Source organism: Leucoraja erinacea, unplaced genomic scaffold (assembly GCF_028641065.1).
Source record: "Leucoraja erinacea ecotype New England unplaced genomic scaffold, Leri_hhj_1 Leri_167S, whole genome shotgun sequence".
In the NCBI taxonomy this organism is placed as follows: domain Eukaryota; kingdom Metazoa; phylum Chordata; class Chondrichthyes; order Rajiformes; family Rajidae; genus Leucoraja; species Leucoraja erinaceus.
Genome location: NW_026575979.1, coordinates 76,807 through 148,895, shown reverse-complemented (window position 1 = coordinate 148,895; position 72,089 = coordinate 76,807). Strand labels below are relative to the sequence as shown.

The 72,089-nt window shown below is 47.1% G+C and overlaps 1 protein-coding gene across 1 annotated transcript; it reads right to left on the bottom strand.

The window, feature by feature from the left end:
- Positions 1–16,808: 16,808 nt before the first annotated feature.
- thumpd2 (THUMP domain containing 2) lies at positions 16,809–65,901 on the bottom strand. The gene is made up of 10 exons (XM_055665990.1): positions 65,734–65,901; positions 59,026–59,158; positions 52,205–52,590; positions 39,784–39,861; positions 35,728–35,780; positions 35,433–35,520; positions 32,131–32,202; positions 27,926–28,040; positions 23,144–23,264; positions 16,809–17,627 (listed from the first exon to the last, which is right to left on the bottom strand). Exons 1-10 carry the CDS (start codon positions 65,884–65,886, stop codon positions 17,273–17,275), a joined length of 1,554 nt encoding a protein of 517 aa, XP_055521965.1. The 5' UTR covers positions 65,887–65,901; the 3' UTR covers positions 16,809–17,272.
- Between the last annotated feature and the right edge of the window lie 6,188 nt (positions 65,902–72,089).

Sequence of the window (72,089 nt, the reverse complement as noted above, 5' to 3'; positions counted from 1 at the left end):
TCGTCACTTTAAATCAGCACCAGGTTTTCATCATTTGACTTCAATACTCTTGGCCCAGACTCGCATCTGGTCTGCTTGCCTTGGATGAACATAGCATGGGATGTTGCCAGGACTGGAGGGACTGAGCTACAGGGAGAGGTTAAGCAGGCTGGGGCTCTGCTCCTTGGAGCGCAGGAGGATGAGGGGTGATCAGTGCATGGCAGAGTTTACACAACGGACCACAGTTTACACGACAGAGAACTTTCTCCCCGTGACCTGCGTGGGTTTCCTCCGGGTGCTCTGGTTTCCTCCCACACTCCAAAGATGTACAGGTTTGGAGGTTAACTGGCTTGGTATAAATGTAAATTGTCCCTAGTGTGGGTGTAGGATAGTGTTAGTGTGCGGGGATCGCTGTTCAATAGACAATAGACAATAGGTGCAGGAGTAGGCCATTCGGCCCTACGAGCCAGCACCGCCATTCAATGTGATCATGGCTGATCATCCACAATCAGTACCCCGTTCCTGCCTTCTCCCCATATCCCCTTACTCCGCTATCTTTAAGAGCCCTCTCTAGCTCTCTCTTGAAAGCATTCAGAGAACCGGCCTCCACCGCCCTCTGAGGCAGAGAATTCCCCAGACTCACAACTCTCTGTGAGAAAAAGTGTTTCCTCATCTCCGTTCTAAATGGTTTACTCCTTATTCTTAAACTGTGTGGACCCTGGTTCTGGACTCCCCCAACATCGGGAACATGTTTTCTGCCTCTAGCGTGTCCAAACCCTTAACGATCTTATATGTTATATGCCTATTTCCTTCACTCCATAGATGCTGTCGCACCCGCTGAGTTTCTCCAGCATTTATGTACCTGAAACATTAGTGTCATTACACCAAAAGTGTATAAAATCATGAGAATATATCGGGTGGATGCACAGAGTCTCTTGCCCAGAGTACGGGAATCGAGGACCAGAGGACATAGGTTCAAGGTGAAGGGGAAAAGATTCAATAGGAATCCGAGGGGTAACTTTTTCACACAGGTGTGGGTGTATGGAACGAGCTGCCAGAGGAGGTAGTTGAGGCTGGGACCATCTCAACATTTAAGAAACATTTAGACAGGTAAATGGATAGGACAGGTTTAGAGGGATATGGACCAAACGCAGGCAGGTGGGACAAGTGTAGATGGGAAATGTTGGTCGGTGTGAGTACAGACAATAGATAATAGGTGCAGGAGTAGGCCATTCAGCCCCTCGAGCCAGCACCGCCATTCAATGTGATCATGGCTGATCATCCCCAATCAGTACCCCGTTCCTGCCTTCTCCCCACATCCCCTGACTCCGCTATCTTTAAGAGCCCTATCTAGCTCTCTCTTGAAAGCATCCAGAGAACCGGCCTCCACCGCCCTCTGAGGCAGAGAATTCCACAGACTCACAACAAAAAGTGTTTCCTCGTCTCCGTTCTAAATGGCTTACCCTTTATTCTTAAACTGTGCGGCCCCTGGTTCTGGACTCCCCCAACATCCGGAACATGTTTCCTGCCTCTAGCGCGTCCAAACCCTTAACAATCTTATATGTTATATGCCTATTTCCTTCGCTCCATAGATGCTGTCGCACCCGCTGAGTTTCTCCAGCATTTATGTACCTGAAACATTAGTGTCATTACATCAAAAGTGTATAATATCATGAGAATATATCGGGTGGATGCACAGAGTCTCTTGCCCAGAGCAGGGGAATCGAGGACCAGAGGACATAGGTTCAAGGTGAAGGGGAAAAGATTCAATAGGAATCCGAGGGGTAACTTTTTCACACAGCTGTGGGTTTATGGAACGAGCTGCCAGAGGAGGTAGTTGAGGCTGGGACCATCCCAACATTTAAGAAACAGTTAGACAGGTAAATGGATAGGAGAGGTTTAGAGGGATATGGACCAAACGCAGGCAGGTGGGACAAGTGTAGATGGGAAATGTTGGTCGGTGTGAGTATAGACAATAGGTGCAGGAGTCGGCCATTCGGCCCTTCGAGCCAGATTCCATTCACTCTGATCATGGCTGATCATTCACATTCAGTACCCTGTTCCTGCCTTCTCCCCACATCCCCTGACTCCGCTATCTTTAAGAGCCCTATCTAGCTCTCTCTTGAAAGCATCCAGAGAACCTGCCTCCACCGCCCTCTGAGGCAGAGAATTCCACAGACTCACAACAAAAAGTGTTTCCTCGTCTCCGTTCTAAATGGCTTACCCCTTATTCTTAAACTGTGCGGCCCCTGGTTCTGGACTCCCCCAACATTGATCGGGAACATGTTGGGCTGAAGGGCCTGTTTCTACACTGTATCACTCTATGACTGTGAGAATATGGAACAGTAGTACATCACTGGAACAGCCTCTTGGGGCCACAATGTCCGTGCTGGACATAATGCCGTTGAACTGATGTCTCCCACTTGCACGAGATCCGTATCCCTCCTTTTCCCTGCATATCCACGTGCCTGTCTAAAAGCCTCTTAAACACCACTATCATATCTGCCTCCACCACCACCACCCCTGGCAGCACGTTCCAGGCACCCACCACCCTCTGTGTGAAAAAGCAGCATCAAGACTTCCGGACTCTGATACTCAACCCCCCTTCCGATGAAGGCGAGTACAGTAGACGCCTTCTATACCGCACACCAACCGTGTTATACAGAACATAGAAGAGTATAGCACGAGACCAGGCCCTTCGGCCCACTTTGCCCCTACACTGAACATGATGCCAGAACCAACTCTTATCTGCCTGCAGGTAATCCATGAGGACATTCTTGCTATTGAGGGAGTGCAGCGTAGGTTTACAAGGTTAATTCCCGGGATGGCGGGACTGTCATATGCTGAGAGAATGGAGCGGCTGGGCTTGTACACTCTGGAGTTTAGAAGGGTGGAAGGGAATCTCATTGGAACGTATAAGATTATTAAGGGTTCGGACACGCTAGAGGCAGGAAACATGTTCCCAATGTTGGGGGAGTCCAGAACCAGGGGCCACACACTGTTTAAGAATAAAGGGTAAGCCATTTAGAATGGAGCCGAGGAAACACTTTTTCTCACAGAGAGTTGTGAGTCTGTGGAATTCTCTGCCTCAGAGGGCGGTGGAGGCCGGTTCTCTGGATACTTTAAAGAGAGAGCTAGATAGGGCACGTTTCACAGAGTGCTGGAGTAACTCAGCGGGTCAGGCAGCATCTGTGGAGAACATGGATAATAATATAATAATAATAATAAGTTTATTTATATAGCACATTTATAGCCAATTTTCATTGACCGCAAAGTGCTTTACATAATTTAAAAATCAGTTCCATACAAAGCATAAAGATGGGTTAACAAAATAATAAAATGCATAAACAGGACACAACATGTAACATAAACATCCACCACAGCATTCATCACTGTGGTGGAAGGCACAAAAGATTTGGCCGTCCTCCTCCATCCATTCCCCCCCCCCCCCCCCCCCCCCCCGTGGACAGGACCAGAGTCCAGAGTCAGTCCAGGATCGGTCTTTCCCCACCGGAGACCGCGGCTTTAAATTGGTGAAGGCCGCAGGCCGGCGGTTGAGATTTAAAGTCCCCGCCACAGCCAGAAGCACCGTAGACTGCAGGGCCGGCGGTCAAAGCTCCCCTCCAGGGGTGATGGTAAGTCCATGCCAGTATCCGCGGGCCGGCAATGGCAGCTTCTTCTTCCCCCGGGTCCCCCACGAGGGATCCCGGGCTGTAGACGCCGCAGCAGCTGGAACTCTGCATACCGCGGCTTCAGGCTGCGACTTCAGGCTGCCGGCTGCCCCGGGCCAGTGAAACGGAGCGCTCCCCTCCGGCGAGCCCCAGCGAGGGCTCACCCGCTCCACGCCGAGTCCACGCTGCGCCTGCCGCTGAAGCCCCGGGCATGTCTCCGGGAAAGACCTCGCCGATCCTTGATGGTAGGCCACGGGGGAGGCGACCTGGAAAAAGTCGCCTCTCCATGGAGGAGGCGACCGAAGCGGTTTCCCCCTCACACCACCCCCCACACAAAACACAAAAAACCCCACTAAATACACACTTTAAAACATACTAAAAATAAAATTGAAAGGTTGACGCGCTGCTGCCATGGCTGCCGCCAGAACAGCGCCCCCTTCACTTAGATAGGTGATTTTCATGGGATGGGAACCTTCTTCAGACTCATTACATGACCCACTGAGTTACTCCAGCACTGTGTCCTTGTGTGTATTAACCAGCATCTGCAGTTCCTTGTTTCTACTGAAAGGATCTTTCTACTTTCAGTAGACAGTTCAGAGACGAGATGACTTTGAGAGCCTGTGGAGCGGAGAGGGTTAGATATGTCCTTTAATTACTGGAGTTTATCATTAATCACCACTGGCCTTTTGGATTAAATCCAAAATGTCTCTCTTTTTCCTTCTTGTTCTGGGTAGCTAAAAGTAGTCCATCAAGGCATGTGTCTTCCTGTGGAGCTAAATGAGGAAGAGTAGAATTAGCCGCTAAATTATAGATCTTCAATGCAGATCAACGGATTTCAGCTTTAGAAGCCCTGTGATGTAAAATCAGCATGGTACGCTGCTCTGGCAGGTTCAGCAAAGCATCCGACAAGTCCTACATCAGTCTGAAGAAGGGTTTCGGCCCGAAACGTTGCCTATTTCCTTCGCTCCATAGATGCTGCTGCACCCGCTGTGTTTCTCCAGCACTTCTGTCTGCCTTCCGCATGGCAGGCTGCTCTGGAAGGTGCAATCCCTTGGGATCCAAGGAGAGATAGCTGAATGGATAGCAAACTGGCTCACAAAAGACAATAGACAGTAGGTGCAGGAGTAGGCCATTCGGCCCTTCGAGCCAGCACCGCCATTCAATGTGTTCATGGCTGATCATCCCCAATCAGTACCCCGTTCCTGCCTTCTCCCCATATCCCCTAACTCCGTTATGTTTAAGAGCCCTGTCTCTTGAAATCATCCAGAGAACCTGCCTCCACCGCCCTCTGAGGCAGAGAATTCCACAGACTCACCACTCTCTGTGAGAAAAAGTGTTTCCTCGTCTCCGTTCTAAATGGCTTACCCCTTATTCTTAAACTGTGTGGCCCCTGGTTCTGGACTCCCCCAACATCAGGGACATGTTTCCTGCCTCTAGTGTGTCCAAACCCTTAATAATCTTAAATGTTTCAATAAGATCCCCTCTCATCCTTCTAAACTCCAGAGTGTACAAGCCCAGCCGCTCCATTCTCTCAGCATATGACAGTCCCGCCATCCCTGGGAATTAAGCTTGTAAACCTACGCTGCACTCCCTCAATAGTATCTGTGGGGGGAATGGACAGACGACATTTTGTGTTGGGTCTTTCTTCTGACACTGCAGGCTGACTGAAGAACAGCCTTTCAGAGAGCAGGAACCTAACAGTGCAGGTGCTGCTGGTAAATCAAACTCTGGGCTTTAGTGAACACTCTGCTATGGAGATGAGGTGGGATTGTAGAAGTTGTCCACAAGACACAAAGTGGTGGAGTAACTTTAAGCGGAGTAACTGGAGTAATTTTAAACTTTAAGAGTAAGTGGGTGGCACGGTGGAGCAGCGGTAGAGTTGCTGTCTCACAGCGCCAGAGATCCAGGTTCGATCCTGACTACGGCTGCTGCCCGTACAGAGTTTGTACACTCTCCCCGTGTCCTGCGTGGGTTTTCTCCGGGTGCTCCGGTTTCCTCCCACACTCCAAAGACGTGCAGGTTTGTAGATGAATTGGCTTGGTACAAATGTATAAATGTAAAAAAATTGTCCCTAGTGAGTGCAGGATAGCACTTAAGGGGTTGGACAGGCTAGATGCAGGAAGATTGTTCCCGATGTTAGGGAAGTCCAGGACAAGGGGTCACAGCTTAAGGATAAGGGGGAAATCCTTTAAAACCGAGATGAGAAGAACTTTTTTCACACAGAGAGTGGTGAATCTCTGGAACTCTCTGCCACAGAGGGTAGTTGAGGCCAGTTCATTGGCTATATTTAAGAGGGAGTTAGATGTGGCCCTTGTGGCTAAGGGGATCAGGGGGTATGGAGAGAAGGCAGGTACGGGATACTGAGTTGGATGATCAGCCATGATCATATTGAATGGCGGTGCAGGCTCGAAGGGCCGAATGGCCTACTCCTGCACCTAATTTCTATGTTTCTATGATAGTGTTAACGTGCGGAGATCGCTGGTCGAGTGTGTCTCTACACTAAACTAAATCTCAACTCAGCAGGTCAGGCAACATTTCTGGAGAACATGGATAGGTGGTGTTTCAGTCCGGGACCCTTCTTCAGTCTCAAAGAGTCTGGATGAGTAATTCCATGTCTGAAGTTATCTGCATGGATTTTGGCAAAGGGCCTGTTCCACTTACGTGACATTTTCGGCGACTGCCGGCACCCGTCATAGGTCATTGCTGGTCGCCGAAAATGTTCAACATGTTGAAAATCCAGCGGCGACCAGAACAAGGTACGACTCTTTGGGCGACTACTCACGACCGTACGGGCTTCACCCCGCGACATGACACCTGGAGGCTGCAGCGAATCGTCCGATCAGCAGAGAAGGTTATTGGCTGCAACCTTCCTTCCATTGATGAATTGTACACTGCAAGGGCCAGGAAGTGAGCGGGCAAGATCATCTCTGACCCCTCTCACCCTGGCCACAAACTCTTTGAATCACTTCCCTCTAGAAGGCGACTCCGGACTGTCAAAGCTGCCACAGCCAGACATAAAAACAGTTTTTATCCACGAGTAGTTGCTCTACTCAACAGCCAAAAATCTGTAGCCTCCCTTTGATCTGGTATTTTATTTAATTCACATGTTTAATCATAGAAACATAGAAAATAGATGCAGGAGTAGGCTATTCGAGCCTGCACCGCCATTCAATATGATCATGGCTGATCATCCAACTCAGTATCCTGTACCTGCCTTCTCTCCATACCCTCTAATCCCTTTAGCCACAAGGGCCACATCTAACTCCATCTTAAATATAGCCAATGAACTGTGGCCTCAACTACCTTCTGTGGCAGAGAGTTCCAGAGATTCACCACTATGTGTGAAAAATGTTTTTCTCATCTCGGTTTTAAAGGATTTCCCCCTTATCCTTAAATTGTGACCCCTTGTCCTGGACTTCCCCAACATCAGGAACAATCTTCCTGCATCTAGCCTGTCCAATCCCTTAAGAATTTTGTAAGTTTCTATAAGATCTCCCCTCAATCTCCTAGATTCTAGCGAGTGCAATCCGAGTCTATCCAGTCTTTCTTCATAAGAATGTTCTGACATCCCAGGAATCAGTCTGGTGAACCTTCTCTGCACTCCCTCTATGGCAATAATGTCCATCCTCAGATTTGGAGACCAAAACTGTATGCGATACTCCAGGTGTGGTCTCACCAAGAACCTGTACAACTGCAGTAGAACCTCCCTGCTCCTATACTCAAATCCTTTTGCTATGAATGCCAACATACAATTCGCTTTCTTCACTGCCTGCTGCACCTGCATGTTGTACTTCCGGTGGCGCTGGTACCAGCAGCCTCCACCTACAGCCCGGTATCTTTTTGTTTTTTTGTTTATTTAGTTATGTAAAAGTGTGTTTTTTTGTTTTTTTGGTGTTTTTATGTGGGGGAAGAGGGCACGGTGCGGGGGATACCGTCCTTCAGCCGCTTCCTGGTGAGGACGCGACTATTATTCGAGTCGCGTCCTCGCCCCCCCCCCTCCCCCCACAGCGGCCTACCTACCTGGATTGGCGCGGCCTTTCCTGCCGGGATCGACCGGAGCTCCAGCAGCGGCGGGACAGCGCTGGAACATCGCGGGGCTGGCGATGCCTTACCGGGGGTCGCCGTCTGGAGCCCGGAGTGCTGGACCTGCTGCACCGACATCCTGGAGCTGCGGTTTGCGGAGCTCCCAACGCGGGCGGCGCTGATGGACAGCGCGGGGTCCTGTGACTCTGCCCGGCTCGGCCTGTGGACTCGGGAGCTGCAGACTCCGGCAGCGGGAGGCGGCTGATCAGGAGGTCCGGGCCGCTGAGGAGGAGGATGTTCACCGTCGGGGATCGGCGTCGGCGTTCCACCAGCCCGACGTGAGGGCCTGAACATCGGGCCACCCGGGGCGGCAACTGCGGGTGCTCGGAAGGCCCCAACCACGGATGAACATCAGGGAAGATCGGAGGGGAGGCTGGCTGGACTATGGTGCCTTCCTCACCTTGGTGCCACTGTGTTGTGTTGTGTCGTGGACTTTCTGTGTTTGTGCTTTTTTTTAATTCAATTTCAATTTTATTTTTAATATGTTTTATTATTTATTTATTATTATTATTTATTTTTTTTTGTGTTTTTTTTATGACACTGCCTGTAAGGGAAATTCATTTTATTGTCTCAAATTGAGACAATGACAATAAATTTGAATACAATACAATACAATACAACCTGCATGCCTACTTTCAATGACTGGTGTACCATGACACCCAGGTCTCGTTGCATCTCCCCTTTTCCTAATCGGCCACCATTTAGATAATAGCTTTCCTGTTTTTGCCACCAAAGTGGACAACCTCACATTTATCCACATTATACTGCATCTGCCATGCATTTGACCACTCACCCAACCTATCCAAGTCACTTTGCAGCCTCCTAGCATCCTCCTCACAGCTAACACTGCCCCCCAGCTTCGTGTCATCCGCAAACTTGGAGATGTTGCATTCAATTCCCTTGTCCAAATCATTAATATATATTGTAAATAGCTGGGGTCCCAGCACTGAGCCTTGCGGTACCCCATTAGTCACTGCCTGCCATTGTGAAAAGGACCCGTTTGCTCCTTCTCTTTGCTTCCTGTTTGCCAGCCAGTTCTCTATCCACATCAATACTGAACCCCCAATACCGTGTGCTTTAAGTTTGTATACTAATCTCTTATGTGGGACCTTGTCGAAAGCCTTCTGAAAGTCCAGATATAACACATCCACTGGTTCCCCCTTATCCACTCTACTAGTTACATCCTCGTAAAATTCTAAAAGATTCGTCAGACATGATTTACCTTTCGTAAATCCATGCTGACTTTGTCCAATGATTTCACCACTTTCCAAATGTGCTGCTATCCCATCTTTAATACCTGACTCTAGCAGTTTCCCCATTACCGATGTTAGACTAACTGGTCTGTAATTCCCCGTTTTCTCTCTCCCTCCATTTTTAAAAAGTGGTGTTACATTAGCTACCCTCCAATCCTCAGGAACTACTCCAGAATCTAAAGAGTTTTGAATAATTATCACTAATGCATCCACTATTTCTGGAGCTACTTCCTTAAGTACTCTGGGATGCAGCCTATCTGGCCCTGGGGATTTATCGGCCTTTAATCCATTCAATTTACCCAACACCACTTCCCGGCTAACCTGGATTTCACTCAATTCCTCCAACTCCTTTGACCCGCGGTCCCCTGCTATTTCCGGCAGATTATTTATGTCTTCCTTTGTGAAGACGGAACCAAAGTAGTTATTCAATTGGTCCACCATGTCCTTGTTCCCCATGATCAATTCACCTCGATAACGTTTTATTAATTTTAATGTTTTATGTGTCAGTCCTAACTGTCACTGTATGTCATGTTGTCACTTGTGGGCGGAGCACCAAGGCAAATTCCTTGTATGTGAATACTTGGCCAATAAACTTATTCATTAATTAATTCATTCATTATCACCTGTACCGAGGTACAGTGAAAAGCTTTCTTTCGCATGATATACAAACAGATCAGATATATATCACACATAAATATTATCAAGTCAAACATAATAGGTAGAGCAAAGGGGAAGATACAGAGTGCAGAATATAGTTCTCAGCATTGTAGTAAGCAGCATCTCAGACTCGATGGGCCAAAGGGCCTGTTTCCATGCTGTATCACTAAACTAAACTGAAAGATTCAATTGTGGAGGAAGGCACTGCAGATGCTGGTTTAAACTGAAGATAGACACAACATGTTGGAGTGACTCAGTGGGTCAGGCAGCATCATCAGACTATTTTTGGTCCATTCCTGTCTCTGCGGGAATGCGGGAATTTCAGAACAGTGAAATCAGAGCAGAATGTCAGAAAGGACGGCACGGTGGTGCAGCGGGTAGTGCTGCTGCCTCACAGTGACAGAGACCCGGGTTCCATCCTGACTACGGGTGCTGCCTGTACGGAGTTTGTACGCTCTTGCCCGTGACCTGCGTGGGTTTTCTCCGGGTGCTCCGGTTTCCTCCCAAACTCCAAAGACGTGCAGGTTTGTAGGTTAATTGGCTTGGTATAATTGTACAAATGGTAAAACAATTGTCCCCAGTGTGTGTAAGATAGTGTTAAAGCCTTCGGTACGAGTTCATTCCAAGAGTTCTCCCGAGTTTGCCCTGATTCGAACTCGGAGATTTACGGTAATGGCCGCTCGTCGGTACTCGGGGCTCTCGTGGACATTTTACAATATGTTGAAAAATCTTCACGAGTCTTCCCGTGCTTACCTGCTGTTAGCGAGTCTTCCCGAGTACCCGCCGTTAGCGTTGCGAGCCGCTAAGAGACGTCCCCGAGCTCCGACGTACCTGCTACGTACATTCTCCGTGCTTACCACGAGTTTGATTTTTTTTAAACTCGGGAGAGCTCTTGGAATGAACTCGTACTGTGATCAAAGGCCTTTTAGTGTGCGGAGATCGCTGGTTGGTGCAGTCTCGGTGTGATCAGCGCTGTATCTCTAAACTTCTTATCGAGTCCACATCACAAGTTTGGAAATTTTTCAGCCAGAGCCGAACACACTGAATTGAATTGAATTGAATCGAATCGAATTGAATTAACCATATAATTGAATCCTTTATTTGTCATTCAGACCTTTCGGTCTGAATGAAATGTCGTTGCCTGCAGCCATACATGTAATAATAAACAACAAAACACACAATAAACACAAATTAACATCCACCACAGTGAGTTCACCAAGCACCTCCTCACTGTGATGGAGGCAAAAGTCTTAGGGTTGCTGTCTCTTCCCTCCTCTTCTCCCTCTGCGCTGAGGCGATACCCCACCGGGCGATGGTAAGTCAGTCCCGCGGTTCAAGCTCCGCGGCCCGGGGTGGTCGAAGCTGCCGCCCACCAGTCCAGCGGACGCAGCTGTTGCCGCGGGAGCTCCGGAAAACAGGCATCAACCTGTGACCCGCGAGTTCCCGACATTGTCGTCCACTGGCCCGCGGCTGAGCCCCGGATTCAGGTTGCTGCCGCCAGAACGCCGCCTCAGCCACCGGAGCATTGTCTCCGCTCCGCACCGGGCCACCCCCACGGGAGCGTCTCAGCCCCGCACCAGGCCGCCCCCACAGGAGCGCCTTCCAGCCGGGAGCCGAGCCCACACATAACACAACCTAATAACCAAAAGTTTAACTGAACAAGACAAAAAAAACAACACAAAAAAGTAAAAACAGACAGACTGCAGGCGAGCCAAGCCGCAGCCGTTTCACAGCGCCGCCAGCCACTTCTCACCATCTCCATTCAATGGCGTCTTGTGCTTCTTGTACGTGGTGGTGGAAAGATTGGTGGAAACGGGGCCGCGATGTGAACGCGCTTTCCTTCGCCCCCACCTCGAAACTAAAATAGTTTAAACTAAATGAATGGTGACAGTACGGAAGTGATCGCTGCCCTCCAGTGGAGCAGAGCAGAGTTACAGGAGCAACGTCAGCATAAAGCAGTATAAAGCCACTGGCTTACAACACCAGCAACTTGCTCTGACAGTGAGATGTTAACAGTATAACTGCTGGAGTTGTGTTACTGCGTTGGCCTGGATGGCGATTGGCAGCTCCAGCAAATGATGCCAAACTACTTTGAATTTAGATTAGACACAAACTTTGACAATAGACATTATAGACAATAGGTGCAAGAGTAGGCCATTCGGCCCTTCGAGCCAGCACCGCCATTCAATATGATCATGGCTGATCCCCAATCAATACCCCGTTCCTGCCTTCTCCCCATATCCCCTGCCTTCTCCCCATATCCCCTATCTTTAAGAGCCCTATCTAGCTCTCTCTTGTTTTTAGACAAACACCGTTTGTCTAAAAACTACCTATCCATGGTCTCCACAGATGCTGCCTGAACGCTCCCTCCGTAACTCCCTTGTCAGTTCTTCCCTTCCCTCCCGCATCACCCCCTTCCCGGGCACTTTCCCTTGCAACCGCAAGAGATGCAACACTTGTTGCTTTACCTCCCCCCTCGACTCCATTCAAGGACCCAAGCAGTCGTTCCAGGTGTGACAGAGGTTCACCTGTATCTCTTCCAGCCTCACACTACACACGCTAGAATTCAGAAGATTGAGGGGGGATCTTATAGAAACTTACAAAATTCTTAAGGGGTTGGACAGGCTAGATGCAGGAAGATTGTTCCCGATGTTGGGGAAGTCCGGAACTAGGGGTCACACTTTAAGGATAAGAGGGAAGTCTTTTAGGACCGAAATGTGAAAATCATTTTTTACACAGAGAGTGGAGAATCTGTGGAATTCTCTGCCACAGAAGGTAGTTGAGGCCACAGTTCATTGGCTATATTTAAGAGGGAGTTAGATGTGACCCTTGTGGCTAAAGGGATCAGAAGGTAGGAAGAGAAGGCAGGTACGGGATACTGAGTTGGATGATCAGCCATGATCACATTGAATGGCAGTGCAGGCTCGAAGGGCCGAATGGCCTACTCCTGCACCTATTGTCTATGTTTCTATCTATTGCATCCGCTGCTCTAGATGTCAGCTGATCTACATCGGTGAGACCAATGGTTTTGGCTCGAAACGTTGCCTATCTCCTTCACTTCATAGATGCTGCTGCACCCGCTGCACCCGCTGAGTTTCTCCATAAATTTTGTCTACCTGCTGAGAACTCCAGCATTCTGTATTTTGATTTATAAATATGTATCTGCAGTTCCTTGTATTTACTTCAAACTGAATGGATCATGCTTCAAAAACCAGTGTTTGGTGACCTCTAGTGTTCATTCAACACATTACAATAGACAATGGGTGCAGGAGTAGGCCATTTGGCCCTTCGAGCTTGCACTGCCATTCAATGTGATCATGGCTGATCATCCCCAATCAGTACCCCGTTTCTGCCCTCTCCCCATATCCCCTGACTCCGCTATTTTTAAGTCTTGGATGCAATGTTGATAATTTTCCAATGTTCTCCAGACTCTGGATCAGCTCCTGTAGACTGGAGGTAAGCCAATGTAATCCCACTCTTTAAGAAAGGGGGGAGAGAAAAACAGGGCATTATAGACCAGTTAGCCTTACATCGGTAGTGGGGAAGATGCTTGAGTTGATTGTCAAAGATGTTACACCAGCGCATTTGGAAAGCAGTGACACGGTCGATCAAAGTCAGCATGGATGTATAGACAATAGACAATAGGTGCAGGAGTAGGCCATTTGCCCCTTCGAGCCAGCACCGCCATTCAATGTGATCATGGCCGATCATCCTCAATCAGTACCCCGTTCCTGCCTTCTCCCCATATCCCCTGACTCCGCTGTTTTTAAGAGCCCCATATAGCTCACTCTTGAAAGCATCTAGAGAACCGGCCTCCACCGCCCTCTGAGGCAAAGAATTCCACAGACTGACCACTCTCTGTGCAAAGAAGTGTTTCCTCGTCTCCGTTCTAAATGACTTACTCCTTATTCTTAAACTGTGGCCCCTAGTTCTGGACTCACCCAACATCGGGAACATATTTCCTACCTCTAGCGTGTCCAATCCCTTAATAATCTTATATGTTTCAATGAGATCCCCTCTCACCCTTCTAAACTCCAGTGTACAAGCCCAGCCGCTCCATTCTTTCAGCATATGACAGTCCCGCCATCCCGGGAATTAACCTTGTAAACCTACGCTGCACTCCCTCAATAGCAAGAATGTCCTTCCTCAAATTAGGGGACCAAAACTGCACACAATACTCCAGGTGTGGTCTCACGAGGGCCCTGTACAACTGCAGAACGACCTCTTTGCTCCTATATTCGATTCCTCTTGTTATAAGGTTATGTGAAGTAGATAGTAACTCAGAACCGCTCTCTGGTTGTGGTTGGATGGTTCAGTTGCCTGATAACAGCCGGGAAGAAACTGTCCCTGAATCTGGAGGTGTGCATTTTCACACTTCTGTATCTCTTGCCTGAAGGGAGATGGGAGAAGACGGAGTGGCCGGGGTGCGACTGGTCCTTGATGATGCTGCTGGCCTTGCCGAGGCAGCGTGAGGTGTAGATGGAGTCAATGGAAGGGAGGTTGGTTCGTGCGATGGTCTGGGCTGCGTCCACAATTCGCTGCAATTTGTTGCGGTCTTGGATGGAGCCGTTCCCTGATGCATCCCAATAAAGTGCTTTCTGTGGCGCATCTGTAGAAGTTGGTGAGAGTTGTAGGGGACTTGCCCAACATCCTAAGCCTTCTAATGAAGTAGAGGTATTGCATGGTATGATTTCTGGGATGGAACACAAAACCTTTCACTCTCCATCTCGATTAACATGACATTAATAAACCAATATCAAGATCACTTGTCATAAAAAATCATTGAAACTTTACTCATCAAATACTGAGTGGTAACAAATGAAACTGTGTATTAAACAGTACAAATAGCTTTGGCATCATGAAAATGCAAATTGTACATTTGTGATAACATTGTTGAATCATTCTTAAACAATCACTTGTATCAAAAAAATATGTTGCTCTTCATTCAAGAGATGTGCAGAACTCTCACATTCGGTTATCTTGTACGTATATCATTGTAAAAGTGAAGCCTTTGACGTAGGCCTAGTCTGCGTCACAATTCGACCTGATATTTAACCGCTCGTCTGCCAGCACCTCGAGGAAAGTTTATTCGCTCAGCTCGAACTCTAAGCTCCCACATCGAGTCATTCAGCTTGGAAACAGGCCATTCGGCCCAACTCATCCATACCTCCCAAGATGCCCCATCTAAGCCAGTCCCATTTGCTCCTAAATCTTTCCTATCCATGCAGCCGATCAAGTGTCTTTTAAATGTTACTAGACCAAGTGCAGACCCGTTGGGTCTGCTCCCCCAACCCAATATTCCACCATGCACCCATCTCCTCCAATGGAATTGAAGCCGTTGCCAAATGTAAGTTTCCAGCACTCCCCTGCCTCCCTCAATTGCACCTCCCCTGCCTGCTGCAGCAGTGAAAAGTTCAGTGTTCCTGTCTTGCAACTTTGTTTCGAAGTGTGTTGGAAGCTGATAGGAAGGAGCAGCCGTCAACGAATCAAAAGGCAGGAAGCGATCCGTACTGCAGGCGGATGGACGGCGGACGGATTTGAGTTTTATATATTAATAGATTGTACTGGCCTCAACCTCCAATAGCTGCCCCTTAGTTATAATTATGATGCTGAAACAATATTAAGCGGGGGAAATTAGAAATCCAGAACTAAAATGCAGTAAACCTTCATTTTAATGGGACCTCTTTATAACAGATATTGGTTATGGCGGACGGAAGTACCCACACAGTCCCTGGCTCGCTCCGCTACCCGACCGCACCTGCCACTGCCGACCCTTGCCTGCAATCCGGTCGTCCGCGTGCCGTGACCATTGACTACGCCAATCCTCGCTTCTCCCCCCCGGCCACCAGCACACCAGGCTGGCAACTCGCCCAGTTCCAGACCCAGAGTCTAACGAGTCTCGACCCCAAACGTCACCTATCCATGTTCTCCAGAGATCCTGAATTACTCCTTTTGTGTATTAACTCAGTTATAGCAGACAAACAGCAATAATGGACACCATCCCCCCCATGGTTCGATATAGTGAGGGTTTACTGTATATTTACTGCATGCTAGAGGCAGGAAATATGTTCCACCATGTTGGGGGAGTCCAGAACCAGGGGCCACAGTTTAAGAATAAGGAGTAAACCCATTTAGAACGGAGACGAGGAAACACTTTTTCTCACAGAGAGTTGTGAGTCTGTGGAATTCTCTGCCACAGAGGGCGGTGGAGGCAGGTTCTCTGGATACTTTCAAGAGAGAGCTAGATAGGGCTCTTAAAGATAGCGGAGTCAGGGGATATGGGGAGAAGGCAGGAACGGGGTACTGAGTGGGGATGATCAGCCATGATCACATTGAATGGCGCCGCTGGCTCGAAGGGCCAAATGGCCTGCTCCTGCACCTATTGTCTGTGTATATTTATTTAGATTGGATGTTTGTCTACCGTTTCCTTGTCCCATGGCCCACGCTGCAACTGTAACACTGCTAACTTTAAACTACAACGTTCGGGGACTGTGGATCAATAAGTGAATTGAGCTGGGAGTTGCTGGTGGGATTTCAATCACACTGACCTGGAAAATATTGCAGTTGATATCACACCAACATGCTTCGTATTATCTTCTCATTCACCTTATACCACCAGCAATCTGAGCCAGTGCACGTTGGGCATTACTTGAGGCTACAGGGTCTCACAACACCAGGACATGAATGGGTTAACAAATGCGCCTCCACTCGTTGGTTTCGAAGAATGACCGGGGAACCTCATTGAAACGTACAGAATAGTGAGAGACTTGGATAGAGTGGATGTGGAGAGGATGTTTCCACTAGTGGGAGAGTCTAGGACTAGAGGGCACAGCCACGGAATAAAAGGACGTTCCTTTAGGACGAAGAGGAGGAATTTCTTTGGTCAGAGGGTGATGAATCTGTGGAATTCATTGCCACAGGCAGCTGTGGAGGTCAAGTCAATGGATATTTTTAAGGCAGAGATAGATAGATTCTGAAGAAGGGTCTCGACCTGAAACGTCACCCATTCCTTCTATCCATAGACGCTGCCTGTCCTGCTGAGTTACCCCAACATTTTGTATCTATCTTCAGTGTAAATCAGCATCTGCAGTTCCTTCCGACACATAGAGATTCTTGATTAGTGCGGGTGTCAGGGGTTATGGGGAGAACGCAGGAGAATGGGGTCCAGAACCAGGGGCCACACAGTTTAAGAATAAGGGGTAAGCCATTTTGAACGGAGACGAGGAAACACTTTTTCCACACAGAGAATTGTGAGTCTGTGGAATTCTCTGCCTCAGAGGGCGGTGGAGGCCGGTTCTCTGGATATTTTCAAGAGAGAGCTAGATAGGGCTCTTAAAGATAGCGGAGTCAGGGGATATGGGGAGAAGGTAGGAACGGGGTACTGATTGGGGATGATCAGCCATGATCACATTGAATGGCGGTGCTGGCTCGAAGGGCCAAATGGCCTACTCCTACACCTATTGTCTATTGACACAAAGAACTGCAGACGCTGGAATCTGGAGCAAAACACAAAATGCTGGAGGATCTCAGCGGGTCAGGCAGCACGAAGGGCCTGTTTCCACACTGTATCACTCTATGACCTGTGGCGTGGATGGAGAGGTGATGTTTCGGGTCGGCAACTGTTTAATTTCAGTCTGAAGGCGGCTCTGAGTGCTGCCCGAGGTCTCTGTCAACGTTCTCACTCACATTGTGGGGGACTTTCTTGTACTTGTGTATAGAGGCTTCTGTTACTCCCAGACTGACGGGGAAGATCCCCTCGGGTATCAGAGAGGCCCAGGCTTCTGCTTTCACCCGGGACAGCTCATTTTCAGCAGCAGCCGACTCCTTCACGCCAGCAGTTTCCAGCGGTGCGGAACTCTGCTCCTCCTGGGCTGCAGGCTGTCCTTCTTCACGCTGCTGGCCCCGTGGTCTCTGCCACTGCTGTATATCCACAGACAGCTCTTGGCTGAGCAGGAGCACCAGGGTCCCTTCAGCCCGCAGCACTCTGTGTAAAAAGGCCACCGCAATCATTAGACAACAGACAGTAGACAATAGGTGCAGGAGGAGGCCATTCGGCCCTTCGAGACAGTACCGCCATTCAATGTGATCATGGCTGATCATCCACAATCAGTACCCCGTTCCTGCCTTCCCCCCATATCCCCTGACTCCGCTATCTTTAAAAGCCCTATCCAGCTCTCTCTTGAAAGTATCCAGAGAACCGGCCTCCACCGCCCTCTGAGGCAGAGAATTCCAGACACCACTCTCTGTGTGAAAAAGTGTTGCCTCGTCTCAGTTCTAAATGGCTTACTCCTTATTCTTAAACTGTGTGGCCCCTGGTTCTGGACTCCCCCAACGTCGAGAACATGTTTCCTGCCTCTAGTGCGTCTAAGCCCTTAACAATCTTATATGTTTAAATGAGAAACCCCTCACATCCTTCTAAACTCCAGAGAGTACAAGCCCAGCTGCCCCATTCTCTCAGCATATGATAGTCCCGCCATCCCGGGAATTAGACAACCCAGCGGTAAGAATATTCAATATTAACTTCTCTAACTTCAAGCAACCCTTGCTTTCTCCTCCTCTCTCTCTCTCTCCATTCCTCCCCCTTCCCTAGTTCTCCCAACAGTCTGACTGTCCTCCTGATTAAAATGTTGAATAGTCACCATCCCCTATCGAACAGCGATTCCACATTTTTCTTGATCTTTGCCCCCTTTTGAACTCTCGTCTTGGCACCTTACCGTTGTTCCATATCTCACGTTGTGGCTCTGCCCTGACCCACAGCCACAGAATAGAAGGACCATCCTTTAGGAAGGAGATGAGGAGGAATTTCTTTGATCAGAGGATGGTGGGTGAATCTGTGGAATTCATTGCCACATGCGGCTGTGGAGGCCAAGTCAATGGATATTTTTAAGGCAGGGATAGATAGATTCTGAAGAAGGATCTCGACCCATTCCTTCTCAGTAGAGATGCTGTCTGTCCCGCTGAGTTACTTCAGCATTTTGTGTCTATCCTTTGGTGTAAACTAGTATCTGCAGTCCCTTCTTACACATATCAGAAACTGTAGTTTAGTTTAGAGAGTACAGAAACAGGCCCTTCGGTCTACTGAGTCCGCATCCACCATCGATCCACGCACACTAACACCATCAAACTAAGGACTATTTACAATTTTACAGAAATCCTCTAATCCAACTGCATGCAATACTCCTAATGTGACCTGAGCAAAATTCTGCACAGCTGCATCAGGGCTTCCTGACTTGTACTCAATGCCCTTAGCAATGAAGGCAAGCCTTCTTCATTACCCTAGCTCCAGGGAGAAATACAGCAGGCTCGGACTTTATTCCTTGGAGTGCAGGGGGCGGGGTGATCTTATAGAGGTGTATGAAATCATGAGGGGAATAGATTAGATATACAGAGTATCCAGAGTAGAAGAATCAAGAACCAGAGGATATAGGTTATCCTATGGAGGCGAAAGTTTTAATCAGAACCTGAGCAGTAACACAGAGGGTGGTGGGTGTATGGAACGAGCTGCCAGAGGTAGTTGAGGCAGATACTCTCACAAAATTTGCACAGGTATTGAGGGAGTGCTATTGAGGGAGTGCAGCGCAGGTTCACAAGGTTAATTCCCGGGATGGCGGGACTGCCATATGCTGAGACAATGCAGCGGCTGGGCTTGTATACTCTGTATACTCAGGAATGGGGTACTGATTGGGGATGATCAGCCATGATCACATTGAATGGCGATGCTGGCTCGATGGGCCAAATGGCCTACACCTGCACCTATTGAATGAACACTAGAGGTCACCAAACACTGATTTTTGAAGCATGATCCATTCAGTTTGAAGTAAATACAAGGAACTGCAGATACATATTTATAAATTAAAATACGGAATGCTGGAGTTCTCAGCAGGTAGACAAAATTGCTGGAGAAACTCAGCGGGTGCAGCAGCATCTATGAAGTGAAGGAGATAGGCAACGTTTCGAGCCGAAACCCTTGGTCTCACCGATGTAGATCAGGTGATATCTTGAGCAGCGGATGCAATAGATAGAAACATAGAAAATATGTGCAGGAGTAGGCCATTCGGCCCTTCGAGCCTGCACCGCCATTCAATATGATCATGGCTGATCATCCAACTCAGTATCCCGTACCTGCCTTCTCCCCATACCCCCTGATCCCTTTAGCCACAACGGCCACATCTAACTCCCTCTTAAATATAGCCAATGAACTGGCCTCAACTACCTTCTGTGGCAGAGAGTTCCACAGATTCACCACTCTCTGTGTGAAAAATGTTTTTTCTCATTTCGGTCCTAAAAGACTTCCTTCTTATCCTTAAACTGTGACCCCTTGTCCTGGATTTCCCCAACATCGGGAATTAATGGTTTAGAGCAGTGGTTCCCAACGTGAGGCGTACGCCCCACAGGGGGGCAATTTGATTTTTAAGGGGGGCAATTGAGCGCAACTGAGGAGGTCTGGGTCCAAATTTCCGATTTTTATTTTTTTGGATTTTCCATCAGGTAAACATATGTAGTTTATGTTTCAGATGTTATTTTGAGTAAATAATTTTTTGGGGGTAAAAAAGGTCTTTATTGTGTAGTTATTACATAATCACCGCGCCATCGCTCTTCATGCACGTCGCACAAAGCGCGCGAGGTCATGGGAGAACCTTATTTATTGAACCATGTTCTTTTGAAGCTTGTGTAAACCAAGGTATTGAAATGATAAGAATTATATATCACCACATGGGGGGGCAGGGGGCATCAGGATTTTAGAGGTGATTAGGTGGGGCATGGCCAAAAAAAGGTTGGTAACCACTGGTTTAGAGGGATATGGGCCAAATGCAGGCAGGTGGGACGAGTGTAGATGGGGCATCTTGGCCAGTGTGGGCAAGTTGGGCCAAAGGGTCTGTTTCCATGCTGTATGAGTCTATGACTCAAAGATTAGTTTGCATGGGACTACCTATTTACATTCTACACAATATTATTGTGCCAGACATATTGCATCTTCATGGACAGTGACCAGTTTGAATGCTTTCGTCCACATGAACCGTGCAGACCAGCATGGTACAGAACTGGAAGGGAACATTCATGCTCCAATACTTGGGGCTTAGATAAGACCAGGAACCAAATAATAGCATACACACAGTGGAGGAAGCTGATGGGGAAAGAAACTCAGCAACCAAACCAAAGCACAATAAGCACCCAAAGGAATGTGTATGAAAGAATGACCCATTCCTTCGATCCATAGATGCTGCCTCACCCGCTGAGTTTCGCCAGCAGTTTTGTCTACCTTCGAAAGAACTGCAGAGCCAACAAGATCATGGGAGACCCCTTCCACCCCAGCAACTGTTCCAGCAGCTACGTTCAGGCAAACGCCTCCGTTGCCATGCTGTGAAAACAGAGAGGATGAGAAGGAGTTTCTTCCGAGAGGCCATTAGGACTGTAAACTCCTATCTCTCCAGGGACTAACTTTACTGAACCATTTTACTATTGTGTGGTGTCTTTTTAAAATTGCTGTTTTTTTCCTTTTTCTTCCCTCTCACAAATATGTAATATGTGAATATATTAGACAAGGCATGGTGTGGATAATGTTGTGGATAATGAAGTAGATTTTCAAAGTCTACAGTCAAAGTCTACAGAGAGATTTAGGCCATTTGGAAGAGTGGGCTGAAAGATGGCAGATGGAGTTTAATGCTGATAAGTGTGAGGTGCTACACCTTGGCAGGACAAATCAAAATAGGACGTACATGGTAAATGGTAGCGAATTGAGGAATGCAGTTGAACAGAGGGATCTAGGAATAACAGTGCATAATTCTCTGAAGGTGGAATCTCATGTAGATAGGGTAGTAAAGAAAGCTTTTGGTGTGCTGGCCTTTATAAATCAGAGCATTGAGTATAGAAGTTGGGATGTAATGTTAAAATTGTACAAGGCGTTGGTGAGGCCAATTCTGGAGTATGGTGTAAAATTTTGGTCGCCTAATTATAGGAAAGATGTCAACAAAATAGAGAGAGTACAGAGGAGATTTCCTAGAATGTTGCCTGGGTTTCAGCACCTAAGTTACAGAGAAAGGTTGAACAAGTTAGGTCTTTATTCTTTGGAGCGCAGAAGGTTAAGGGGGGACTTTATAGAGGTCTTTAAAATTATGAGAGGGATAGACAGAGTTGACGGGGATAAGCTTTTTCCATTTTGAGAGTAGAGAAGATTCAAACAAGGGGACATGATTGGAGAATTAAGGGACAAAAGTTTAGGGGTAACATGAGGGGGAACTTCTTTACTCAGAGAGTGGTAGCGGTGTGGAATGAGCTTCCAGTGGAAGTGGTGGAGGCAGGTTTGTTTTTTTCATTTAAAAATAAATTGGATAAGTATATGGACGGGAAAGGAATGGAGGGTTATGGTCTGAGTGCAGGTAGATGGGACTAGGTGAGAGTAAGTGTTCGGCACGGACTAGAAGGGCCGAGATGGTCTGTTTTCGTGCAGTAATTGTTATATGGTTATACGGTTATATGATTCTGTTCCATTCTGTTTGTAGTTTGTTTGTTTGATTTTTGCATAATTTGCGAGCATTGCCACTTTTCATTTCACTGCACATATCGTATGAGTATGTGACAAATAAACTTGACTTGAGATGCTGGTTTACACCGAACATAGACACAAATGTTGGAGTAACTCAGCAGGACAGACAGCACCTCTGGAGAAAAGGAATGGGTGACGTTTTGGGTTGGGACATTATTCAGAGTCAGGGGAGAGGAAGACTAGAGATATGGAAGAGCAGCGTCTGCTTTGATCTGTCGTTTTCACACCTTACCCTTCCATATCTCTCAGCTTCCTCTCCTGACCCTCAATCCGAAGAAGGGGCTCAACACGAAACGTCACCTATTCCTTCTCTCCAGACAATAGACAATAGGTGCAGGAGTAGGCCATTCAGCCCTTCAAGCCAGCACCGCCATTCAATGTGATCATGGCTGATCATCCCCAATCAGTACCCCGTTCCTGCCTTTCTCCCCATATCCCTTTACTCCGCTATTTTTAAGAACACTATCTAGCTCTCTCTTGAAAGCATCCAGAGAACCTGCCTCCACCGCCCTCTGAGGCAGAGAATTCCAAACTCACCACTCTCTGTGAGAAAAAGTGTTTCCTCGTCTCCGTTCTAAATGGCTTACTCCTTATTCTTAAACTGTGGCCCCTGGTTCTGGACTCCCCCAACATCGGGAACATGTTTCCTGCCTCTAGCGTGTCCAAGCCCTTAACAATCTTATATGTTTCTATGAGATTCCTTCTCATCCTTCTAAACTCCAGAGTGTACAAGCCCAGCTGCTCCATTCTCTCAGCATATGACAGTCCCGCCATCCCGGGAATTAACCTTGTAAACCTACGCTGCACTCCCTCAATAGCAAGCTGCCTGACCCACTGAGTCACTCCAGCATTTTGTATCTATCGAATGAATAGCTGGTAGCTTCGAAGACATCTCTTAAGTGAGAAAAGATCAGAGTAGATTATTTGAACAACTGAAAGCTACAGAAATCACCTACCTCACCATTTCTTTGAGGATATAGGGCATCATTGCTTTTGTGTCATGAGTAATCTTGAACTTCTTCCCGAATGGAATATCGCAGATGAGTACGTCAATGCTTTCATCAAGTAGAGGTAATTCTGAAACACACAGATCTGTAGTCAGAATTACAAAAAAATTAAAGAAATAATTCTGTAGCCCACCAAGGTGGCGTGGTGGTGCAGCGGTAGAGTTGCTGCCTTACAGCTCCAGAGACCCAGGTTCGATCCTGACCTAGGGTGCTGTCTGTACGGAGTTTGTACGTTCTCCCCGTGACCGCGTGGGTTTTTTCCGGATGCTCCGGTTTACTCTCGCACTCCTAAGACATACAGATTTGTAGGTTAGTTGGCTTGGTATAAATGTAAAAAAGCTAAGGAGCTGATTGTGGACTTTAGAAGGGCTCAACGCGCCACTGGGGATAAATGGGACTAATGTGGACAGGGTGAGCAGCTTTAAATACCTGGGAGTCCACATCACAGAGGATCTGACATGGACAACACACACTGCTGCACTGGTGAGTAAGGCAAGGCAGCGCCTTTACCACCTCAGGCAGCTGAGGAAATTCAGAGTCTCTCTGAGGATCCTCCAGTGCTTCTACTCTGGGGCTGCAGAAAGCATCTTGTCCGGCAACATCTCGATCTGGTTTTGGAACAGCTCTGCCCAGGACAGGAAGGCTCTGCATAGAGTAGTGTGTTCGGCCGAACGCACTATGGGAACTACACTCACCCCCCTGCAGGAACTATACACCAGGAGGTGCATTAGGGGACCAAAACTAAAACTAAACTTAAAGCTAAATCTACTACAGATTACCAGTCCATTTTGAGTTTCCTTTAAGGGGGTAGATACAAAACGTGAAAGTCAACTTTGTATTCTGTTTTGAACAGGTTTGCTTTAAACAATCAGACTGCACTTTATTAAGTGTCCATGTGAAAGGAAAATGATCTAGCAATGTAACTATAAGATCAAGGCTTCCTTACGGAGGGAGGCAAGACCACAGAAGTCATTTATCACACACTCGCTGGCACCAAATGAACTTTTAATAAATGATCTTACCGCCCCAGCTTATTATGGTGTCAACACAACTCATGTTGTCAAGACAACAAGCTCTCGCTCAATGTCAGCAAGACGAAGGAGCTAATTACTGACTTCAGGAGACGAGCCGATGTATATGCCTTAATCAGCAACAACAATGTCGGAATGGAGATGATCGAGAGCTTCAAGTTCCTGGGTGTTAACGTCACCAACAAAGGTGGTAGATCTGTGGAATTCAATGCCACAGAAGACTATGGAGGCCACGTCCATGGATATTTTTAAGGCAGAGATAGGTAGATTCTTGATTAGTGTAGGTGTCAGGGGTTATGGGGAGAAGTCATGCAGGTGCAGCAGGCAGTGAAGAAAGCGAATGGTATAGAAACATAGAAATTAGGTGCAGGAGTAGGCCATTCGGCCCTTCGAGCCTGCACCGCCATTCAATATGATCATGGCTGATCATCCAACTCAGTATCCCGTACCTGCCTTCTCTCCATACCCCCTGATCCCCTTAGCCACAAGGGCCACATCTAACTCCCTCTTAAATATAGCCAATGAACTGGCTATATGTTGGCATTCATAGCAAAAGGATTTTGAGTATAGGAGCAGGGAGGTTCTACTGCAGTTGTGCAGGGTCTTGGTGAGACCACACCTGTAGTATTGCGTACAGTTTTGGTCTCCAAATCTGAGGAAAGACATTCTTGCCATAGAGGGAGTACAGAGAAGGTTCACCAGACTGATTCCTGGGATGTCAGGACTTTCATATGAAGAAAGACTGGATAGACTTGGTTTATACTCGCTAGAATTTAGAAGATTGAGGGGGGATCTTATAGAAACTTACAAAATTCTTAAGGGGTTGGACAGGCTAGATGCAGGAAGATTGTTTCAGATGTTGGGGAAGTCCAGGACAAGGGGTCACAGTTTAAGGATAAAGGGGAAATCCTTTGGGACCGAGATGAGAAAAACATTTTTCACACAGAGAGTGGTGAATCTCTGGAACTCTCTGCCACAGAAGGTAGTTGAGGCCAGTTCATTGGCTATATTTAAGAGGGAGTTAGATGTGGCCCTTGTGGTTAAAAGGATCAGGGGGTACGGAGAGAAGGCAGGTACGGGATACTGAGTTGGATGATCAGCCATGATCATATTGAATGGCGGTGCAGGCTCGAAGGGCCGAATGGCCTACTCCTGCACCTATTTTCTATGTTTTTATGGCAGGAGAATGGGGTTAGGAGGGAGAGATAGAGCAGCCGTGAGTGGATGGCGGAGTAGACTTGATGGGCCGAATGATCTAATTCCACTATTCCTTATGACCTGATGAACATAATCAAAGATGTTTGTCAGCCTGGTCTTTCTGTCTCTCACATTGGGCAAAAGATACAAAGTTGGCTCCATTTATATTTCACGCTGCTTTGGCAAGGCCAGCGGGATAACCAAGAATGAGTCGCTCCCTGCCCACCCTCATAGAAGTGTGAAAACACACACCTCCAGATTCAGAGGTAGGCAAAAATGCTGGAGAAACTCAGCGGGTGAGGCAGCATCTATGGAGAGAAGGAATAGGCGACGTTTCGAGTCGAGACCCTTCTTCAGACTGATGTCGGGGGGGGGCTGAGCCACCGGGAGATCAGGTTGGTTAGTAAGAACTGAGCGGAGGTGTTGGGCGAAGTGATCGCCAAGCCTGCACTTGATCTCGCCAATGCAGAGCAGTAGAACACCCGGATGCAGTAGATGAGGTTGGAGGAAGTGCAGGTGAACCTCTGCCTCACCTGGAAAGACTGCTTGGGTCCTTGGATGGAGTCAAGGGGGGTGGTAAAGCGACAAGTGTAGCATTTCCTGCGGGAAAGTGCCCGGGGAGGGGGTGGTTTGGGTGGGAAGGGACGCATTGACCCGAGAATAACGGAGGGAACGGTCTCTGCGGAAAGCAGAAAGGGGAGGAGATGGGAAGATGTGGCAGGGATACTTTCTTCCCAGCTGTTAACGGGCAACTGAACCATCCTATCACAGCCAGAGAACAGTCCTGAACTACAACCGTTGATCAGACTTTATTGACTTTACCTTGCACTAAACATTATTCCCTTATCCCGCATCTGTACACTGTGAGCGGCTCGATTGTAATCATGTATTGTCTTTCCGCTGGCTGATGAACACGCAACAAAAGCTTTTCACTGTACCTCGGTACACGTGACCATAAACTAAACCAAAACTGAAACAAAAGCTTGAAAGCACGAACCACCAGATTCAGGAACCGCTTTCCCCTGCGATCATCAGATTACTGAACAGACCTCTCATAAGCTGCAGGAGTAGTCCCCGTCTTCCAACTGACCTCACGGCAGTCCTTGCACTTTTTTATCTGCACTTTCCCTGTAATTGTAACACTCGATTCTGCACTCTGCTATTTTACTCTTTACACCACCAGTTCTACTTCAGTATGGCTTGATTATACTCATGTCGAGTATGAGTTGACTGGAGAGCATGCAAAGTGTTTCACTTTGCCGTGGAGATTCAATAGACAATAGGTGCAGGAGTAGACCATTCGGCCCTTTAAGCCAGCACCGCCATTCAATGTGATCATGGCTGATCATCCCCAATCAGTACCCCGTTACTGCCTTGTCCCCATATCCCCTGACTCCGCTATCTTTAAGAGCCCTATCTAGCTCTCTCTTGAATGGCGGTGCTGGTTCGAAGGGCCGAATGGCCTACTCCTGCACCTATTGACTATTGTCTATTGTCATATGAGCTGATAAATTATTACGCCCATGAAATTTTTCCTTACAATTGCACTGGAATGGAAAGCATTGCCTGCTGTGAATATTTTGACCCTGAACTAGAGGTGAATCAAAAGTCCTTCCACACATACAATTCACATTTCCATTTAAATCAATCATTCATGTGGTTCATCCAGAAATATGAACAAGATGAATGCATCAAAGGAAGCTCTGTCTGTTTGTCCGTCTATCTATCTATCTATCTATCTATCTATCTATCTATCTATCTATCTATCTATCTGTCTATCTATCTATGAAGGAACTGCAGATGCTGGAAAATTGAAGGTACACAAAAAAGCTGGAGAAACTCAGCGGGTGCAGTAGCATCTATGGAACGAAGGAAATAAGCAACGATTCGGGCCGAAACGTTGCCTATTTCCTTCGCTCCACAGATGCTGCTGCACCCGCTGAGTTTCTCCAGCTTTTTTATCTATCTATCTATCTATCTATCTATCTATCTATCTATCTATCTATCTATCTATCTATCTATCTATCTGTCTGTCTGTCTGTCTGTCTGTCTGTCTGTCTGTCTGTCTGTCTGTCTGTCTATCTATCTGTCTATCTATCTATCTATCTATCTATCTATCTATCTATCCATCCATCCATCCATCCATCCATCCATCCATCCGTCTATCTATCTTACCATAATACAGAGATCTCTGCGGTTATCTATGTGAAGATGGTGCCTGCCTGTGATGCTGTAAGCAGCACAACAGAAAATAATCAAATATTGTCATTCTGAGCTCACCTGTCACAGATTATTATGTTTACATATCGTGCTGTGCTGCTGCAAGTAAGAATGTCATTGTTCTATCTGGGACATATGACAATAAAACACTCTTGACCCTTGAAATATCACAGTACATTTCCGCCACAAACTATACGCATTTATTGCAGAGATGAATAGTAACAATTTTCCCCCAGCAAAGCCCTGGGGAGCTGCTGCTTTGATTGTGAGAGCACCTCATTACCTGTGACAGAAGCTCTTGTTAAGTCAATATTGCTCTCCAGCTTGGCAAAGCACACGTTAACAGATGCCATCTGCAACTGCGAGGCGGTGTTGTCGATTCCGTGATAATAGGCGTTCTGAGGGAAACAAGAAAATAATATGGGAGCTGCCCCAGGATAAATTGGCTCGTTCTGCAAGCAGGACAGGTTTCCACCGAGATTGTTGGACAAAATACAACTTGTCTCCTTCAAATACCTCTCGGTAGAAGAAAAATATCATTTACAAGCCCAGCTATCTAACGGTACATCAGAATGGTTCGAGCTGTATGCTCAAGCATTTACCCTCCAGATGGACAAACATCTGGTGGATGATCAGTTCCTCATTATAACAGAGATGTTCAGAAGATGGGGTGAATCCAGGGACGGGCGAGTTATTGGTGAAGCAAGATCGGGTGTGACGGGGCTAAGTGCACTGCAGTTCTGAAGAATGAGTGTATCTGATTGACTTACAGGACCTATAGGGGCTGCACAGTGGCTCAGCAGTAGAGTTGCTGCCTTACAGCGCCAGAGACCCAGGTTCGATGACGACTACGGATGCTGTCTGTGTGGAGTTTGCACCTTCTCCTTGTGACTGCGTGGGTTTTCTCTGGGTGCTCCGGTTTCCTCCCACACTCCAAAGTACAGGTTAATTGGTTTCTGTAAATTGGATAGAAATATAGAAACATAGAACATAGGTGCAGGAGGAGGCCGTTCGGCCCTTTGTGCCAGCGCCGCCATTCAATGTGATCACGGCTGATCGTCCCCAATCAACAACCCGTGCCTGCCTTCTCCCCATATCCCTTGATTCCACTACCCCTAGAGCTCTATCTAACTCTCTTTTAAATCTATCCAGTGACTTGGCCTCCACTGCCCTTTGTGGCAGGGAATTCCACAAATTCACAAATCTCTGGGTGAAAAGGTTTTTTCTCACATCAGTCCTAAATAGCCTCCCCTTTACTCTAAGGCTGTGGCCCCTGGTTCTGGATTTGTCCAACATTGGGAACATTTTTCCTGCATCTAGCTTGTCCAGTCCTTTTATAATTTTATATGTTTCTATAAGATCCCTCCCTCATCCTTCTAAAGTCCAGTGAATACAAGCCTAGTCTTTTCAATCTTTCCTCATATGACAGTCCCGCCATCCCAGGGATCAGTCTCGTGAACCTACACTGCACTGCACTGCCTCAATCACATGGATGTCCTTCCTCAAATTAGGAGACCAAAACTGTACACAATACTCCAGATGTGGTCTCACCAGAGCCCTATACAACTGCAGAAGAAAGTATAGAACAAGTATATGGGTGATCGCTGGTCGGCACAGACTCGGTTGGCTGTACCGCCTGTTTCCACAACGTATCTCAAACTAAATTAAAGATTTTGAACGGGCTGGCAGAGTAGATGCTGTTTTCCTTAGGAAGGGAAATCTAGAACTTGCAGGAATAACGTTAGTTTAAGGCATTGCTGCCTCGGACTAAGACGAGAAAAAATTAAACTATGCAGTGGTTTGTAAACTGTTAGTACTCTATCATTGAATGCTAAATAGCGTAGGTTCACGAGGTTAATTCCTGGGATGGCGGGACTGTCATATGAGCGACTGGGGTTGTATATACTGGAATTTAGATGAGCGGGTATCTTATTGAAACATATAAGATTATTAAGGGTTTAGGCACACTAGAGGCAGGAAACAAGTTCCCGATGTTGAGGGGGCCACAGTTTAAGGTTCTCTGGATGCTTTCAAGAGAGAGCTAGATAGGGCTCTTAAAAATAGCGGAGTCAGGGGATATGGGGAGAAGGCAGGAACGGGGTACTGATTGGGGATGATAAACCATGATCACATTGAATGGCCTACTCCTGCACCTATTGTCTATTATCTAATAAGGGGTAAGCCATTTAGAACGGAGATGAGGAAAAACTTTTTCACCCAGAGAGTTGTGAATCCGTGGAATTCTCTGCCTCAGAGGGCGGTGGAGGCCGGTTCTCTGGATGCTTTCAAGAGAGAGTTAGATAGAGCTCTTAAAGATAGCGGAGTCAGGCGATATGGGGAGAATGGGGTACTGATTGTGGATTGGCTACGATAAAATTCTAAATTAGACATTAGACAATAGGTGCAGCAGCAGGCCATTCGGCCCTCAGAGCCAGCACCGTCATTCAATATGGGAAGAAGGCACGAACGGTGTACTGATTCGGGATGATCAGCCATGATCACATTGAATGGCGGTGCTGGCTCGAAGGGCAGAATGGCCTACTCCTGCACCTATTGTCCATTCCTGAGATGCCTTGCATTTTGGATATTGATGGAAATGGTGGTGAGGGGCTCAGCAGGAAAGTGAATGAGCCATGATTATGGTGAATGCCAGGGGAGGATGCCTGATCTACTGTATAAGACGGTAATAATTTGAAGTTAAACCATACACCATCACAGCAGGATGTTAATGGACATGATAAAAGGAAAATGATTTGAGTTACCCACACATTCCTGGAATTGGAACACAACCGTGCCAACACATAGAGCTTGGTACATTATTTTTGTTGACACAATATAATAAAGAAATTTCCACAGAATTCCATTAATTTGTTATGCATTGCTTGAAAATGATTTTCATCTTATCTTTTAATTTGTTGTTTTGCAGTACAGCAACATATGGCGTAGCAGTTCTGAATAAATGTTAAATCCAATACTAGACCAAGTGCAGACCCGTTGGGTCTGTTCCCCCAACGTGCGGTTGTGGGGGGGGGGAGGCGGCATGCAGCGTCACACACTAACTATCCCCCAACCCCCCCCCCCCGCACTCACGCTAATTACCCCCCTTGATATATAAATATTATTATTAATTTGCTACTTTTACCCCATAACCACCCTATCTACGGACGCATAGCCCCCAACTTGCAGTCACAAATAGGGGGGGGGGGGGGGGGCGGGGTTAGAGAGTGAGGGCAGAGAGAGAAGGGGCAGAGACAGAGAGAGAGACAGAGACACAGGGAGAGGGGCAAGAGGGAGAGGGGGTGGAGAGGAGGTGAAGAGGGAGGGTGGGTGAGGAGGGAAAGGTGGGGGAGGAGGGGAGGAGAGAGAGAGAGAGGGTGAGAGTGAGGGGGAGAGAGGGGGGGTGCTGAGAGGGGGGTGATGGGGAGGGAGGAGGAGGGTGGAGGGAAGGGAGGGTAGGGTGTGTGGAAGGGAGGGGGTTTTGGGGAGGGAGGGAGGGGATGGAGGGGAAAGAGAGGAGGGGGAGGGGGGGAAGGGAGGGGGGGGGAGAGAGAGGGAGAGAGCGAGAGGGGGGGAGGGGAGGGGGAGAGAGAGGTGTGCTGAGAGGGGGGTGAGGTGAGGGGAGGGGAGGGGGAGAGGTGGGGAGCAGGGAGGGGGGGAGGAAGGGAGGGGAGGAGGGAGGGGAGAGGAGGAGAGGGGGGGAGAGAGGAGAGGGGTGGAGAGGAGAGGGGGGGGGAGGAGAGGGGAGGGAAGGGGGGGGGGAGAGGAGGGGGGAGAGAAGGGGGGGAGAGGAGGAGGGGGAGAGAAGGGGAGAGATAGAAAGGGGAGATAGAGAGAGAGAGGAGGGAGGAGAGAGAGAGAGAGAGAAAGGGAGAGAGAGGGGGGGGGAGAGAGAGAGAGAGAGAGAGAGGGATAGGGAGAGAGAGAGAGGAGGGGAGAGAGAGGAGGGGAGAGAGAGAGAGAGGGTGCCTTTTTACTTCAACCCAAACAACCATTTGCAGGCAGTGCTTTTTTCCCTCAAACTAACCATATTTTCATTTTCAAACCACATTATGGGTACTCACAGCTGTGGAGACATTTGTTCAGTGTTATTCAGAGCTCTGATTGAGGCACACCACTTGCAGAGACTGATTGAGGCACACCACTTCCTGGTTTTATAGTCCCTCCCTCTCCCTCCAGCAGGGGCAGCAGAGAGAATGGGGAATTTTGTAAAAACATTAATATCTCTGTCATTTTTCATCGACGGGAAAAATCCTCGGCACACATGCGGCGGAGGGGGGCTCTGAGCGAGGTGGCCAAAAATGACGGCCGTAGGTGGCGGCATTCTCTCGGAAATCGCAGCACAGAAGGCCAAAAGCGGTCAAGAACAGAGATTTAGTAATATATAGATAAAGACATGTAATGTAATATTCCTAAAACATTGTCAGAGGAATGTGAAGTTTTGCCTCCCATACATCAGGACCGTTAGCAAGCAGGGTGGATAATACTCACGGGCCAATCTTTGGCAGCTTCCAGTAAGATGGTGCCTAATCCACACATTGGATCCAGCACGATTGATCCGGCCTAGAATGAAATGGATTTGTCTGTTTATTCAGAGTATTGTTATCCTACAAACCCGAGGTTGCACCGAGTTAAATGCAATCCTCTGCTTCAGCTATTAATCAGCTATTTGGTTCAGCACCTTATAAAAACTGTCCAGGGTCTGACCTCCCCAGAGGAGCGTGGATGGGTGAAGCTCAACAGACTTGGTACTGGAGTTGGGCGTTTCAATGCCAGCGTGTGGAGATGGGGGCTCCCTCCACCAGAGCCCAGCTTGTGAATGCGGAGCAGAACAACAGACAGCCAACCATGTCATCTCTGGGTGCCCGCTCTACCACCCACCACATGGAGCTGTGTCAGGGCCTGGCAGACATTGACACCAACAGAGACAACAAGCTGGCTGCTCAACACCCACCCGGCTTGAGATCTAACTATTCCTTTGGTTTATGTTTCATTCGCAAGGAGAAGAAGAGGCTATTAATTTCACGTTAGAAACTACTGTCTAGAAATGTTTCATACCTGGTAGGTTTCTACTCGAGGGAACTGAGAATATAAAGCCCCTGTCCCACTTTCACCACCTAATTCACGACCTCTGCCGAGTTTGCCCTTGACTCATACTCGCAGCATGGTCGTCACAAGGTCGTAGGAGATCGTAGGAGATCGTGGCAGGCCTTGATGCTAGTCGTAGGTACCCGTGGCATCAAGTAGGTCGGGGCGTTTTTTCTAGCCTGATGAAAAATGGCCACAAGTAAAAAAGGTCGTGAATTAGGTCGTGAAAGTGGGACAGGCCCTTAACTCATGTCGGAAGGAACTGCAGATGCTAGTTAATACTGAAGATAGACACAAAATGCTGGAGTAACGCAGCGGGACAGGCAGCATGTCTGGAGAGAAGGAATGGGTGACGTTTCATAGAAACATAGAAATTAGGTGCAGGAGTAGGCCATTCGGCCCTTCGAGCCTGCACCGCCATTCAATATGATCATGGCTGATCATCCAACTCAGTATCCCGTACCTGCCTTCTCTCCATACCCCCTGATCCCCTTAGCCACAAGGGCCACATCTAACTCCCTCTTAAATATAGCCAATGAACTGGCCTCAACTACCCTCTGTGGCAGAGAGATCCAGAGATTCACCACTCTCTGTGTGAAAAAAGTTCTTCTCATCTCAGTTTTAAAGGATTTCCCCCTTATCCTTAAGCTGTGACCCCTTGTCCTGGACTTCCCTAACATCGGGAACAATCTTCCTGCATCTAGCCTGTCCAACCCCTTAAGAATTTTGTAAGTTTCTATAAGATCCCCTCTCAATCTCCTAAATTCTAGAGAGTATAAACCAAGTCTATCCAGTCTTTCTTCATAAGACAGTCCTGACATCCCAGGAATCAGTCTGGTGAACCGTCTCTGCACTCCCTCTATGGCAATAATGTCCTTCCTCAAGGACATTATTGTTCCTCAAGGACATTATTGACCCTTGTTTCGGGTCGAGAAGGGAACAATAACAGACAGGCAACCATGTCATCTCTGGGTGCCCGCTTCGCCACCCACCAAATGGAGCTGTGTCAGGGCCTGGCAGACATTGACACCAACAGAGACAACAACCTGGCTGCTCAACACCCGGCTTGAGATCTAACTATTCCTTTGGTTTATGTTTCATTCGCAAGATGAAGAAGGGAAGAAAGGACACGACCCAAAACGTCACCCATTCCTTCTCTCCAGTGATGCTGCCTGTCCCGCTGAGTTACTCCAGCATTTTGTGTCAACATCTATGGTTAATGTAGGCTTCCAGAGGCACTTGATAAATTATTGACCTGCTAGAAAAATCGAGGTTTACTTTTGTTTGAATGCTTTCTGATTTTGAATACACTGCATGAAAAGGGGGTATACACAGCAACTTCAGAAGGGATTGATTATAAATGGAGAAAAATATTGCATTTCTTAAGGGTAAGGTTACAGGGAGAAGGCAGAAGAATGGGGTTGAGAGGGAAAGATAGATCAGCCACGATTGAATGGCAGGAGAGACTCGATGGGCTGAATGGCCTAATTCTGCTCCAAAGACATGAAAAACAGAGGAAGGGACCAATTCAAGTGATTTGAAGGATCTAAACAAAAATAATGGACAGAATAGTTTCGCTCGCTATGATGTATAATTCTATAACTTCATTTCGGTATTCATTTGCCTACATTTATGATTTCATGGACTCTTCCAGTTGTTGCTTTATTTGCCAATATAAAGGGAAATGTGGACACAAGGAACTGCAGATGCTGGTTTACAAAAAAAGACACCAAGTGCTGAAGTAACTGGGCGGGCGGCACAGTGGCGTAGTGGTAGAGCTTCTGCCTCACAGCGCCAGAGACCCGGGTTTAATCCTGACTACGGGCGCTGTCTGTATGGAGGTTGTACATTCTCCCTGTGACCTGCATGTGGTTTCTCCGAGATCTTCGTTTTTCCTCCCACACTCCAAAGACGTACAGGTTTGTAGGTTAATTGGCTTGGTATGAATGTATAATTGTCCCTAGTGTGTGTAGGATAGTGTTAATGTACGGGGATCGCTGGTCGGTGCAGACTCGGTAGGCCAAATGGCCTGTTTCGCACTGTAGCTCTAAACTAAAATAAACTCAGCGGGCCAGGCAGCATCTGTGGAGAACACGGATAGGTGACGTTTCACAGAGTGCTGGAGTAACTCAGCGGGTCAGGCAGCATCTGTGGAGAACATGGATAGGTGACGTTTCACAGAGTGCTGGAGTAACTCAGCGGGTCAGGCAGCATCTATGGAGCTAAGGAAATAGGCAACGTTTCGGGCCGAAACCCGTAAGGGTTTCGGCCCGAAACGTTGCCTATTTCCAGAAGGATTTTGGCCCGAAAAGTTGCCTATTTCCTTAGCTCCATAGATGCTGCTGCACCATAACTCAGCGGGTCAGGCAGCATCTGTGGAGAAGATGGATAGGTGACGTTTCACAGAGTGCTGGGAGTAAACTCAGCGGGTCAGGCAGCATCTGTGGAGAACATGTATAGGTGACGTTTCACAGAGTGCTGGAGTAACTCAGCGGGTCAGGCAGCATCTGTGAAGAACATGGATAGGTGACGTTTCACAGAGTGCTGGAGTAACTCAGCGGGTCAGGCAGCATCTGTGGAGAACATGGATAGGTGACGTTTCACAGAGTGCTGGAGTAAATCAGGGGGTCAGGCAGCATCTCTGGAGAACATGGATAGGTGACATTTCGGGTGTGGATGTAAATCCTAAATCTTGTCTGACCTACCTGGATATCACCCAGATATGCCATGGCCCAAGCCACAGTAGATCTCAGCCCTGGATTTTTAATGTAATCCCTGCTGGCCAACGGAAGTCTAGAAGCATAAAAAACAACTTTAGTGCCACTGTACAGGTAATTAATGTGCAAAAATAAGAAATGCAAACATAAAATCATCTTGTTCCTCCATTGGTTTCTTAACAGTTCCTAATGATGTCACTAGTTTTGATACATTTGTTTGCGTGCTAAAACATGGCAACTGTCAGAACATTTTTAATTGTTCACTACTAGAAAAATGTTCTACCTTAGTATAGGAATTCCAACCACACAATGAACGTCATTTAAATGAACGTAGACCTGTAAAACAAAATCAAATCAAGCTTGGATGGAATAACATACTCAGTCTCCTTTGTTTTGAGAAGGCACAATACTACAATGCTTTAAAACCATGAACAAATAAAATTGTCGTTTAATTATATGTTCTTCTCTTTGGATTGTCACCTTGTCGTGGTGGAGAAGCTTATCTGAATATAAGGATCTGAGGAAGGACATTATTGCCATAGAGGGAGTGCAGAGACGGTTCACCAGACTTGATTCCTGGGATGTCAGGACTGTCTTATGAAGAAAGACTGGAAAGACTTGGTTTATACTCCCTAGAATTTAGAAGATTGAGAGGGGATCTTATAGAAACTTACAAAATTCTTAAGGGGTTGGACAGGCTAGATGCAGGAAGATTGTTCCCGATGTTGGGGAAGTCCAGGACAAGGGGTCACAGCTTAAGGATAAGGGGGAAATCCTTTAAAACCGAGATGAGAAGAACTTTTTTCACACAGAGAGTGGTGAATCTCTGGAAATCTCTGCCACAGAGGGTAGTTGAGGCCAGTTCATTGGCTATATTTAAGAGGGAGTTAGATGTGGCCCTTGTGGTTAAGGGGATCAGGGGGTATGGAGAGAAGGCAGGTACGGGATACTGAGTTGGATGATCAGCCATGATCATATTGAATGGCGGTGCAGGCTCGAAGGGCCGAATGGCCTACTCCTGCACCTAATTTCTATGTTTCTATGTAAGCTTGTGTGGGCCTGAGATCCTGCGAGCGATGCCGTCTGGAGCGATGCTCCTGGTAGGACCACCCATGGCGGTGAGGTCGAGGGGGAGGTCTCTGACAAAGAGCAATCCGACCAAGACCTCAACGGTGGAACAGGCGGAGGACGATGGCTGACCTTAGTGGAGCATCACAACGGCTGGGAAGGCGGATGAAGGCTGCAGCAGAAAAGGGTCTACGGTCGTCTTGGACTCCATGACCCAGATCTGTCTAAGACCGTGGGGTGGCTGTCTGTGCACCAGTCTCCCCACATTAAACAAAGTCACGCACAGGCGTCCTCCAACCCTGGAGACACCCATGGTCAGCCACGACCGAAGGGGGCCTGAGAAGAATTATATGTTAAACTACTTACAATTATTGGGAATGACTGGAGTAGGAATAGGGATTATTACAAAGGGTCTTGAAGATTCAGTGGTGACAATACTTGGAATATGAATTATATTTCTAAACTACAATCCTAATCTTAACCTCGTTATTTCTGACTGGATCTCTTCTGACTGGGGTACTGATTGGGGATGATCAGCCATGATCACATTGAATGGCGGTGCTGGCTCGAAGGGCCAAATGGCCTACTCCTGCACCTATTGTCTACTGTCTGTTGTCTAATGATTGTGGTGGCCTTTTTACACAGAGTGCTGCGGGATGAAGGGACCCTGGTGCTCCTGCTCAGCCAAGAGCTGTCTGTGGATATACAGCAGTGGCAGAGACCACGGGGCCAGCAGCGTGAAGAAGGACAGCCTGCAGTACAGGAGGAGCAGAGTTCAGCACCGGTGCTGGCTTGAAGGGCCGAATGGCCTACTCCTGCACCTATTGTCTATTGTCTATTGTGTCGTCTGTACGGTCGTGAGTCGTCTCCTCAGTCGCCCAAAGAGTCGTAGCGTCTTTCTGGTCGCCGCTGGATTTTCAACATGTTGAAAATGTTCGGCGAACTGCAACGACCTGTGACGGGTGCCGGCAGTCGCCGAAGAAGTCGCGTAAGTGGGACAGGTCCATTATTCGCCAGCTAAGGTGCTTCACGATTCAGCACAGTACTCTCCCCTACAGGAATTTTTTAAAAATCACCTAGAGTTATGAGATTGTCCCTATAACATGTTTCACTGGAATAGCTGGAGGGAAATGTAAGGTACACATTTATAATATTTTAAATCTTTAATTGAAGCTTGTGAATGAGGTAATTAAAAACAGCCGTGAGGTTTTAAGACTGCGAGAGGGGTGATTTGTCATTTTATTTTACCTCACCACAGTTGATTCACTATTTTTACTGACGCAAGTTTGCAGGACCTGATTAGGTAAAAAGATACATAACATTCTCGCCAGAGTTCCAGATAAAACATCTTTTTCCCACACTTTTATGTGGGAATATGGAATTGTTATGCTTTACATTCCATGATATATATGAGGTAGTATAACGATAAGACATACTAGCAGAATTAGGTCATTCGGCCCATCAAGTCTGCTCCACCATTCGATTTCAACACATTCTCCTGCCTTCTCTCCGTAACCTTTGACACCCTTACTGATCAATATCTGCTTTAAAAATACTCAATGACTTGGCCTCCACAGTCGTCTGTGGCAATGAATTCCACAGATTCACCACCCTCTGACTCAAGAAATTCCTCATCTCCTTTTTAAAGGTACGTCCTTTTTATTCTGAGGCCATGCCCTCTGGTCTACTGGAAACATCCTCCCCACATCCCGCTGCTCGATATTGATTTAGCCCAGTGAATTTTGATTATCTGACTGGGTTTCCGTCAGACGTACCCAAACCATTTAAAATGTTCATCTTCAGACTGGGCGGGTCAGACTCAAATTGCAGGTAATGTCTTTGTTGCTATGATTGAAGTCAATAGACAATAGACAATGGGTACAGGAGTAGGCCCTTCGAGCTTGCATCACCATTCAATGTTGTTTATGACAATGTTACAACACACATAGTGAAAGATCACTTTATTCCATAAGCAAACAGGAACATTTAAACTGCCCGCCATTCTCATCCAGCTCGGCGTGGATTGTGTGAGAGCCGGCTGACCATACTAGTGTAAAGCTGTGTAGTACCGTAATACCATGTAAAGGGTGGCATGCACATATGTGTAGTGGAGATTATAAATGGCATGGATTAACAAGGTTAATTCCCGGGATGGCGGGGCTGTCATATGCTGAGAGAATGGAGCAGCTGGGCTTGTACACTCTGGAGTTTAGAAGGATGAGAGGAGATCTCATTGAAACATGTAAGATCGTTAAGGGCTTGGGCACACTAGAGGCAGGAAACATGTTCCCGATGTTGGGAGAGTCCAGAACCAGGGGCCACAGTTTAAGAATAAGGAGTAAGCCATTTAGAACGGATACAAGGAAACACTTTTTCTCACAGAGAGTGGTGAGTCTGTGGAATTCTCTGCCTCAGAGGGCAATGGAGGCCGGTTCTCTGGATACTTTCAAGAGAGAGCTAGTTAGGGCTCTTAAAATTAGTGGAGTCAGGGGATATGGGCAGAAGGCAGGAACGGGGTACTGATTGGGGATGATCAGCCATGATCACATTGAATTGCGGTGCTGGCTCGAAGGGCCAAATGGCCTACTCCTGCACCTATTGTCTATTGTCTAGTATGGGTTAATCTACAAATGTGATTGTGGCTGATCATCCCCAATCACTACCCCGTTCCTGCCTTCTCCCCATATCCCCTGACTGCTATTTTTAAGAGCTCTATCTAACTCTCTCTTGAAAGCATCCAGAGAACCTGCCTCCACCGCATTCTGAGGCAGATAATTCCACAGACTCACAACTCTCTGTGTGAAAACGTATTTTCTCATCTCCGTTCTAAATGGCTTACCCTTATTCTTAAACTATGGCCCCTGGTTCTGGACTCCCCCAACATCAGGAACATGTTTCCTGCCTCTAGCGTGTCCAAACCCTGAATAATCCTATGTTTCAATAAGAATCCTCTCATCCTTCTAAATTCCAGAGTATACAAGCCCAGTCGCTACATTCTATTAGCACATGACAATCCCGCCATCCCGGGAATTAACCTGGTGAACCAACGCTGCACTCCCTCAATAGCAAGGATGTCCTTAAAATGTAATATTAAGTTATTATATGGTTTATTATAATTTGCTCTGAAATGGTAAAAAATATTTCACCAAGGAAAAGGGGGTCATACATTAAAGGAAATGCAGATGTGACACTTCCACAGAAAGTTCTCTTTGACGTCTCAACATTTAAACCTCAGTCATTGTGACAGGTTGACCTAACCTCCAGCTCTTACCTCCAGCATGGGGTTCCTCAGTTCAGCTTTCCAACCCATTTGTCTGCCGAGTGCAATCCCAATTGCTCTTCCTAGCTCCTGTGGAAAAACAATCAATTTATGTGGGTACACAAGAAAGACAAAGTGCTGGAATAACTCAGCAAGTGTTGCTCACCTTGGCTGTACACCTGGTTTGCACAATCTGTAGATACAAGGAACTGCAGATGCTGTTTTACAAAAAAGAGACACAAAGTAGAAACATAGATAATATGTGCAGGAGGAGGCCATTCGGCCCTTCGAGCCAGCACCGCCATTCATTGTGATCATGGCTGATCGTCCCCAATTAATAACCCGTGCCTGCCTTCTCCCCATATCCCTTGATTCCACTAGCCCCTAGAGCTCCATCTAACTCTCTCTTAAATCCATCCAGTGACTTGACCTTCACTGCCCTCTGTCGCAGGGAATTCCATAAATTCACAACTCTCTGGGTGAAAAAGCTTGTCTAGTCCTTTTATAACTTTATATGTTTCTATAAGATCCCCCCACATCCTGCAGTACTGCAGTAACTTACGGGTCAGGCAGCATCTGTAGAGAACATGGATAGGTAACATTTCACAGAGTGCTGGAGTAACTCAGCGGGTCAGGCAGCATCTGTAGAGAACATGGATAGGTGACGTTTCACAGAGTGCTGGAGTAACTCAGCGGGTCAGGCAGCATCTGTAGAGAACATGGATAGGTGACGTTTCACAGAGTGCTGGAGTAACTCAGCGGGTCAGACAGCATCTCTGTGGAGAACATGGATAACTGACAATTCACTGAGTGCTGGAGTAACTCAGCGGGTCAGGCAGCATCTGTGGAGAACACGGATAGGTGACGTTTCACAGAGTGCTGGAGTAACTCAGCGGGTCAGGCAGCATCTGTGGAGAACATGGATAGGTGACGTTTCACAGAGTGCTGGAGTAACTCAGCGGGTCAGGCAGCATCTCTGGAGAACATGGATGGATGACGTTTCGGGTTGAGACTCTTCTCAAGGCTGTAATTTCTGTGGGTAACTGATTTGAAACATATAAGATTGTCAAGGATTTAGACACGCAAGAGGCAGGAAACATGTTCCCGATGTTGGGGGAGTCCAGAACCAGGGGCCACAGTTTAAGAATAAGGAGCAAGCCATTTAGAACAGAAACGAGGAAAACACTTTTTCTCACAGAGAGTGGTGAGTCTGTGGAATTCTCTGCCTCAGAGGGCGGTGGAGGCAGGTTCTCTGGATGCTTTCAAGAGAGAGCTAGATAGGGCTCTTAAAAATAGCAGAGTCAGGGGATATGGGGAGAAGGCAGGAACGGGGTACTGATTGGGGATGATCAGCCATGATCACATTGAATGGCGGTGCTGGCTCGAAGGGCCGAATGGCCTACTCCTGCACCTATTGTCTATTGTTTCAGGGAGAGGTTGCATAGACTTGGATTGTTTTCCCTGGAAGGTCGGAGGTTGAGGAGAGATAAGTATATAAAATTATGAGAGGCAAATGTTTGGCCTACTCCTGCACCTATTGTCTATTTATTTCCCTCGAAAAGGTCCACTTACAAATGAGACAAAGTTCTCAGCTCTTCTAAATTGCACTTTCTACCACTATGAAAATGTATTAAATGTCTTGAGTGAATGAAGCCAACTTCATAGATACTTACGTTTGGGAGATTAAATAATGTAATCCACATTGAGGCAATTTCACAAACTTTTAACACAATTTGTCTAATTACTAATTACTGCCCTTGCATTCCAGTTCTAAGCATTCTTGTTCACAGTGGTTGAGCTTCCCTATCCTGGCCTGAAGGTGACACCACATTCACAGTGATGTAGTTGACCTCTCACTGTATAGAACCATAGTTGTACAGCATGGAAACAGGCCCTTCGGCACAACTTGGAATTAATTATGATATTTCAAGAATCACTAGAGTTAGGAGTGGTTCCTGAAGATTGTTACATTGCGACTAGCACCCCGCTGTACAAGAAGGGAGAAAAGCAAAAGAGCGGAAACTATAAGCAGGTTAGCCTGACTTCGGTGGTTGGTAGGATTTTAGAGTCAACTAGAATATATCGCACCCGTTGGGTCACACGGGAGGGCTGGTACCCCAGCGCATTATCCACCCCACCAATTCTAATATTGGTGGCCGGGGGGGGGGGGGGGTTGGGGCGCTAGTATGGGTGTTGGGGGCTGGGGCCTGGTTTCCAGGGGGCTGGTATGGACATTGGGGGCCAAATGGATTTTGGACTGGCAGCTCAGTCACTCAGGCCTGGTGGGCTGGCTGCTCAGTCACTCAGGCCTGGTGGGCTGGCTGCTCAGTCACTCAGGCCTGGTGGGCAGGCCTGGTGAGGCTGGCTGCTCAGTCACTCAGGCCTGGTGGGCTGGCTGCTCAGTCACTCAGGCCTGGTGGGCTGGCAGCTCAGTCACTCTGGCCTGGTGGGATGGCAGCTCAATCACTCAGGTCTGGTGGGCTGGCAGCTCAGAAACTGCCAGAAATTCTGCCCAAAACAGGTGAGAGGCTCTGTGAGAGAGAAGGGGGAGAGGGCGGAGAATCAATTTTAGACATTTTTCATCATTTTCTGCAGAGCACAGCAATAATGGAGGAAAGTCTATCCTGGCGTGGATCTCACAAGAAGCCAATGAAGGGAGGGAGAAAAATACTGGGGTGAGGTTTAATACTTGCAGGGGGAATACTTACTGATGGGCCAAAGGGACTCCTCCCGGGCTAGTACAGGTCTGATGGGCCAAAGGGGCTCTTCAAAAAAAAAAAGAATCGGTGAAATCTCAGTGAAAGGCACTTTTTTTTTACCTTTTCCTGGTTTTGGGCATTTTGGGCAAAAGAGACGTTTCTCAGCTAATAGGGGCTTATGGGCCGAAATTAGTGGTTTCAGGCAGGCCAAACAACTCATTTAATTTCATTTCCAAGCACAGGGCTGGCCAAACAACTCATTTCATTTCCATTTCCATTTCAATTTCAAGCACAGGGCAGGCCAAACAACTCATTTCATTTCATTTCCATTTCCGTTTCAAGCACGGCAGGCCAAAAAAATCATTTCATTTTCATTTCATTTCCATTTCCACTGCAGTTTCAAGCACAGGGCAGGCCAAACAGCTCATTGCATTTTCATTTCATTTTCATTTCCATTGCAGTTTCAAGCACAGGGCAGGCCAAACAGCTCGTTGCATTTTCGTTTCATTTCCATTTCCACTGTAGTTTCAAGCACAGGCCAGGCCAAAGAGCTCATTGCATTTTCATTTAATTTCCATTTCCATTGCAGTTTCAAGCACAGGACAGGCCAAACAGCTTGTTGCATTTTCGTTTCATTTCCATTTCCACTGTAGTTTCACGCACAGGCCAGGCCAAAGAGCTCATTGCATTTTCATTTCATTTCCATTTTCATTGCAGTTTCAAGCACAGGGCAGGCCAAACAGCTCATTTCAATTTCATTTAATTTCATTCCCATTTCCAATGCAGTTTCAAGCACAGGGCAGGCTAAACAGCTCATTGCATTTTCATTTCATTTCCATTTCCATTGCAGTTTCAAGCACAGGGCAGGCCAAACAACTCATTGCATTTTCATTTCCACTGCCGTTTCAAGCACAGGGTAGGACAAACAGCTCATTGCATTTTCATTTCATTTCCATTTCCACTGCAGTTTCAAGCACAGGGCAAACTCGCCAGAACTCGCGGATTAGGTAACCAAGGCCCTTAACAAAACTGCTGCAATAGAATACATTACATATTAAAGCATAGGAGTATAATTAGGCCATTCGGCCCATCGAATTTACTCCGCCATTTGATCGTGGCTGATCTATTTTTCCCTCTCAACCCCCTGCCTTCTTCCGTAACCTTTGACACCCTTACTAATCAAGAACCTATCGAAGATAGACAAGAAGCTGGAGAAACTCAGCGGGTGAGGCAGCATCTATGGAGCGAAGGAATAGGTGACATTTCGAGTCGAGACCCTTGCTCAGACCTATCAAGAACCTATCAATCTCCGCTTTAAAAATACCCATTCTTTTGGCCCCCACAGCCGTCTGTGGCAATAAATTCCACAGATTCACCACCGTCTGATTGAAGAAATTCCTACACATCTCCATTCTAAAGGTAGGTCCGTTTATTGTGAGGCTGTGCCCGCTGGGCTTCAGACTCTCCCACTACTGGAAACATCCTCTCCATAACCATTCTATCTGGGCCTTTCTAATCCTGTCCAACCCCCAAGGCCATTCTGTCTGCCAACTGGAAGATGAGCCAATTAGGGAATGATTTGCCACAAAACAGTCACTCGTTACTATAGTTACAAAATGATTCCTTTCACTAAAACTGCCAGACTTCTGTATCACAAACCAGGTACTGCAAAACTCAGGTAATAATCCAGCACCCTCGGGACTTTGGCTGGGCCACTTTTTCTGGATAATTGGATGTCACTTCCATCCCAACAAGTACAACATACAAGCCCCGCAGACCCTGGCTCCAGTTGCAAACCTAACCACATTCCCGACACAAGTGTTGCGTACTCTGGCTGCACAGCTGGTCTGTACAACTTGTAGATACAAGGAACGGCAGATGCTGGTTTACAACAAAGTGCTGCAGTTACTCAGCAGGTCAGGCAGCATCTCCGGAGAATGTTTAGGTAGGGAACCCGTCTTCAGACTGATTGTAGGTAGACAAAAAACGCTGGAGAAACTCAGTGGGTGAGGCAGCATCTATGGAGAGACGGAGTGGGCGACATTTCGGGTCGAGACCCTTCATCAACCCCAAAAGGTGACGTTTCGGGTCGAGACCCTTCTTCAGACTGATTGTGGTCCTTTAAGAAATGGTCCGGTCAGAGCGAGAAGTCTACCTGGATCAGTCTGGTCCCAACCTGAACCTCTCTCTCCCTTTCCTTGCTCCTTTACTCATCCTCTCACCTGGTCTCACCCCTTCCCCTCTCTTCTTTATCACTTCACCACTCTCAGTCCTGATGCTAGATTGCAACCCTAAACATTAACCATTACTTTCCACCCCAGATGCCGAGTTCCTCCATCAGATTGTTTGTTGCAAATGTTATAGAGTCATAGCCCATCTTGCCCACACCAACCAACATGCCCCATCTACACTAGTCCTACCTGCCGGCGTTTGGCCCATGTCACTCTAAACCTGTCCTATCCATGTACCTGTCTAAATGTTTCATAAATGTTGCAATAGTACCTACTATCGCTTTCACACAGAATTCTCTGCCTCAGAGGGTGGTGGGGGCTGGTTCTCTGGATGCTTTCAAGAGAGAGTTAGATAGAGCTCTTAGGGATAGCGGAGTCAGGGGATATGGGGAGAAGGCAGGAACGGGGTACTAATTGGGGATGATCAGCCATGATCACATTGAATGGCGGTGCTGGCTTGAAGGGCCAAATGGCCTATTCCTGCACCTATTGTCTATTGTCCTTCAAAATAATTAAATGGCACAATGGTGAAGTATATGTTCAGCTTTTGTTTCCAAACACACAGAAAAACTATGCAAATTCAATTTAAAATTAGCGAAAATGGAATAAGGAGATTTTCCTTTAGTTCCAGTCTGCTTTTTACCCATCCAGCTTTAGTGAATGTACTCTAGTTAGAGACAGACGGCGCTGCTTTCTACACTATCGGGACAAGTAGATGCCTCTCCTTCAGACGCCCACGTGTTATTTTGCAGGACTCCAGAGAGGATTAATACTCTGTCAATAACCAATCTCCTAAACTGATGAATATACCATCAAGTTCCACGCAGAGGATTTCTTATACTCCAATGCCACTGTGTATAAAGCACCATTAACATCAAGGTCAAAAGACATAATGGAAGAATTATGTACGAGTGAACCCATTAAATTCAACTGGTACATTTGATGATTTACAGCACCCAATCCAATCATCCATAACTGGAATAGCTTTTTATATTAACAAACTGTCCGAAATGGCCGTTGGGGATCATTGAAAATCATGTGATCATCAAAGCTGCCTGTCTATTAGAATGATTTCATTGGGGCTGTGATTTATTTTTAATATTTAATTAAGCTCACCAGTGATAGTTCCTCCATTAATAGCTTTAGTGGCGTGTTTCATACCGTTCTGCTCTCAGCATGGGCAGAGACAAAGCTTTTAACAAAATGTGCAGGAAGGAACTGCAGATGCTGGTTTAAACCAAAGAGAGACACTTAAAATACTGGAGTAACTCAGCGGGACAGGCAGCATCTCTGGGGGGAATGAATGGATGGCGTTTCAGGTCGAGAAGAAGGGTCTTGGATACGCTAGAGGAAGGAGACATGTTCCCCATGTTGGGGGAGTCCAGAACCAGGGGCCACAGTTTAAGAATAAGAGGTAAGCAATTTAGAACGGAGACGAGTAAACACTTTTTCACACTGAGAGTTGTGAGTCTGCGGAATTCGCTGCCTCAGAGGGCGGTGGAGGCCGGTTCTCTGGCTACTTTCAAGAAAGATCTAAATAGGGCTCTTAAAGATAGCGGAGTCAGGGGATATGGGGAGAAGGCAGGAACGAGGTACTGATTGGGGATGATCAGCCATGATCACATTGAGTGGCGGTGCTGACTCGAAGGGCCGAATGGCCTACTCCTGCACCTATTGCCTATTGTCTATTGAAACGTCACCCATTCCTTCTCTCCAAAGATGCTGCCTGTCCCACTGAGTTACTTCATCATTTTGTGTCTATCTTAAACCTCTAACAAATAAGTAAATGGCTTATTGGTGCACACTTTCAAGACTCAGTGAATTTAACACCTTGCCCATTGTACAATATCATCTGTACCTCCGAAACAGGGCAATTTACAAGATAAAAGAAGAGGAACATAGAAATAAATGAATACAAAATACCACATCTGGTTAATTGTTTAAGAAAGAACTGCAGATGCTGGAAAAATCGAAGGTAGACAAAAATGCTGGAGAAACTCAGCGGGTGAGGCAGCATCTATGGAGCGAAGGAATAGGCGAAGGAATAAACCCCAAAGGGTCTCGACCTGAAACGTTGCCTATTCCTTTTCTCCATAGATGCGGTCTCACATCTGGTTAATTAATATGTTCATGTCATAAGAGCAGAATTAGGCCATTCGGCCCATCGAGTCCTCCACCATTCAATCATGGCCGATTTATCATTCCATCTCAACCCCATTCTTCTGCCTTCTCTCCTTAACCTTTGACATCTTTACTAATCAAGAAGTTGTCAATCTCCACTTTAAAGATACGCGTTGACTTGGCATCCACGACGTCTCTGACTAACGAAATTAGTCCTTCTTTATTTCCTCATCTCCTTTCAAAACGTACATCCTTTTATTCTGAGGCTGTTCCCTCTGGTCCAAGACTCTCCCACCAGTGGAAACATCCTCTCCACATCCACACGATCCAGGCCTTTCATTATTTGTTAGGTTTCAATGAGGTCCCCCCCTCACATCCTTCTAAACTCCAGCGAGTACAGGCCCAGAGCTGTCAAACGCTCATCATATGTTAACCCACTCATCCCTGGGATCATTCTTGTAAACCTCCTCTCGACCCTCTCCAACACCGACACATCCCTCCTCAGATATGGAGCCCAAAACTGCTCACAAAATCCTAATTGCAGTCTGACCAGTGCCTTATAATGCCTCAAACTTACATCCCTGTCTTTATATTCTTGGCCTCTCGAAATATTGTGTTTGCCTTCCTTACTACTGATTCAACTTGAAAGCCAACCTTTTGGGAATCCTGCACCAGCACTCCCAAGTCACTTTGCACCTCTGATTTTCAGAATCCTCTCCCCATTTAGAAAATAGTCTACGCCTTTATTCCAACTACCAAAGTGCGTGGCCGCACACTTTGCTACACTGTAATCCATCTGCCACTTCTTTGTCCACTCTCCCAACCTGTCCAAGGAAGTCCTTCTGCAGAGTCTCTGCTTTCTCTACACTACCTGCCCCTCCACCTCATGCACGCAATTCCCCAGTTTAGAAATATTCGTTCATTTTTGCAAATTAACAACAGCGCAAACAGGAGAGTCCTAATATCATAACAAGTACTCGTTCAGACACAAGCACATATTCCTACTGGTAAAAATAAATAATGTTAATGTCCAAATTGCAAATCTGCCTCAGTTTTGCGAACCTGCAATATATACATTACTGTTTGCAGCGTTGCTTAATACTGTTAATCATAGAAACATAGAAATTAGGTGCAGGAGTAGGCCATTCGGCCCTTTGAGCCTGCACTGCCATTCAATATGATCATGGCTGATCATCCAACTCAGTATCCCGTACCTGCCTTCTCTCCATACCCTCTGATCCCCTTAGCCACATCTAACTGCCTCTTAAATATAGCCAATGAACTGGCCTTGACTACCCTTTGCGGCAGAACGTTCCAGAGATTCACCACTCTCTGTGTGAAAAAGGTTCTTCTCATCTCGGTTTTAAAGGATTTCCCCCTTATCCTTAAGCTGTGACCCCTTGTCCTGGACTTCCCCAACATCGGGAGCAATCTTCCTGCATCTAGCCTGTCCAACCCCTTAAGAATTTTGTAAGTTTCTATAAGATCCCCTCTCAATCTCCTAAATTCTAGAGAGTATAAACCAAGACTATCCAGTCTTTCTTCATAAGACAGTCCTGACATCCCAGGAATCAGTCTGGTGAACCTTCTCTGTACTCCCTCTATGGCAATAATGTCCTTCCTCAGATTTGGAGACCAAAACTGTACGCAATACTCCAGGTGGGGTTTCATCAAGACCCTGTACAACTCAAGATTCAAGATTCAATTTAATTGTCATTTGGACCCCTTGAGGTCCAAACGAAATGCCGTTTCTGCAGCCATACATTACAAACAAATAGACCCAAGACACAACATAATTTACATTTTACATAAACATCCATCACATCGCTGTGATGGAAGGCCAAAAAAACTTATCTCTCCACTGCACTCCCCCCCCCCCCCCCCCCTCCGATGTCAGAGTCAAAGTCAAAGCCCCCGGCTGGCGATGGCGATTGTCCCGCGGCCATTAAAGCCACGCCGGGTGGTGCGAGGTCGCACACCGGGTCTTGGTGTTAGAGCCCCCGGCGTGCGCTCGCAAAGTCCCGCGGCCATTCCAAGCCGCGCGGGGCGGTGATGTCAGGCCCCGCTCCAGGAGCTCTTCAACCCCGCAGCTCAGGCGGGAGAAGTCACCGTTGCGGGAGCCCTGAAAAGCGGTCTCCCTCCAGGGACCCGCAGGCTCCCGGTGCCACCGTCCGCCAGACCCGCAGTTGCAGCCTCCGAATCTCCGGAGGTCGGGCCGCAGCAGCAGCAGCGCTCCACCACCGCTCCACCCGCTCCGGACTCGGCCAGCTCCGCGACGGTGACGGTGAGTCGTCAGCACCAGAGTCCCCGGTCTTCTCCTGTTGGAGGCCGCTCCTCGTTGCAGCCCAAACGATAACGGAGACCCGACAAAGAAAAGGTCGGGTCTCCCGTGCAGGGAGAGATTAAAGGTTACCCCCTCCCTCCCACCCCACCCCCACACACACACCCCAACAAAAAAGAACAAAAACTACATAAAAATATAGACAAAAAATAATAAAAACGCGGACGGGCTGCAGAGGCCGCTGCTGACGAGAGTCGCGCCGCCTACCGAACTGCAGTAGAACCTCCCTGCTCCTATACTCAAATCCTTTTGCTATGAAAAATAACATACCATTCGCTTTCTTCACTGCCTGCTGCACCTGCATGCCTACTTTCAATGACTGGTGTACCATGACACCCAGGTCTCGCTGCATCTCCCCTTTTCCTAGTCGGCCACCATTTATATAATAGTCTGCTTTCCTGTTTTTGCCACCAAAATGGATAACCTCACATTTATCCACATTATACTGCATCTGCCAAACATTTGCCCACTCACTCAGCCTACCCAAGTCACCTTGCAGTCTCCTAGCATCCTCCTCACAGCTAACACTGCCCCCAGCTTAGTGTCATCCGCAAACTTGGAGATATTGCCTTCAATTCCCTCATCCAGATCATTAATATATATTGTAAATAGCTGGGGTCCTAGCACTGAGCCTTGTGGTACCCCACTAGTCACTGCCTGCCATTGTGAAAAGGACCCGTTTACTCCTACTCTTTGCTTCCTGTTTGCCAGCCAGTTCTCTATCCACATCAATACTGAACCCCCAATGCCGTGTGCTTTAAGTTTGTATACTAATCTCTTATGTGGGACCTTGTCGAAAGCCTTCTGGAAGTCCAGATACACCACATCCACTGGTTCTCCCCCTATCCACGCTACTAGTTACATCCTCGAAAAATTCTATAAGATTCGTCAGACATGATTTACCTTACGTAAATCCATGCTGACTTTGTCCAATGATTTCACCACTTTCCAAATGTGCTGCTATCCCATCTTTAATAACTGACTCTAGCAGTTTCCCCACTACCGATGTTAGACTAACTGGTCTGTAATTCCCCGTTTTCTCTCTCCCTCCCTCCCTTCTTAAAAAGTGGGGTTACGTTTGCTACCTGCCAATCCTCAGGAACTACTCCAGAATCTAATGAGTTTTGAAAGATTATTACTAATGCATCCATTATTTCTGGAGCTACTTCCTTAAGTACTCTGGGATGCAGCCTATCTGGCCCTGGGGATTTATCGGCCTTTAATCCATTCAATTTACCCAACACCACTTCCCGGCTAACCTGGATTTCACTCAATTCCTCCAACTCCTTTGACCCGCGGTCCCCTGCTATTTCCGGCAAATTATTTATGTCTTCCTTAGTGAAGACGGAACCAAAGTAGTCATTCAATTGGTCCGCCATATCCTTGTTCCCCATGATCAACTCACCTGTTTCTGACTGCAAGGGACCTACATTTGTTTTAACTAATCTCTTTCTTTACACATATCTATAAAAACTTTTGCAGTCAGTTTTTATGTTCCCTGCCAGTTTTCTTTCATAATCTATTTTTCCTTTCACAATTAAGCCCTTTGTCGTCCTCTGCTGGTCTGAATTTCTCCCAGTCCTCCGGTATGCTGCTTTTTCTGGCTAATTTGTACGCATCATCCTTCGCTTTGATACTATCCCTGATTTCCCTTGTTATCCATGGATGTACTACCTTCCCTGATTTATTCTTTTGCTAAACTGGGATGAACAATTTTTGTAGTTCATCCATGCAGTCTTTAAATGTCTTCCATTGCATATCCACCCTCAACCCTTTTAGAATTAATTGCCAGTCAATCTTGGCCAATTCACGTCTCATACCCTCAAAGTTACCTTTCTTTAAGTTCAGAACCATTGTTTCTGAATTAACAATGTCACTCTCCATCCTAATGAAGAACTCAACCATATTATAGTCACTCTTGCCCAAGGGGGCACGTACAACAAGACTGCTAACTAACCCTTCCTCATTACTCAATACCCAGTCTAGAATAGCCTGCTCTCTCGTTGGTTCCTCTACATGTTGATTTAGATAACTATCCCGCATACATTCCAAGAAATCTTCTTCCTCAGCACCCCTGCCAATTTGATTCACCCAATCTATATGTAGATTGAAGTCACCCATTATAACTGTTTTGCCTTTGTCGCACGCATTTCTAATTTTCTGTTTGATACCATCTGCAACTTCACTACTACTGTTAGGTGGCCTGTACACAACACCCACCAGCGTTTTCTGCCCCTTAGTGTTTCGCAGCTCTACCCATACCGATTCCACATCCTCCAAACTAATGTCCTTCCTTTCCATTGCGTTAATCTCCTCTCTAATCAGCAACGCTACCCCACCTCCTTTTCCTTTCTCTCTATCCCTCCTGAATATTGAATATCCCTGGATGTTCAGCTCCCAGCCTTGGTCAACCTGGAGCCATGTCTCCGTGATCCCAACTATATCATAGTCATTAATAGCTATCTGCACATTCAACTCATCCACCTTATTACGAATGCTCCTTGCATTGAGACACAAAGCCTTCAGGCTTGTTTTTACAACACTCTTACCCCTTATACAATTATGTTGAAAAGTGGCCCTTTTTGATTTTTGCCCTGGTTTTGTCTGCCTGCCACTTTTACTTTTCACCTTGCTACCTATTGCTTCTACCCTCATTTTACACCCCTCGGTCTCTACGCTCACACATTTAAGAAACCCTTTCCCTTTAACTCCATCCTCCACTATCCCATTCGACACCCCACCCCCCTTATTCAGTTTAAAGCCACCCGTGTAGCAGTGGCAAACCTGCCTGCCAGAATGCTGGTCCCATTGTTAAGATGCAATCCGTCCCTTTTGTACAGTTCCCCCTTACCCCAAAACAGATCCCAGTGATCTAAGAATCTAAATCCCTGCCCCATGCACCAGTTCCTCAGCCACACGTTCAGGTCCCATATCTCCCTGTTCCTGCTCTCGCCAGCATGGGGAACAGGAAGCAAACCGGAGATAACAACCCTGGGTTCTGGGTTTTAAACACAGAACTGATTTGGAAACAATGCATTTACCTGTGAAGTAAACTGTTTAGCAATCTTCCCACTGCAGCGACAAGATACTCTGAAAGGCATACAGGATGCAGCCTCTTCACTCCTGGGATTAGGTAGCTTTGCAAGTGAAGGTGGTTCCTCCATCAGCGCATCGTCCTGACTACATCCTTGATGAAGTGAATGACTGTGTCCTGTTTGAGCTGCATGAGGTTTATCCACCTCTAGCTTTGGCCTTTTGCTTTGGCCACTCTCCTGCTGTATTGACCGTTTAATCCCAGTTTCTGCAACCTCCAAACTACATTCCTGTACTTTGTCAAGATTCCAAAGGGACTTCCATTTGGAAACAACATCCAGCCATTTCTGAGGCTCCCCGATCACATACTTTGAGATGGCATGAACACCTTTACCTAAGAATTGGAAAGAAAAACTTATTCACATTTTCTTGTGCAACATACAGTTCAACTCACATGTGGAAAACTACAAATCAAATAAATGCATTCATTAACCAAGATTGGTGAAACACAATTTTTACAACAGGCAAGTTTAATGAACCTGCCTTAATGTCAACTCCCTCAGATTACATAACACTTGCCGATACACCTTTACAAGATCATTTTGTTTCTACATGGCTAACATTAGAACTACCAGAACTTACAATGACTGAAATCCACAGAATACACTTGCATTTATTTCACTCTGGTTACTATCGCAGATATGCATTTGTCTGTCTGGTCTCTTTCCCATTTCCCACATGGTTGCAATAATCGTATGTCACTATAACGGGGAATATTTTCCCGAGCAGCAGGGTGGCTATTAATCTGATCCTGTCTTCACATTATAATATCCAAATGTTAGAATGGTGGCTGTGTGGAATGAGCTTCCAGTGAAGGTGGTGGAGGTAGGTTCGTTTTTATCATTTAAAAATAAATTGGATAGTTATATGGACGGGAAAGGAATGGAGGGTTATGGTCTGAACGCAGGTGTATGGGACTAGGGGAGAATACGTGTTCGGCACAGACTAGAAGGGTCGAGATGACCTGTTTCCGTGCTGTAATTGGTATATGGTTATATGGTTATCAGATTATAATGAAAAATCATGGATGATTAATTTTACATGCTAACCCAGGTTGTAATTAGCTAGGATGGCACGGTAGCACAGTAGTAGAGTTGTTGCCTTACAGCGCCAGAGACCCAGGTTTGATTCCGACCACATGTGGTGTCTGTGTGGAGTTTGTACGTTCTCCTCATGGGTTTTTTCCCAGATCTTCGGTTTCCTCCCACACTGCAAGGACATGCAGGTTTGTAGATTAATTGACTTGGTATAAGTGTAAATCGTCCCTAGTTTGTGTAGGGTATTGTCATTATGCAGGGTTCACTGGTTGGTGCATCCTCGGTGGGCCAAAGGACCTGTTTCCATGCTGTATCTCTAAATTAAACTAATTCAGCACCTATCAGGGACTAGATCTGCTGCTCAGTCCATACAGCTCGGACAATTAATCTTAATCAATGAGATTTCTCAACTTGCGCTTCCAAGGTCACCAGCGTTTAATTTAAAAGACAAACCGCCTAAAATGCTTTAATGTGTCAGGATGTTGGTGTCGCTGGCAAGGTTAGCATTAATTGCCCACCCCAACTGCTCTAGATTTTGTGAAACGCCTCCATGAACTGCTGGGGGCAGCATCTGTGGAGGTAATGGGATATTCAACATTTCAGGTCCTGATGCAACGACTTAAGCAGAAAATTCGACGTTTCCCCTTGATTGACCTGCTGATATCTTCCCACAGTTTATTAAATAGAGATGATGGTTTCCTCTGGGTGCTCCGGTTTTCACCCACATCCCAAAGACGTGCAGGTTTGTCGCTTAATTGGCTTCTGTAAATTGTCGCCAGTGTGTAAAATACTAGTGTATGGGGATCGGTGGTCGGCGCGGACTCAGTGGGCCGACGGGCCTGTTTCTGCACTGTATCTTTAAACTAAAATATCTTTAAACCGCACTTTCATGGGGAGAATGTACAAACTCCAGACAGACAGCACCCGTGGTCGGGATCGAACCTGGGTCTCTGGCGCTGGACGAGCTGTCAGGCAGCAACTCTACCGCTGCGCCACCATTAAGAATTGGAACATAGAAACATAGAAAATAGGTGCAGGAGTAGGCCATTCGGCCCTTCGAGCCTGCACCGCCATTCGATATGATCATGGCTGATCATCCAACTCAGTATCCCATCCCTGCCTTCTCTCCATACCCCCTGATCCCTTTAGCCACAAAAGCCACATCTAACTCCCTCTTAAATATAGCCAATGAACTGGCCTCAACTACCTTCTGTGGCAGAGAATTCCACAGATTCACCACTCTCTGTGTAAAAAATGTTTTTCTCATCTCGGTTTTAAAGGATTTCCCCCTTATCCTTAAGCTGTGACCCCTTGTCCTGGACTTCCCCAACATCGGGAACAATCTTCCTGCATCTAGCCTGTCCAATCCCTTAAGAATTTTGTAGGTTTCTATAAGATCCCCTCTCAATCTCCTAAATTCTAGCGAGTACAAGCCGAGTCTATCCAGTCTTTCTTCATATGAAAGTCCTGACATCCCAGGAATCAGTCTGGTGAACCTTCTCTGTACTCCCTCTATGGCAAGAATGTCTTTCCTCAGATTAGGAGACCAAAACTGTACGCAATACTCCAGGTGTAGTCTCACCGAGACCCTGTACAACTGCAGTAGAACCTCCCTGCTCCTATACTCAAATCCTTTTGCTATGAATGCTGCAAACAAAGTGTTTCAGTGGAAGAGGAAATTAATGTTTAGCATTGTGGATGGAGTGCCAGTCTGGCAGGTTACTTTGTCCTGGATGGGGTTGACATTATTCAGGTCTTTGGGGAGCTACGAAGTTTAATGATCAAAAGACACAATAAATACAGATCCAAATTTTGGAATCCATATTTCAAACCTGCTTTGAAGAAGCATCATTGTTATGCTAGCCTTGTCCCACGGCGTGAGTCCATTCCAAGAGCCCTCCCGAGTTTTAAAAAAATCAAACTCGTGGTAAGCACGGAGAATGAACGTAGCGGGTACGTCGGAGCTCGGGGACGTCTCTTAGCGCTAACGGCAGGTACTCGGGAAGACTCGCTAATGGCAGGTAAGCACAGGAAGACTTGGGAAGATTTTTCAACATGATGAAAAATGTCCACGAGAGCCCCGAGTACCGACGAGTGGCCATTACCGTAAATCTCCGAGTTTGAATCAGGGCAAACTCGGGAGAACTCTTGGAATTAATTCGTACCTAGGGACAGGGTTTAATTGTTTTAATTTCATCATACTAATTATGTACTGTAGATAGGATGGAAATTACGATTTTATGTTCATATATGGTTTATTCCAGCCCAGTGAATTGATCAATGGCTAACACTACAATCCCAAGTGACTAATCTGGCAAAATATTAATGGCAATGCACCGACTGGGTTATATTAAAAAAATTCCAATGATTTACGTTCAAATAAAGAATTCATCCTTCCTGGAGTCTGATCATGTTCCTATTATAGCAAGTTATTGATTCTTTGTATATTCAGAATTTGAGCCCTTTAACTTTTCTTGCCTCTTGACTGAAAATACAGATCATCTACAAAGTAAAAAATGCTTGTTACGTTTTGGTTTAGTTTAGAGATACAGCGCATAAACAGGCCCTTCGGCCCACCGGGTCCACGCCGACCAGTGATCCCCGTACATTAACACTATCCTACACCCACTAGAGACAAAATAAAATTCTGCCATTTAACAAGCCGCAACCCTACAAACCTGCACATCTTTGGAGTGTGGGAGGAAACCGAAGATCTCGGAGAAAACCCACGCAGGTCTCGGGGAGAACGTACAAACTCCGTACGGACAGTCCGGATCGAACCCGGGTCTCCGGCGCTGCAGTCTCTGTAAGGCTGCAACTCTACCGCTGCGCCACCGTGACCTATCTAGACTGCATTTGTCTGCAGAACCCTGACCCAGTACCTCCTTAACAAAGCAGACTTTAAGTTTACTTCCATCAACTTTTCAAAATTCACGTTCCGTTGTGAATTGCTCTGACTTATGAAATCCTTCCTTTGGCATTTCCAGGCCTCTACCCATACTCTCCCAACTCCTTTCCCTTCTGAAGAAGTGTCTCGATCCAAACCGTCACTATTCCTTCGCCCTCCCCTAGATGCCCCCCCCCCCCCCCCCCCCCCCCCCCCCCCCCCCCCCCCCCCCCCCCCCCCCCCCCCCCCCCCCCCCCCCCCCCCCCCCCCCCCCACTGAGTTTATCCAGTATTTTTGTCTACCTTCCCTTCTTGGCTGTTCTTTCTAAGTATTGAATAACCCCAGATTTCAGTTCCCATCCTTGGTATCGCTGTAGCCACAGTCTCTGTAGTCCCAGTTATATCACGCACATTCACGCCCATGTGCGATTCATTCATCTACCTTATTGCAAATTCTCAAAGCCCTCAATTTTTCTGCCATTTTTGCTCATCTCCTTCCTGCCTTTTGCTTCCCCTCATGTGTATCTCTGCATAGGTTCCCATTCTTCAGTTCAAACCTCCTCGACGGCACATATACAACGTCACAAAAAGCATCGGTCCTGAAGTTCCATCCCTCCCAGAAACAATTCCGTTTTGACCAAGCGTAGGCTTGGCGATCATTTCGCCGAACACCTCCGCTCGGTCCGCATTAACCAACCTGATCTCCCGGTGACTCAGCATTTTAACTCCCCCTCCCATTCCGAATCCGACCTCTCAGTCCTGGGCCTCCTCCATGGCCAGAGTGAGTCCCACCGGAAATTGGTGGAGCAGCATCTCATATTCCACTTGGGCAGTCTGCACCCTACAGCTTAAACATTGAATTCTCCAATTTTCGGTAGTCCTTGCTGTCTCCTCCCCTTCTTAGATCTCCATCAGCCCTCGGGCTCCTCCTCTTCCTTTTTCCTTTCTTCTCCCCGCCCCCCCCCCCCACCCTACATCAGTCTGAAGAAGGGTTTCGGCCCGAAACGTTGCCTATGTCCTTCGCTCCATAGATGCTGCTGCACCTGCTGAGTTTCTCCAGCACTTTTGTCTACCTTCCATTTTGATTCCCTTCCCTTTACAGATGCTGGAATCTGGAGCAAAACACAAAGTTCTGGAGGAACTCAGCCGAGCAGGCAGCATCTGTGGAGGGAATGGAGAGGCAGCGCTTTGTGTCGGGATTCTTTTTCAGAATGAGCAGAGCAGTCGGGGAAGAAAGCTGGAAAAACAAGGTGGATACAAGACCAATATGTTTGCAGCCACACAAGGATATTTTCTTTATGGCACCAGTTAAAGAAAATAATTGATGTCAAAGAAAGATTTGAATTCCATATACCCACAATGGCAATATCAAATTCAGATCAAAGTATTAGAAGTATGAGGAGTTTGGAAGAATGAGGGGAAACCTCATCAAAACTTACAGAATAGTGAAAGGCCTGATAGAGTGGATGTGGAGCGGATGTTTCCACTAGTGGGAGTCTAGAACCTCAGAATAAAAAGACGTACCTTTGGAAAGGAGATAAGAAGGAATTTCTTTAATCAGGGGGTGGTGAATCAGTGGAATTTACTGTTACAGACGGCTGTGGAGGCCAAGTCATTGGATATTGGCCCGTTTGCGGGGTTCGGTGAGCCGCGGGACTGTTTGTGCCATCGCCCGGTGGGGTATCGCCTCAGCGCAGAGGGAGAAGAGGAGGGAAGAGACTGCAGCCGTAAGATTTTTGCCTCCACCACAGTGAGGAGGTGCTTGGAGGACTCACTGTGGTGGATGTTAATTTGTGTTTATTGTTGTTTATTATTGCACGAAATTTCGTTCAGACCGTAAGGTCTGAATGACAATAAAGGTAATTCTAATTCTAATTTTTAAGGCAGAGATAGATAGATTCTTGATTAGCACGGGTGTCAGGGGTTATGGGGAGAAGGCAGGAGAATAGGGTTGAGAGGGTAAGAGAGGCCTAATTCTGCTAATTGAAGGGATGAAAAGAATTGTCATTCGTGACTGGAACCTGGATCGCACTGCTAGTAGGCAGTAGAGGCTGGTTTTCGCACAGTACCCTCAAGAACCTTTGAACCTTTATATGCGGAATCCGAGGAAGAGTCTCGGCACGAAACGTCACCCATTCCTTCTCTCCAGAGGCGCCACCTGTCCGCTGAGTTACTCCAGCATTTTGTGTTTAAACCAGCATCTGCAGTTCCTTCCTACACATTATATCTGGTGAACTGTGTTCATTTCAGATTGGATCATCCTGCTGTGGGAAGGATGGATTAAGCTGGGAAGAGTGCAGACTTAGAGGATTTTGCCAGGACTATAGCTAAAGGGAGAGGTTGAGCAGGCTACAACTCTATTCCTTAGAGCGCAGGAGCCTAATTGGGGTAATGGGATGAGGATCAATGGAAGTTTATGGATATATTTAAGGCAGAGACTCAGATAGACAGATTCTTGATTAGTACGGGTGTCAGGGGTTACGGGAGAAGGCAGGAGAATGGGGTTAGGAGGGAGAGATAGATCAGCCACGATTGAATGGCGGAGTAGACTTGATAGGCCGAATGGCCTCATTTTGCCCCTAGAGCTTATGATCTGCTAAACGTATGAACTTATGACTTCAGCACTTTGTTTTTTTTTGTATCTTGTTTTTTCCTTGTTTCTATTTAGCCTTCTTTATGGGTTTGTTATACCTGGATAATCAGCCGGCATCTACAGTATTTGATATATTGCAGCAAAGAAAATTAATTTGGAAAAAAGGCGAGACATGCAAACGCCACCTAGCTGCCAAAAAATCAATGTTAATATCAGACATACTAATGAAAGTCATAAAGATCCCGCGTAGCACCTCTATGTCTTGGCAGCTGGAACGGCGGGAGCTTTTCCACCAGCAAAAACAGTCGCTCGGCACATTTCAGACTCTTTATCCTTTTTAAATCTGCGTCAGCTGTGAAGAACACCTTGCCTGATATCTGCTCCACCTACAAGCACAAGGGAAGACAGACAAAGACCAGTAATTATTTTGCCTTTACCCTTGACCCTAATTTCTCTCGTGTTTTTGCTCTCTCACAACAACTTTCTGTGAAATATATTAAACTTAAATATTTTCTGATCCATGGTACACCCCAGCTCCTGCAATGCTCACTGGTTGCAAAGAGCTGGGATAGAGGGCACGTCTGGTGCCATACAGCCAGCAATACTTATAATACAACCTTGGAAATGGGGCAGGCTGTGAATGACAATAGACAATAGGTGCAGGAGGAGGCCATTCGGCCCTTCGAGCCAGCACCGCCATTCAATGTGATCATGGCTGATCATAGCCAATCAGTACCCCATTCCTGCCTTCTCCACATATTCCCTGACTCCACTGTCATTAAGAGCTCTATCTAGCTCTCTCTTGAAAGTATCCAGAGAACCGGCCTCCACCTCTGAGGCAGAGAATTCCACAGACTCACAACTCTGTGTGAAACAGTGTTTCCTCGTCTCCATTCTAAATGGCCTACCCCTTATTCTTAAACTGTGTGGCCCCTGGTTCTGGTCTCCCCCAACAGCGGGAACATATTTCCTGCCTCCAGCGTGTCCAAAGATACCCCCTCATTCCTTCTAAAACTCCAGATGAAATATATTAAACTTACTACCCCCCGCTCCTGCAATGCTCACTGGTTGCAAAGAGCTGGGATAGAGGGCACGTCTGGTGCCATACAGCCAGCAATACTTATAATACAACCTTGGAAATGGGGCAGGCTGTGAATGACAATAGACAATAGGTGCAGGAGGAGGCCATTCGGCCCTTCGAGCCAGCACCGCCATTCAATGTGATCATGGCTGATCATAGCCAATCAGTACCCCATTCCTGCCTTCTCCACATATTCCCTGACTCCACTGTCATTAAGAGCTCTATCTAGCTCTCTCTTGAAAGTATCCAGAGAACCGGCCTCCACCTCTGAGGCAGAGAATTCCACAGACTCACAACTCTGTGTGAAACAGTGTTTCCTCGTCTCCATTCTAAATGGCCTACCCCTTATTCTTAAACTGTGTGGCCCCTGGTTCTGGTCTCCCCCAACAGCGGGAACATATTTCCTGCCTCCAGCGTGTCCAAACCCTTAACAAAATTTGTTTCAATAAGATACCCTCTCATCCTTCTAAACTCCAGAGTATACAAGCCCAGCCGCTCCTTTCTCTCAGCATATGACAGTCCCGCCATCCCGGGAATTAACCTTGTAATCCTACGTTGCACTCCCTCAAAAGCAAGAACATCCTTCCTCAAATGACCCCAATGACTATGTAACAGATTATCTCTACGATATTCTATTAGATATTATAAGATTTTGCAAGAAAGATGCATTTGCACACCATCCATGCCAGATAATAACAGTGGCAAGTATGTAAGACAACAGTTAAAGAACATACTTTTCTGTGTCCTTTTAGTAAACCAGCACCTGCAGTTCAACAATGCTAATGCCTGTCTAAGGCAAATATTAAATACAAATATTTTGTAAAGGTGGTAGGAGCTCTTAAATTTTGCATGAAATTCAATTTTGAAACATACACAAATCATTTAAAAAATATACAGATTTTTTAAAAGATTAAGTTACTACAGGTGCACAACCTTTTATCCGAAAGCCTTGGGACCAGACACTTTTCGTAATTCAGAATTTTTCGGCTTTCGGAATGGAAGATTTTTAGCTTAGATTTTAACGGCTGGCGCAGTGGCAGTTTGCGCCTCGATCCCGGCAGTTACTCGATCGCGAGTTTGAGTCTTCAATGTAGTTTTTTCTTGCAGAATAGGAGAGAATAGGGAGGGTTAGGCTGGGATCATTCTCTGCGAGATAATCTTAGTGCGGGAGACAAGTGTAGGAGAGATGTACTGACTGTGTGGGCAGAACTTTGGAAGTGATTGCCCACCATTCTCAAAAGCCGCTGTGTCTCCCTGTCCCTCAAACTCCAGAGGAATCCGCTGCCCGATGCGCCGCTACGGCGACAAGTGGCAGTTTGCCCACAGCCCGAGCTGCGCCCCTCATCCGCAACCCGGGTTCCTCTGGAGTTGGAGCGGGGCTGGGCTAGAGTTGTTGCTGGCTGTGAGTCTCTGGGATCTCCGTGCTTGCAGTGGGCCTGGGGGTCGGTGTCCCAATGAGGGGGCGCAGCTCGGGCTGTGGGCGAACTGCCACTTGTCGCTGTAGCGGCGCATCGGGGAGCGGCTTCTGGTGGTCCTGACGTCTCTCGGCTCCTGTCCAGGGGGACGGCCGGAGACGTCAGGACCAACAGGAATCCGCTCCCCATTGGGCCGCTACAGCGACAAGTGGCAGTTCGCCCACAGCCCGAGCTGCGCCCCCTCATCCGCAACCCGGGTTCCTCTGGAGTTGGAGCGGGGCTGGGCTAGAGTTGCTGCTGGCTGTGAGTCTCTGGGATCTCCATGCTTGCAGTCGGTGTCCCGTTGGTCCTGATGTCTCCGGTCACCCCTCTGGACTGGAGCTGAGACTGGGAACTGTACCGCCCTTGCCCCCACCCTCTGCAACTGCAAACAACTCCACAGTTCCCAGTCTCAGCTCCTGTACAGGGGGTGGCCGGAGACGTCACAGCCGGAGCTGCGCCCCCTCATCCGCAACCTCAAGACCAAGACGCACCTTGCACACCATCAGCTTCGGTCCCTCTGGAATTGGAACGGGGCTGGGCTGCTGCTGGCTGTGGGTCTCTGGGATCTCCGTGCTTGTAGTGGGCCTGGGGGTCGGTGTCCCGTTGGTCCTGACGTCTCCGGTGACTGGCACTGGCTCCGACGTGAAGACAGTGCAAAACCCCCGCGCCGGTGCAATGGGCGGGGAGCTGGAGAGGGGAGGGAAGGGGTCACACACATGGCCGGGAAGCAGAGGGGTGTAGGTGGGGTGAAACTTAAGGGAGCGACAATTTGCTGCTGCCTGCCCGCTGAGTTAAAAAGTTCTCATGCAACACTCACGATACACTGTGTATCGTGAGTCTACCGTGGGAACTTTTTAACTCAGCGGGCAGACAGCAGCAGATTGTCAATTATTAACTCTCCCGCGCAATATACCCTCACCTTCTCTTTTATGAATGGGGATTTAGTTCCCCTTTCTTCGAGGACCGACCGGAGGTTCCGCTGTCACCTCTGCGGGCCGCCCTCGGTGAACGTTTTCAAGGACCTTTCTTCAAGGACTGAAAAAATGTTGCTATTTGGAGGTTTTCGTTATTTGGAACTTCGGATAAAAGGTTGTGCACCTGTACTATGTAATAGAAACATAGAAACATAGAAATTAGGTGCAGGAGTAGGCCATTCGGCCCTTCGAGCCTGCACTGCCATTCAATATGATCACGGCTGATCATCCAACTCAGTATCCCGTACCTGCCTTCTCTCCATACCCCCTGATCCCCTGAGCCACAAGGGCCACATCTAACTCCCTCTTAAATATAGCCAATGAACTGGCCTCAACTACCCTCTGTGGCAGAGAGTTCCAGAGATTCAGCACTCTCTGTGTGAAAAAAGTTCTTCTCATCTCGGTTTTAAAGGAATTCCCCTTCATCCTTAAGCTGTGACCCCTTGTCCTGGACTTCCCTAACATCGGGAACAATCTTCCTGCATCTAGCCTGTCCAACCCCTTAAGAATTTTGTAAGTTTCTATAAGATCCCCTCTCAATCTCCTAAATTCTAGAGAGTAATACCAAGTACATACGATGTATATATATATGAATGTTTTCATATGGATTCACACACTGAACTTTTTGTTCTCATTTATTATGTTGTTTACAGGGTACTATGTTTACATATTCTGCTGCTGCAAGTAACTTTCATTATTCTATCCGAGACATATGACCATAAAATACTATTGACTCTTAACTACTACATTCTTATGAAGGACTTCAAATCAACTTTCTCTATAAACCAGTCACTTCTAAATTACTTCACACTTACAAATTACTTATTTATTGAGTTATAAGCATTCTTCACTTCTAATGGAAATGGATTTCACCATGTGATGACTGGAAAATCAGTGGTAGTATTTGTCTTAAATTGCAACTTTATCTGATTAAAGGCAAATTTGCATCCCACCCACAATATGCTCTGTTACCAATTTTTAGAATACCTCTCTCACCACCCGCCCCATCTTTCTCCAACCTCTCTCCCCCACTCTCTCTGTCTCTTCCCCTCTCTCTCTCTCTGCCTGTCTCTGTCTCTGCCCCTCTCTCTGTCTTTGCCACTCTCTCTGCCTGTCTCTGTCTCCGCCCTCTCTCTCTACCCCTCCTCCCTCTCTAGATGCGCCTGCGAGTTGGGGGCTATGCATGAGTGGATAGGGAGGGGATGGGGTAAAAGGAGTGAATTAATAATATTAATATAATATCAAGGGGGGTGGTAAGTGTGTATGTGTGTGGGTGTTGGTTAGTGTTTGGGGGGTGGTTATTGTGTTTGTGACGCTGCAGGCCGCCCCCCCCCCCCCCCCCCCCCCACCCCCCCCACCCATCACTCATGCCTTCTCTCCAGAGACGTTGCCTGTCCCGCTGAGTTACTCCAGCATTTGGTGTGTCTATCTTCAGTTTAAACCAGCATCTGCAGTTCCTTCCTACACATTATATCTGGTGGACTGTGTTCACTTCAGATTTAATCACCCTGCTGTGGAAAGGATGGATTAAGCTGGAGAGTGCAGACTTAAGGGCCTGTCCCACTTGGGCGTCATTTGTGCGTCACGCAGGTGGTGCGCGAGGATTTTAGCGTAATGCGTGCGTCATGCGTCGTGACACGTAAATGATGTTGCGTAAATGATGTCGCGTACATGACGCCCAAGTGGGACAGGCCCTTTAGAGGCTGTGCCAGAACTAGAGCTAAAGGGAGTGGTTGAGCAGGCTCCAACTGTAAGATTGGAAACATATAAGATTGTTAAGGGTTTGGACACGCTAGAGGCAGGAAACATGTTCCCGATGTTGGGGGAGTCCAGAACCAGGGGCCACAGTTTAAGAATAAGGAATAAGCCATTTAGAACGGAGACGAGAAAACACTTTTTTTCACAATCTGTGGAATTTTCTGCCTCAGAGCGGTGGAGGCCAGTTCTCTGGATGCTTTCAAGAGAGAGCTAGATAGCGGAGTCAGGGGATATGGGGAGAAGGCAGGAACGGGGTACTGATTGGGGATGATCAGCCATGATCACATTGAATGGCGGTTCGAAGGGCCGAATGGCCCACTCCTGCACCTATTGTCTAACTCTATTCCTTAGAGTGCAGGAGGCTAAATAGGGGGTTAATGGGATGAGGGTCAGTGGAAGTTATGGATATTTTTAAGGCAGAGATAGATAGATTCTTGATTAGTGCGAGTGTCAGGGGTTATGGGGCGAAGGGAGGAGAATGGGAGGAGAATGGGAGGGAGAGATAGAGGGAGGGGAGGGAGGGAGGGTCTTGAATTGTCATTGTCTCTACTTTATGGATATAGTGCAGGTTTGGCTAAATAGGGGTGGTGTGGGGGGTAGGGGTCCATCAGTGGTCATGGAAGTTAGGGAAATTGCCGGGTAAGGCAGAGATAGATAGATTCTTGATTAGTGCGAGTGGAGGGGTTATGGGGCGAAGGGAGGAGAATGGGAGGGAGAGATAGAGGGAGGGGAGGGAGGGAGAGATATTTTGAATTGTATTCTGTCTTTACTTTGTGCACTAGTCATGTCTCTACTATTTATTTCATTCCTCTTACATGTTTTTCCTCTACCTGCTAAATTTTTGTAAGTTGTCCTTGAGACTCTTGAAAGGCGCCCATAAATAAAATGTATTATTATTATTATTATATAGTAGAAATGTTACAAAATTTTGAGATTTAAAAAATCAAGTCTGTAATTTATCCCATCAGATAAAGCATAAAAATAAGTTTAATTTGATACTTAATTCACTTTCATATCTCAAATATTAAAAAAGTTATGGCCATTTTCATACTCGGAAATTAGCATCTTGTTCCCTATTGATTTTTTATGGACAGAACAAAAAAGCTGTGATCGTGGACAGTCAAAAGCCCATAACCTTCTTAAAAATTAAGAAAACTGAATGAAATTTTCAGTTATCGTAGATTGAACCATTCTGAAACAAATATAAAATAATCTTACTTGGATGACCTGAAATTAAAGCATATAATTAGTTAGTTACCCAAGTGTAGCTAATTTCAAACTTCAATTACTAGATCTAAACATCTATCCATTTCTTAATAAATGATTAACATTTTTAAATAGCCCAAGTGTCCAAATAATATTCATAAATAATTCACAATAAAACATGATTTTTAAATCTAATTTACATCAATTTATAGGCCAAATGGAAGGAATTTAGTGTTCAATAGAGCAGCCATGATTGAATGGGGGAGTAGACTTGATGGGCCGAATGGCCTCATTCTGCCCCTATCACTGATACAAACAAAGAATATAAAGGACATTTATTATCACATACACCCATTGGTGTAGTGAAAATGGACTTTTGAGGGAAGGGACGAGACGGGGCGCGGTCACAGACGAGGATGCGATGGGGCGAATGCGCGGCCCCGCGGCCTGGAGCGGGCGGGAACGAGCGGCGCGGCCTCTCTCACCTGGCGGGCGGGCAGCCTGGCGCGCACCTCCCGGGCCAGGAAGCGCTCCAGGCCGCGGCTGGCCGTGCAGAAGTAGCGGGCGGCGAGCGCGGGGTCCGGGGAGGCGGCGGCGGGTGGTGACGGGGCCCGGGGCCTGTCCTCTGGGCGATGCATGGCCGGGGTGAGCGGGCGGAGCGGGGCCGTTGCCGGGGTGACCGGGTGGAGCGGGGCCGTTGCCGGGGTGACTGGGCGGGGCCGTTGTCGGGGAGACCGGGGCCGTTGCCGGGGTGACTGGGCGGGGCCGTTGCCGGGGTGACCGGGCGGAGCGGGCTCGTTGCCGGGGTGAGCGGGTGGAGCGGGGCCGTTGCCGGGGTGACGGGGCCGTTGCCGGGGTGACGGGCGGAGCGGGGCCGTTGCCGGGGAGACTGGGCGGGGCCGGGGAAACTGGGCGGCGGTGGCGCGCGGGCTGAGGGTTTGAAATTCAACTACCGCCAGCGCGCGGCCCTGAGGGAGAGGAGGAGGAGGAGGAGAGGGAGAGGGAGGAGAAGGAGAAGGAGAAGAAAAATAAAAATAAAAAGAAAAGAAAAGAAGGAAGAGAGGAGGAGAAGAAGGAAGAGAGGAGGAGGAGAAGGAAGAGAGGAGGAGGAGGAGGAGGGAGGAGGAGAGGAAGAGGGAGGAGGAGAAGGAGGAGGAAGGAGGAGGAGGAAAAAGGAGAAGGAAGAGGAGGAGGAGGTGGAGAGAGGAGGAGGAGGAGAGGAAGGAGAGGAGAGGAAGAGAAGAGGAGGAGGAGAGGAAGAGGAGAGAGGAGAAGAGGAGAGGAAGAGGAGAGAGGAGAAGGAAAAGGAGGAGGAGGAGAAGGAATGGAGGAGGAGAAGGAAGAGGAGGAGGAGAAGGAAGAGGAGGAGAAGGAAGAGGAGGAGGGGGAAGAGGAGGAGCAAGACGAGGAGAGGGAGGAGGAGAAGGAAGAGGAGGATGAGAGGAGAGGGAGGCAGAGGAGTGGAGGAGGAGGAAGAGGAGGGATTTATATCAGGGGAGGATGACAACACTGGGGAGTTGAAAGGGGGGGAAGAGGGAAGAGGAGGGAGAAGGGGCGAGGAGAAGAGGGAGAGAGGAAGGAAGGGAGTGGATGAGGGTGAAGGACAAGGAGGAGGGCAAGATTGTGGAGTGGGGATGGTGGAGTTTACACCAGGTGATGTAACTGTGGAGGGTGTAGGAGGAGGAGAGATCGGGGTGAGGGTGGGGAGGAGAAGAGAAGGGGGAGGACGAGGAGGAATACTTGTGTATCGGATAATGAATAGAGTGAAAGGCCTGGATAGAGTGGATGGTTAGTTTAGTTTGGAGAAAAATAGAACGGTCTAGGACAAGAGGGAACAGCCTCAGAATAAAAGGACAACCCTTTAGAGAGGAGATGACGAGGAATTTCTTTAGTCAGAGGGTTGAATTCTCTGCCGCAGTGGTGGTGGAGGCCATCACTACATATTTTTAAGGTGGATATAGATAGATTCTTGATTGGTGCAGGTGTCAGGGGTTATTGGGGAGAAGGCAGGAGAATGGGGTTGAGAGGGAGAGATGGATCAGCCATGATTGAATGGCGGAGTAGACTTGATGGGCCGAATGGTCTAATTCCACATGAGCTTGTGAATTCAATTTGACTTGACACCCGTCATCTTATTGATATGACAGATTATGATCAGGGATGTAATAAGGTGCTGGAGTAACTCAGCGGGTCAGGCAGCATCTGTGGAGAACATGGATAGGGGACGTTTCACAGAGTGCTGGAGTAACTCAGCGGGTCAGGCAGTATCTGTGGAGAACATGGATAGGTGACGGTTCACAAAGTGCTGGAGCAACTCAGCAGGTCAGGCAGTATATGTGGAGAACGTGGATAGGTGACGTTTCACAAAGTGCTGGAGTAACTCTCAGCGGGTCAGGCAGTATCTGTGGGGAACATGGATAGGTGACGTTTCACAGAGTGCTGCAGTAACTCGGCAGATCAGGCAGCATCTGTGGAGAACACGGATAGGTGACGTTTCACAGAGTGCTGGAGTAACTCAGTGGGTCAGGCAGCATCTGTGGAGAACATGGATAGGTGACGTTTCACAGAGTGCTGGAGTAACTCAGCGGGTCAGGCAGCATCTGTGGAGAACATGGATAGGTGACGTTTCACAAAGTGCTGGAGTAACTCAGCGGGTCAGGCAGCATCTGTGGAGAACATGGATAGGTGACGTTTCACAGAGTGCTGGAGTAACTTAGCGGGTCAGGCAGCATCTGTGGAGAACATGGATAGATGGTGATTTATCTCGGGAGGAGGAAGAGGATAAAGGGAGAGGGTAAGATACGGAAAATTGGAGAATTCACTGTTCATGCCGACGGGTTGTAAGCTGCTCAAGCAAAATATGAGGTGCTGTTCCTCCAATTTGTGTGTGGCCTCACTCTGGCAATGGAGGAGACCCAGGTAAGTGTGGGAATGGGAAGGGGAGTTAACACTAGGGAGATAGATCTATGTACAGGTGATCTATGTACAGAGAAGGATAGAATGAATAGGACTTCATATTGATATTTATCAAGGAAGAAAATGCTCAGAATTTCAGTGGGATGGGATATTGTTTAAAGACACAGCATTGAACCACCGATTACCCATTCACACTAGTTCTTTTATCCCACTATTGTGGGCCGGATATCAAATGATGATGAGACGGAGTACAGGGAGGAGATTGAGAACCTCGTGTCCTGGTGTCGAGACAACAACCTTTCTCTCAATGTCAGCGAGACAAAGGAGATAGTGATGGACTTCAGGAAGTGAAGCGGTACACATACCCCAGTTTGCATTGACAATGCCGAAGTAGAGATGGTTGAAAAATTCAAATTCCTATCGCCAACAACTTTTCCTGGACCACCCGTATTGAAGCAACGACCAAGAAAGCACACCAACGCCTCTACTTCCTTAGAAGGCTTAGGAAGTTCGGCATGTCCCCTAAAATTCTAACCAACTTCTACAGATGCACCATAAAAAGCATTTTACCAGGCAAACCATCACAGCTCGGTTTGGGAACAGCTCCATCAAAGACTGCAAGAATTTGCAGTGTATTGTGGACGCAGCCCAGACCATCACTCAAACCAACCTCCCTTCTATTGACTCCGTTTATACCTCTTGTTGCCTCGGCAAGGCCAGCAGCATAATCAAGGACGGGTTGCACACTGGTCACCCCCTCTCCCGTCAGGCGAAAGGTACAGAAGTATGAAAATCCACAACTCCAGATCCAGGGGCAGTTTCTTTCCAACTGTTATCAGGCAAGTGAATCATCCTACCACAACCAGAAAGCAATGCTGAACCACTATCAACCTTTTTGATGACCGTCAGACTATCTTTGATCAGACCTTGCTGGCTTTATCTTGCACTAAACATTATTCCCTTATCATGTATTTCTACATTGTAAATTGATCGATTGTAATCATGCATTGTCTTTCTGCTGACTTGCTAGCACGCAACAAAAAGCTTTTCGCTGTACCTCGGTACACGTGACAATAAACTAAACTGAAACTTTCTCATCCACTCCCTATACACTAGGGACAATTTGCTGAACCAATTAACCTTCAAACCTGCACATCATTGGGAAGTGGGAGGAAACCAGAGCACCCGGAGAAAACCCACACGAGTCACAGGGAAAACGTGCAAATTCCATACAGACAGCACCCGGTCAGGATTGAACCAGGGTCTCTGGTGCTGTAGGGTAGTAGAAAATTGATAAAGCAAAGACACTAGAAAGACTGGCTGCATTTAAAGGAAATCTTAAACATTGTCCTGTCACCTTGTGCAGATACATTAGATCGTCACAGGAAAGGGCAGTGGTCATTACAGAATGGATTCCCATAAACGTCCGACACTTATTTGTAGAGGAAATGCTAAAGTTGGGGAACGTGCTAATATTACGGCATTAATGAAAAGGACAGATCCACAAACCCCAGATTGCTTGAGTAAAACACAGTACCGGAGGAACTCAGCGGGTCAGGCAACATCTGTGGAGGGAATGATCAGGTCCCAATTTTGCGTTAGGACCCTTCAGACCGATAGCGTAGGGGGTGAGAAAGCTGGGAATGATTGGGGGGGGGGGGGGAGCCTGGTCAGAGCCTGGTGAGTGGATAGGTGAGGGGGGTGAGTGGCAGATGGATGGAGTAAGTGACAAAGGCTGGAGGTGAATAGGAGCCAAAAGGGAGTCAGATGCGGAGAGAAGAGGAGGAGTGAAATGTAAAGCCGGAGGGAGGGATATGGGTGGAAGGGAATATGTGGGTGAAGGGAACAGGTGGGTGAAGAGGGTGGAATAATGGGGGAATTATGTGCACACTAGAGTTGGAAGGGTGGGGGGGGTGCTACCCAAACAGAATATGAGATGTTTACACCCCAGCGGTATGAACATTGACTTCTACAATTTCAGGTAGTCCTTGCTTTCTCCCTCCTTCCCCGCCCCCACAGCCCACTGTCTCTGCCTCTTCCTCTCTCCTCCCTCTTCCCCCCCCCCCCCCCCCCCCAACCCCAAATCTGAAGAAGGGCCTCGACCCGAAATGTCACCTATTCCTTTGCTCCATAGATGCTGCCTCACCCGCTGAGTTTCTCCAGCATTTTTGTCTACCGATGAGATGCTATTACTCCAGTTTGTTACTCCACTCTGGCAATGGAGGAGGCCCAGGACAGAAAGATTGGTATAGGGATGCGAAGGGTTAAAATGTTTAGCTACCGGCAGGCCTTGGAGGACCGTGTGCAAGTGTTCGGTGAAATGGTTGCCGAGTCCACGCTCGGTCACATCGATGAACAGGAGGCCACATCGGGATCACTGAATGCAGTAGATGAGGTTAGAGGAGGTGCACGTGAATCTCTGCCTCACCTGGTAGGCCCATTGGAATCGGTGGGTGGAGATGATAGATGCAACTCCAGTGGAGGTGGAAATGAGTACAGACTTGCAGAAGATTGCACTAATAAACGCAAATCACGTTCAGTTAACCTGTGTGATTTTGTTTGATGGTGTCAGCAAAAGCGATTACTGAAGAGAATGCAGTAAATGTCATCCGTATGGATTTTCAAAAGACATTTAGCAAGGAAAAATTAGCTGAATTGAACCCCTTGGACAGATGCAGCCAGTGGCAGTAAGAAGAAGATAATTGCTAAAGACAGAGCAGACTAAATGGTTGTGTTTCAGACTGAAGATAGTGAACTGTAATGTTCCCCCACGGTTCAAACCGGGAATATTTTATTGTCATATGTGCCGGAGCAGGACAATGAAATTCTTACTTGCAGCAGCACAACAGATATGTAAACTTAGTACTCTGTAAACAACATAATAAATAGCAAAAAATATTCAGTATCTATCAATATAATTAAAAGTCTCATCTTGACCACTTCCTGTCTGTGCTGTAAATTGATTTTAGAAAAAAAACACTACCCTATATTGCTATGATTTTTGGCCATCTTACTCACAGTCCTCCGCTGAGCCAGCCCAGAGGATTTTCCGATCGATGAAAAATAAATGAATTATGAGTGTTTAAAAAATCTTGAGATCAGCAGATTGGTCCTTTCACCTTTCTATCTCCATGATGAAGCTTACGCCCCTTCCGATGGGGTGCGTGGCAGGACTATAAAACCCTGGATGCCTGGACGTGAGTCAGTCACTCTGGAAGATCGCGAGGGAGAGGCCACAACTGTGATCCTCTAAGCTGTGAATCAACTGAACTGTGAGTCTGCATTGTACTTGCAATAAAAGATTTGTTAACCCTTAATGAAAATTAAATGAGTTGTTTGGCCTTCCCTGTGCTTGAAACTGCAATGGGAAATGAAATGAAAATTCAATGAGTTGTTTGGCCTGCCCTGTGCTTGAAACTGCAATGGAAATGAAAATGCAATGAGCTGTTTGGCCTGCTCTGTGCTTGAAACTGCAATGGAAATGAAATTAAAATGCAATGAGCTGTTTGGCCTGCCCTGTGCTTGAAACTGCAATGGAAATGGAAATGAAATGACAATTCAATGAGCTATTTGGCCTGCCCTGTGCTTGAAACTGCAATGGAAATGGAAATGTAATGAAAATGCAATAAGCTGTATGGCCTGCCCTGTGTTTGAAACGGCAATGAAAATGGAAATGAAATGAAAATGCAATGAGCTGTTTGGCCTGCCCTGTGCTTGAAACTGCATTGGAAATGAAATGAAAATGCAATGAGCTGTCTGGCCTGTCCTATGCTTGAAACTGGAATGGAAATGAAATGCAATGAGCTGTTTGGCCTGCCCTGGGCTAGAAACCGCAATGGAAATGGAAATAAAATGAAAATGCAATGAGCTGTTTGGCCTGGCCTATGCTTGAAACTGAAATGGAAATGAAATGAGTTGTTTTGCC

Coding starts and splice junctions, on each gene's coding strand:
- thumpd2 (XM_055665990.1), bottom strand. CDS start 65,886: ATGCATCGCCCAGAGGACAGGCCCCGGGCCCCGTCACCACCCGCCGCC. Junction 35,521..35,727: donor GTTGGAATTCCTATACTAAG/GTAGAACATTTT, acceptor TTATGCTTCTAG/ACTTCCGTTGGCCAGCAGGG. Junction 28,041..32,130: donor AAGCTGCCAAAGATTGGCCC/GTGAGTATTATC, acceptor TGTTTCCCTCAG/AACGCCTATTATCACGGAAT.